Raw genomic sequence first — 58,446 nt, forward strand, 5'->3', positions numbered from 1 at the left:
GAAATGAATTTTTGTTATATGATGATATTTTATATAAGATCTTTGATGCTATTAACCTATGTCTTGTGGTATAGGTTAGAAAGACCTCTAAATTATTCATTATTTACCTATGCAATGCATGTGGTTTATAAAATCACTAATTTTATGACAATTTTCAAGTTCGATATTACTTGAGGCAGCCAATCAAATCAAGAAATATTATCATGTTGATATTTTCGAAAATTTTCAACGTGTATGTTCAAATTATCGAATTCGATAATACTCACAATTAGGTAATTAAAGATATATTTATCTGGTAGTATATATTATGAAAGAAAGCAGCAACAACAACAAGACATAGGGGATATTTATAAATACATAATCAATGTTTATAGTTTAAAATTCTAAATATTATTTTTTGTGTGTTTTCTCCACCTTGTAAAAACACAGCATGGTAGGAACACTTCCCTAACATCTTGCTCTAGGATCCTCATACGTACTTTAGTTAGGAGTTTAGGACTTTCAAGAATCAAGATGTTATTTTATTGCAATAAGTCCGGCGCTTATTATTATCTTTACAGCTTTACTAATTTACTATAGCATTGAATCAAAGTTGTTTCACAACTAGGTTCATACACTAACTTGCAACATATATAATTAATTGAGCCGTCATATATGATTATGATATGGTTCATTACTTTTGAGTTTTGAGAGCGTGCTACCTTTGTTATTTGTTTTTCATTTGAATGAACTGTTTTTTATTTATGCAAAACTGTTATTTTCGTTGCTTTGAAAAAGGATGAAAAAGTCACACCTATCACTAGAAAGTTCCGTGAAAGCCAGCAATTCAAGACTGGTAATTTGGTCAATAGTCTAGAATGAACATAGTTAATGTTAGATTTGTTCAACACAATATAATGTCTTTATTTTTTATTAATTGGTAACTTCACCACCCCACTTCTCAAACTCCTCTATATTTTTTAACATAATAATATTTGTAACTTGTTTAGTAGAATGAACACATGCTATCCATGATCTTGATTTTCTTCTTCTTTTCTTAGTCGCCTCTTAAAGAAGTCTTTAACTCTTTAATTTGCGAGCATGAAGCACGCCCCATGACGGCATGATCGACGTATACTATCAATGTATGTTGTTGACCATAGAGAACGAAGGCATCTATTAGTTTTGATATTTAAACTATTTGATCAAATCTATTGTATACGTCTCACTTATATCATAACTGAGGTCACATATATGATATACTACGAGTGAATGTTTGAAAAAAAGACACATCCAATTCAAGATGTACGTACGAGTCAAAACCATAAATTATATTGATTGTTATAACTCATATGTTTGACACGGAAAATAAAAATATTGACATAAAATATAACGCCATATTCATAGATACATCTTTCTGTTTCATACTCTCATTCATCTCTAATTATAGCTCTTGGGTCTAGGCCGGTTTAGTGTGATTAGTTACCCTCTTGCCTCGTCATGTCATTTCTATTACAGTTATGGCTCATTTATTTGATTTTCTAACTATTAACTTTGTGGTCTTGTAATTATTGGGGATGTATACCGCCTTCTACATGAAGTATCATGTCTCTTACATATGAACTTCATATTAATTGATTTCCCAAAAACAAACATATATATGATTATGCTGATGTGCGCGTACTAGACAACATGTCACTGCTTAATATATTATTTTGTAGAAATCATATCAAGGTTTCATGCTTTCATTCAGAGAGAAATTTACAGAAAGATTATTAAGGAACATTGAGAGAGAAATCTATTATTCAGTTCAACTAACTCGGTTATTCAGTTCAAATATCTCTATTTATACTAATTGACTAACCACTATTGCTGATTAGGAAAATATATTTACAAAATATATAAATAAAAGTTTATACTCCTCCCATCAAGCCAGACTTGTGAAACAAGACCAATTGCAATCTTGGAACAAAGCAAATGATGTTGAGGAGAAGGCGGAGATTTGGTGAGCAAATCAACCAATTGAGCAGCACTGGTGACATGGGCAGTTTCAAGAAAACCCGCTTCTACTTGTTCCTTGACATAATGCATATCCCATTTAATATGTTTTGTTTTCTCACAAAATTTGGGATTTTGAGCAAGATGTTCAGCTGAAGTGTTGTCACGGTACATAGTAATAGGAAGTTGTGGAATGACTTGAAGATCTTGTAATAAACCATGAAGCCAAACCAACTCACTAGCTGTGGAGGACATGTTCTTGTATTTTGCTTTAGCAGAGGATTTGCTGACTGTTGTCTGCTTCTTAGTCTTCTAGGAGACCAAGTTATTGCCAAGAAACACATCATAAGCACTTAATGACCTACTGCTTAACTGATAAGCACTCCGGTAAGAGTTACTGTAAGCAGAAATGTCAAGGTTGTTGTGTGGAGAATAAAATAAGCCATAATCCTTAGTAACTTGTAGATACTTTACAATATGTAAGGCAACTCTCAAGTGAGAACACGAGGTTGATGGATGAACTGACTAAGATGTTGCACAGGTTACGAAAGATCATGCCTAGTTAGAACCAAGTATAGAAGTCTACCAACCAATCTTCTATAGACATCAGGCTCATCAAGAATATCACCTATTTCTGTTGAAAGTTTCAAACTAGTAGGTAAAGGAGCAGGAGAAGATTCACAACCTTCCATTCCACAATGAATGATAATGTCTTTGATATGCTTTTTCTGAGATAATAGAACACCATTTGAGTTTATGGATATTTCAATTCCCAAAAAGTAATTCCGTTTGCCAAGATCCTTGATGATAAAAGCATTATCATGAGATCGATCTTTTAACATCATCAATTTGAAGCATACTTGTACCAGTCATTAGCATGTCATCAACATAAACTAATTAAGATAGCCAAAAATTGACCATCTAATAGTCTAGTAAACAAGGAATAATCTTGCTTAGACTGAATAAAACCTAAGCTTCTAAGAAACTTACTCAATTCTTTGTTCAATTGTCTAGAAGCTTGTTTTAGTTCATAAATGGAATTTTTCAGCTTGCAAACTTGACCATCGCAAGCCTTAGTATAGCCAGCAGGAGGAAGCATATACACTTCTTCATCCAGAAATTCATGTAAAGAAGCATTGTTCACATGAAGTTGACACAATGGCCAACCATGAACAATAGCAACAATAATTAGAACTCTTACAGTTGCTAATTTGGCAACTGTTGCAAATATTTGTGTAAATATTCCCCCCTCAATTCGCTGGTAATCAATAGTATCTAAACGAGTTTTATGTCTCTCAATGCTACCATCATGCTTCAGTTTTGTTTTATATACCCAATTTGAACCAATGGCTTGTTTACATTTAGGAAGTAATATAATGTTAACTCCCAAGTATCGTTGGCCTCCAAAGCTGCTAGTTCTTTATCCATTGCCACAATCCAATCAAGATTATTTTTAGCTTGATTGTAAAATTTTGGTTCAACAACATGTTGTGAATTAACTGTAAAAGAGGCAGATTCACTACAAGAAGATTGTAGGTGTGATTTTTGTTAGGAATATAAGTGGAAACAAAATATGTAAGTTTAGTGAAGGGTTTAATTTTCTGTGATAGGTTCTTGGAGGGTTTGTGTAGGTTTAAAAATAGGAGAGGCTAAAGAATTAATGGGAGAAACATATATAGGAGAAGAAATATGATGAGAATCATGAGAAATAGAAGGACTATTATGTGGAGAATGAGAAAAAATGGATTAATTCAAGGAAGAATCTGATAATTCAAAGAATTATGTGTGGAGCTATGATCAGAAGAATAATGAGTAATAGGAACAGAGCATTCTTCAGAATTTGTTCCAAAGTTAACAAGAGGAATATGAATAGAAGAGTTAGAAGACATGGAAGAGGTAGGATATGGAAATATTGTCTCAAATAATATGACATCTCTGGACACAAAAGTAGTGTTAGTGTTAAAATCATACAATTTGTAAACCTTTTGACCATATTGATACCCCAATAAAATACATTTTCTTGCTCTTGTATCAAATTTGTCTAGTGTTCATGTTATAAGCAAAACATAAACATCCAAACACTCTCAGATTACTATAAAAAGGAGGTTTTTTTGGACAAAATTTCATAAGGAGCTTTCGAATTCAACAGCTTGATAGGAAGTTTGTTAATAATATGTGCAACAGTGAACAAACTGTCTCCCTAAAATTTCTTAGGAAGTCTAGCTTGAAATCTTAAATCTATCAATGGCTAATAGATGCTTGTGTTTCTTCTCAACTCGACCATTCTGTTGAGGCACATGAGGAACACTCCTCTGATGGAAAATATATACCCCTTTCAGCAAACATACTTAAGCATTCTTTCTTTATCAATTCAATCCCATTATCAGATCTGATACTTTTCACCTTAACATGAAACTAAGTTTCTACTAAGATTATAAAATCAGCAACAACTTTAGATTCTTGAAGCTTGTTATGTATCAAGAATGTCTAAACAACCCTACTATAATCATCCAATATAGTAAGGAAATAAGATGCACCATTAAGAGCAGCTACTTTATATAAACTCCACAAGTCAATATGCACTAATGCAAGTAGCTTTGCTTATGTTGACAGAAAATCGCAATTTCTCATGTTTACTATGTATGCAAACAGAAAAGTTGTATTCTTTCAATTCCTTGCAATTACAAATTTCTATATGTTGCATTTTAGATAAGAAAACATGTCCTAAACGAGCATGAATCAATTCTAAAGTAGGTTCAACAACACATTTATTCTTAGTGCTAGTAGCAGTTCTAGCAGCTAATACTTGAGCATCAACAACCAACTCAATTACAGCAGCATTACAAGATGTTTTATTACTATATACCTCAGGCTTCTTGATATTCTTCAGACAATTGATATTGAAAAAGTACAAACCATTATATTTCCTCCCAATATCAATGATATACTTACTAGAATGGGGTTGAAATAGACAACCATCACTAGTGAATATTACTGCAATATCAGATGTTCTCACCAGTTGTCCTATAGATATCAAATTATATTTAAATCCTTCTACCAAGAGTACATCATACGGTACCAAGTCTTCACTCACAATAACTTTTCCAGTCATTTTCACCAACTTATATATGACTTCCATCAGGTAATCCTACTTTGATGGGTGTATTCAACATTCTTTATCAGTTAACATCGATTCATCAAATATCACGTGATCACAAGCACCAAAATCTATGATTTAGTTATCATTTTCATGTTGTTTAATCATAGAACATGAAAAAGATTGCAAATCAATACCTACAAAACTAGTAAAACTAGTAGATACAGCTCCATTATTGTCATTAGTATGTTGCTTACCCTTCATAGCACGCATCACTTGTTGACAAATAGCAGCTAACATATCAAAATTGATATAATCAGCAGCATTAGCAGCATGTGGAGAAGATCTAGATCCAAGATTGAAATCAAGAGGTGTCTCCTCATATTCAGCATGAGCATTTGCAGCAATTCTGTTGTAATTGTTCTTGTGTGACATTCCACCTTTCTTGCCAGCCTTAATTGTGTTCACTCATGATATGTTGTGTTTGTGTTCTCTGAAATCTTTGTGCAACCATTGCACTACTTGCAACACCAATCTCTACATTGTTAGCACTAACCTCCTTTTGTTTCTCGATTTGTTGAGCAATTGAGAATACACGATTAATAGAAGGAAGTGGATCCATAGACAGGACATCAGTAATAGTAGTGTCAAAACCACTATTCAGATCAAGAAGAAATTGCATCAATCTATCTTTTGCTTCAAGATATTCTATTTTCTCTAAGAAAGTGCAAGTACAATTACTCAAAGCACCAAAACTACAAACCGACATCATCTTCAAACTTTGCAATTCATCCCAAAATCTCTTGATTTTGCCATAATATGCAACAATTGTCATGATTTCTTATTTTAAGCAATCAATTTCTTTCTTCAATTGATATATCAAAGGTCCATTAGATTGACCAAATCTCTCTTGTAATTCACTCCACAATTCCATAGAATTAATTCTTCATATAACCAAATGCATCAGCTAATTCAGAATTCATAGAACTCAAAATCCAACTCATCACCACATAATCAGCTCTTTTCCACTTCTGAAATTCCTTACTCATCTCATTAGGCATAGTTAGAGTTCCATTAATGAATCCTTCCTTATTTTTCGCAATTAAAGCACGACGCACATTTCTACTCCATCTTGCAAATTACTTCTAGTAAAAATAGCAGTGACTAAAGATGCAGTAGGACTATCATACATAGCTATGAATAGAGGATTAATATTACCTCCATTTCCTCCATTAGCATTTCCTCCTCAATTAGTGTTACCTCCATTTTTTTCATTAACTGAAACCTCGAAATTTTGAGCCACAATTCTTCAAGATTTGATTGAATTTGCAAGATAATAAGATCACAAAAACAATCAAATGAATTTTTTTTTTCCAGAAAAGCAAGAAAATTCGTAATACAAACTTATCTCAAGAATTCGCACAATTTCAGAATTGATTTTCAGTCACTAATAATCTAAAAAAACCTCAATCTCGTAAGGAGATTCTTGCTCTGATACCATGTAGAAACCGCAATCAAGGTTTCATACTTTCATTCAGAGAGAAATTTACAGAAAGATTATTGAGGAAGAAAGAGAGAGAGAAATCTATTATTCAGTTCAACTAACTTAATTATTACAATGCAAGAGCTAAAATATCTCTATTTATACTAACTGACTAACCACTATTGCTGACTAGGAAAATATATTTACAAAATATATAAATAAATGAAGCTTATATGTTTTTAACCTAAATGATGAGAAGATAACAGAAGTGATACCACTATTATGGAAAAAATTGTATGTAAAATTATGCAATATTCTTATTTTGTAAGAAGGTTGATACTTTGATCAACTTTTGATTGTGAGAGTTGAAATGTGATGACTAACTTGAAATTGAGAGACGACATTATTTTCCAAATACACATAGATTTCTAACATTATCATTCTTTGTATAATATAAACTATTTTTTTAATAATGGTAAGGAGAAGGATCCTTTTAGATTGCAACAAGTATTGTGTCTTGGTGTAGCATTTACGAGCAGGTCCTTGAGAGTAGGGGGGAATGTAAAGGAAATCCATACTCTAAAGTACTGCAATTGGGAGGATTCGATCTTATAACCTAAGATTTTAAAGGTGAATCCCCAACCAACTACACTAAGTAAGGTTGGTTTGCATAATAGGAGTAGTTAGAAGATGATATATCAGCACCAACAATTACAATTTACAAGTTAAAAACATTGGGTCATTCATTGGTTCAATATAAACATGTTACAGTCAAAATCTCTTATCCTCGATATTTTAACTCGACTGCCTCCTAAGGGCTTGAAAATATTTTTATAGAAAATTCCCCATGCCATTCTCTTACCATTTTGCTTTCAATTATGCAAATTATTCTTTTGCAATTTATCCTCTCTTATGGGGCGTTTCGTAATTGGTTGTTTTGGTTTAACTGGCTTTTTTTAAAAAAAAACTTTTCAAGTTGATTATTCGACTATTGATTGTAAGTGTTTGGTAAAATCAAATGTTCGTGTTGGTTGTTTAGTACAAAAGGAATGCAAAAACCAAAAGCCACATGAAATGCTAATAAAAAAAACATCCAAATGTTATTTGCCAAATGCCCCACAATGTTTTAATTTGGGGTCCGTTGGGGCCCCATGGTAAGAAAAAGGACTCTATTAGATCAAAATCTATCGCACGTTAATGTGACCGGGTTTGCGGGAAGACACTTCTAGAGTGGAGGGATTGTTAGCGGAAACCCTTTTCCATAGTTCCCCTAGTGGGGATAGTCATAGAACCCCCAACTTTAAGATGAAAAGGTTCCTTTCTTATTACTTGATAAAACTTAGCGTGGTTCCCCAACACTCTTTCATATGTTTAATAAGTTCCCTTAAACGACGTTCTACACTTTTAGTTCTAGAATGACGGTGTCGAATCGTATGTACAGTTGTACTACAGTATTTGGCATCTTGACTCAGTTTGGTCCATGAGCTTGGAATTTTCTTTGTAATGTATAGTAAAACCGAATCTTTATTAACTAAAAGCTAACTATAGAGTTACAGAGACACTTTGTAATTACGGGATTCGATCACTTCAGGAGTTCAGGTCAATAAAATGAAATCAAGATTCAGTTGCAATGACATCAAGCTGACTTGCTCTATTCTTCGCACCACATAATGCCTATTGAAACCACGACCTTGAGGAGTGGCTTCCAGTAGAAAGGAGAAGGCCGATCAAATTTTTGTGGTTCAGAGAATTACTTTTTCATACTTTTTAAAAGTGAGTGATTAGGTTAACACAATGCGACAACTCGAATCAATTTAAATTCAGGATAAGCGAGTTAGGTTGAGATTTTTGTCCCATTTAAGTAAATGGGTTGACATGATTAACCCATTTATAATAATATACATGTTTGAATTTGTGTTTATTAATTCGACTACAAGTCCTTTTTTTTTTAGTAGGTGAGGTGAATGATCAAACTATTACAAATTTCTCCATGGTTATTTAACTTGTTAAGTATTAAAACAGTATTGTATTTGATTTAATGCGGAACAATAGTCAACAATAAATATAAGGGAGAAAAGAATAAAGAAAATGAACAACATATACAAGAATTTACTTGGTTCGGTCAATGTGACCTAATCCATAGGTGGGGGTCAGAGCTTTTCAATAATTTTCAATGGAGAAACTTAGAGGATTACAAGGAGTCTTACAAAAGGCTTAGAGGTTTTAACCACCCAATAGGATTCTTTTATAAGATATTAGAATTTTTTGCACGCGATGCGCGCTTGAATTTTTTCCGAATAGAAACTCAATTTTCTTTTGCATAAGAGTCAAAATTTGAACATTAGACATACGTAGTATAATTGCTTTTAGTTGCAAAATTTGATTGGTTTAGTTTCTGTCACTTAAGTCTCTCACCATTCTTTTTGTTTTTTTTTTTACTTTTCAAAGTTAAATTCTATGAATAAAATAGAATTTTTTTTGAATTTAATACTTCATAAATTATAAAGAAAGTAGACACTTTGATTTCAAGTCAATTTTTTCATAGGTTGTAGCTTGTAAGTGAATTTTTAAGTTCTTGTAACGTTTCCTCATTTTAGTGATTTGCATAACGTAAATTATGCAATTTTATGATTTTAGTTGACTTGTGGATGATTATTATAATTATATTTTTGATATTTTTGTTTGAAGCCTCCTTTGATTTGTAAGTGAATTTGTAATTTAGAATGGGAAGGGAGTAAGATAGTCTCTTCATTCGGGGACACCATAGCTTCCCCCTTCCCTTATATAATAGAGTTATGTTGTACTTTAATTTTTGAATGATATTTTATATAAACCTTTTTACCTTGATAATTTATCACTATTATATAATAGAAAAAAGTACGTCCAAATATATGTAAAAGTTTCATTATATATAGGAAACACTATTAAAAAAAGTAAATAATTTTTTTCCTCGTCTAATTTCTAAATTTTGATTTCACTACAAAAACACCTCTATTTTTTATCATGACCCACCATTAATTATGAATGGTTCTTGAGAATAGTGATTTGTAAGTAAGTTTTTGTATGTATTGACGTTCTAAGTTATTAGTTTTAGTTTGTATATTAATTTTAAGTTTTAATAAAGTTTCCTGATTATTTGAGTGATTTGCGTGATTTTTATAACGTGATTTTTTCAATTGTATGGGTGATTTGTAAAGTTTCTTCTTTTAAGTGATTTATGAGTGAGTGTTGTAAATTTATTTTCGGTATTTTGATTTTTGACATTTCTTTTGTAATTTAGAAAGAGAAGGGGGGTAAAATAGGCGTTTCAAAAGAGGACACCATTGCTCCCCCCTTCCCTTATATAATAGAGATATAGAACCTTGATAACTTCAAGAAAACCCTAAATTAATATGAACAATAGTCGTCAATTAATTTAGGAAATATCTCAAAAACGGAAAAAATGCCAAAAATCACAAAAACTGAAATTACCGTTCATGCCCGTACCGGCACTATTCAAGCCCACCTGAACAATTCAACAAAAACGAGGCGGTGAGTGTGAAATATGAGTCACCCGCCTAGGTCGCAAAATAGTCCGCCCGGAATATATTACATATCTTTTTTTCGTCGATTTCAAAAGCCAACACTTACATAATCTTTTAACAGAATGAAAGGGACTAACAATAATCCTTGAAACTCATCATCTGTTTTTTCATGTAGTCACAAATACCAAATTATTTGTTTTAAAGTTTACAGGGTGGTTTTTTGGAGGACGATGTTAATCCAGTTAAAATTGATAAAGAAGCGAAAGTCGTGAAAAAAATTTGCAACTCCTAAAAGTTGTTTTCTTCTGACTAGGCATCATGTTGGCTCAAGTCATCATTTTTGAAAGAGCTTTTTTCCTTTGTTAGAGGATGGTTAGCTGCTCAAGTCATCGTGAGATGTCAAGGATTGTAACTAGATGCCGTATTTAAGAGGTATTCTTTTTTCATCGCAATGGAGGTTGACATTTCAACACGACCTTGAAACTATAATTTCTTACATATACATGTATATATATATATATATATGAAATCTATTCATCATATACCTAGTTGTATCATGCGTATAGTATATTCAAAACTTATTTTTACTCATTTGTCCATTTGAAATTCTATTCTTTAGTACTTTTTGCTCATTTGGATAATATCAAATGAGCATTGAGAAAAAAAATATAATTTCTTACATATACTCATGTATATATGAAATCTATTCATCATATACCTAATTGTATCATGCGTATAGTATATTGAAAACTTATTTTTACTCATTTGTCCATTTGAAACTCTATTCTTTAGTACTTTTTGCTCATTTGAATGATATCAAATGAGCATTGAGAAAAAAAAAATTAAGTGTATCGTAAGGTGTATGATAAAATTTGTCAAATCGGTATATATGTAAGACATAGAAAGCTCAAGTTTTAGCTTAGATGTACTTATTCCTCAACTGAGAGTATATATAATCGACTTATAAACATGTGGTATGCCCAGGTCCGGTCCTGAGTAAGTCCAAAATGGGACTCAGAACAGGGCGTTTCTTTTAGAGGGGCCTCAAAATAAATAAATAAAACCAGTAAGCCCAAATTGCCCAGCAAAAGTACTAGGCATTAGTACCGCATAGGCGTATAAGAGCAACTTCAATGGATGACTTTAGGTCCTTGCTTGTAATTTGTTAAAAGTTAGAGCTACTTGCTTTGTTATTGGAGTAAAAAAGAGGTTGTAGCTTGGCAAAACCAAGTAGCTCCACAAAGCAAGTAGCTTTGTTTAATTTTTTGTGAGCCCTACTTATACCTTTCCATCTCACTTTCTAATTTTCATAAGTAAATAACATGTGGGACCTACAAAAATTACAAATGGTTGTAGCTTTTGATTGAGAGAGGTTGTAGCTTGAAAATGTTGTAGTTTGGAAATTTTATGTGGCACACAAAACTATAAGTGATTGTAGCTTACCATTGTAGATGCTCTAATACCGCCAGCAAAATATCTTCGCTCTCCGAACTCTCTCTTCCCCTCTCCTCGATCTTCTGCTTTAACCTTTGAATCTTCATTATTCAGATCTTCTTTCTCTCCTTACAGCCCAAAAAACTTACTTATTTCTACTTCTGTTGTTACACGTTGCCTATTATGAAAATTCGCATCATCAAGATCATCTCCAAATTTTAGAGTTGCCACACTCTCTCTCTTTCTCGCTTTTGGTGTTTGAATAGTCTGTTGTTCAACAATGAGAATTAAGAGAAGTTGCTGAAGATGGAACTTTAAAATGTAAGTACTTTTGTAATCCTCAGTTTAATTCATATTTTTGGGTTGAACTTGTAATTTTAACTGTATGTAACTTTATTTTTTCTGAGTTGCCTTTAATATTTTATGTAATCAACAAGTCTAACTAAATTTTCCACAGTTATTTAGGAATCTTCTTGTAATATAAGCAAATGGGTACTGCTCAATTGTAAAAAAGAACCATTCTTTTGGTGAATCTTTTGCCGCTGCTCCGTTTTTGTGCACTTTTATGATGTCAATTTCGAGGTAAATTTTTAACTTTCATCTCCTCTCAATTTCTAAATGGGTACTGCTCAATTGTGTTAGTGAAACTAGGGTTGGGTATGAATTTGATCATAACTTTAATGGTTATTATCTCAAGTAGACGAGAGGGTTGAAACATTAAAAAGGCCTCACTTCAAAGACGATGACTATTTTTGAATTTTTTCCTTGAATAATGCAAAAGTGGGTTTTAATTCTCAAAATGTGCCCAAAAAAATTAAAATTCCCTACGTACCGTTCATGTAGGACGGCACGCGAGAAAATTGTTTTTTTTTTGTTTTAATCCATGGAAACCGCTACTGAAAGTAGCGGTATAATTTTAAAATAAACCGCTACTCGGAGTAGCGGTTTATATTTATAAACCGCTACTCGGAGTAGCGGTTTATATTTATGAACCGCTACTAAGAGTAACGGTTTACCTGCGCAAAATATGGTGAGCAGATATCAGTTTTCATAATAAACCGCTACTCCGAGTAGCGGTTTTACCTAAGTTAAAAAAAAAAAAATCTCGGCGCTTGTAAACCGCTACTGCAAGTAGCGGTTTTACTAAAAAAAAAAATTCTCGCGTGCCGTCCTACGTGGACGGTACGCAGGGAATTTTAATTTTTTTGGGCATATTTTGGGAATTAAAACTCATTTTTGCATTATCCAAGGAAAAAATTCGACTATTTTTTAATGTTAGCACAGGGCCTCCATATCGTTCGGGCCGGAGCTAGATCTGCCTATTATATTAATCAAAACTAAATGGGGAGTTGCGGAAATGAAAAAAAAATGAGAACTCTCTCATTAGAGAAACATTAAGATGTTTATTACATTTTCTAGTTTTTTTTTAAAAAAAAATCCATTCTTAACAAGAAATCAACCATTTATTAGAACCGTTTTGGCTACAAAGGTTTTATTTTGCCATAGAACTGTGGTAGCTTATGAACAATAAAACTCTTTGATTAGTCAATTAGTCATCCTCTCCTCAAACAATTGCACACGATATCAATGATATATGTAACTGTAAATAGAGGTATAAGTAGATTGGACTTTGTCAAATCCAAATTCAGTATATAGTTTTCTGGATTTGACAAATTGAGTCCAAATACGATTCAAATATTTTTTTGAGTCCAGTCCAATTCAGTCTGATAATTTTTTTTTGAGTCAGAATCTAGTCTACTCTAGTCCGATTATTATATTTTTTTTCCGATTTAAATTTAATGATTCACATCGTTTCCTCATAATTGAATGTGAACAATTAAGCTCATTATATTCATTCCATAAAATAAGTCACATACATTTTTTATATTATTTATATATATTAAATATACTTACATTATATATATATAAATCTTAAAAATATATTATATATAAAAATATTTTTGGACTGAACTTGACTTATTGAACTCCAAAGGGGTTAGTCCAAATCTAGTCCGAAAATATTTGGACTCGAAAATTTGAGTCCGAGTCCAGTCCAAAAAAAATATAGCTCGGTCCAGTCTGACAAGTTTGGACTGAACTGGATTGGACTGAACTGGATTGGACTATGGACTTTTCGCAGTCCGCTTACATCCCTAAGCGTAAAGAAGAATCAATAATATTTGTAGCACAGATTGAACAATATATAGACCGTTTTAAATTTTACTTTAGAAAAATTGATGTGAAAGGTCTCATTTATGACTCAACATTTTTAATAGGTTTCAGCTATCAGTTAACTTTGTGTAGGTCCTAACTTTGCGAATCATTATCTTTTATTGAACCAAACTGACCTATGACTTGTTGAGCATGTAAACTGTCATTATCTTATTTTATATTTATATTTCTTAAATATTTAAACATCTTTACTTTAAAAAAATTATACATGATAACCGCAACTTTTTGGTTTTCTACATGCTAGCACTTATTAAATTTTTTTATACTTGATAGCCCAAAAACTTTTAAGTTTTCTATATCGTATCACGTCTTAGGTGAATTCCGTTATATTGTCGTTAATTTTGACTTTTGTAAGTCTGGCATGCAAATCGAGACTTTTTCGATACTAAAAACGAGTATTTCTTTTATCATTTTTTGACAATTTCGACCTCAAATTAGGTTCTTAAGGGACAAATTACCCCCCTAAACCTAGACTGAGTAGTTTTGCTAGGCATTCAAAGTGACATGTTTCCATGCACGTACATAAATCGAGCTAATTTTAATTGCTTTTTCTTTAATGTCTAGACATGCAAATTCTCGTCAATTTATGTTTAGGGGGTCAACTTGGCCCTTAAGAGCTCAATTGGAGGTCGAAATTGTCGCAAAGCAATCGAAATACCTTGATTTACATGTCGACAAATGTCTCAACTTGTGATTTAGAAAAAAAAAAACGAGTTTGCATGGCTAGAAAAAACTATTTAAAGGTTTATGAGGGAAATTTTGTCCAATAAGGATCAATTTGTGGTTGGAACTTGGAATTGACAAAAAAAAAACTAGAAGTAGCTCGATTGTCGTGTAGAAAACCGTCTCGGTTTGTGTTTTGGAAAACTTCTCAATTTCATGGCTAGAAAAACTATTCATTCTAAAGCTTGGGGGGAAATTTTGTCCTGAAAGGCTCCAATAAAGATCGTAATTGTCAAAAAATAATTAGAAATACTCATTTGGAATGTCGAAAAAGTCTCGATTTACTTGTCAAACTAATATATGTCAAAACTAACGACAATTTAACAAAACTCATTTAAGAATGGCTAACATGTAGAAAACCTAAAAGTTCAAGGGTACCAAATATAAAAAAAATTAAAAAGTGTTAAATTTTTTTGGTTTTCTACATTAAATTTTTTTATACTTGATAGCCCAAAAACTTTTAAGTTTCTATATCGTATCACGTGTTAGGTGAATTCCGTTATATTGTCGTTAATTTTGACTTTTGCAAGTCTGACATGCAAATCGAGACTTTTTCGATACTAAAAACGAGTATTTTTTTTTATCATTTTTTGATAATTTCGACCTCAAATTAGGTTCTTAAGGGACAAATTACCCCCCTAAACCTAGACTGAATAGTTTTGCTAGGCATTCAAAAAGTGACATGTTTCCATGCACGTACATAAATCGAGGTAATTTTAGTTGTTTTTTCTTTAATGTCTAGACATGCAAATTCTCGTCAATATATGTTTAGGGGGTCAACTTGGCCCTTAAGAGCTCAATTGGAGGTCGAAATTGTCGCAAAGCAATCGAAATACCTTGATTTACGTGTCGACAAATGTCTCGACTTGTGATTTAGAAAATAAAACGAGTTTGCATGGCTAGAAAAAACTATTTAAAGGTTTATGAGGGAAATTTTGTCCCAATAAGGATCAATTTGTGGTTGGAACTTGGAATTGACAAAAAAAAAACTAGAAATACCTCGATTGTCGTGTTGAAAAGCGTCTCGATTTGTGTTTCAGAAAACTTCTCAATTTCATGGCTAGAAAAAGTATTCATTCTAAAGCTTGGGGGGAAATTTTGTCCTAAAAGGCTCCAATAAGATCGGAATTGTAAAAAAATAATTAGAAATATTCATTTGGAATGTCGAAAAAGTCTCGATTTACGTGTCAGACTAATAGATGTCAAAACTAACTACAATTTAACAAAACTCATTTTTTTTTTGAGGGGATAACAAAACTCATTTAAGAATGGCTAACATGTAGAAAACCTAAAAGTTCAAGGATACCAAATATAAAAAAAAATTAAAAAATTAACATGTAGAAAAAAACTAAAAGTTGGGGCTATCATGTAGAATTCTCTCTTATTTTAATTTAATCTCGTTAATCACTTCAATGAAGCACGAAAGAAAACGGGGTGGATGGGCACGCGCAACAGGTTGGGGGCACAGCAGAAGGCGCATCTCCAATGGGGCGGCGGAGCCGGTGGATGGACTGAACCTAATCTTTCTCTCTCTCCTGTTGTTGTTGCTGCTATGCTTGCTTTGACATGTATAGGTCCGTCGATGGTGGAATGAATTTACCTTATAATGAGTTGAATTTTCTGTAAAACGAAGCACAAAAGTATTTTCTTTAGCGAATTTTGGTGTTTATATTTTCCTCGGACGAGATCTTTCTTCGGTTAAATTGTGTTTTTTTAGGGGCGTTTGGTTCATATAATGGTATGGGTTTTGGAATCATGAATGAAATCAGGGTGGGTGGTATGAGTTTGGAACTTGATACTTAATACCTTGTGTTTGGTTTCATTTGAGAATGAAAAATCTTCTTTTATTTGATACCTAGAGGTAAGGTATGAGTCATACCCACCTCCCCCCATGGGTTTCTAAACCCCATATCTTATGGGTTTTAGGTATGGGTTTAAAATTTAAAAATAAATTAAACAAACACTAGGTATGGTTTTGTTCATTCAAAACCCATACCTCATACCTAAAACTAGTGAACCAAACATCCCCTTATATGGGTTTGTCTTCTTTATTTTTTGAAATTCTTTTGTAGTGTGATTCTTTTGGGTTTAATGAGGTGTATTATAAATTTAATGGTTTGCTAAATAACGTCCTATAATTTCTTACTAACACCCTAAATATATATAAAATAATGTATTTTTATACTTTACATTTATTTTTTCACTTTTCCCCCTTCCCTCACTTGTCCTTCCCCTTCTTCCACACCACCACCACCTTCACACCTCCATCATCACCACACCACCACCTTCCATAATGCTCACCACCACCTTCCATAATGCTCATAAGAAATTTCCCCCCGGCCCCCATTAAGAATCAAACAAATGAGCATGAAAAGTTACAAATATTGACAAATCAAAACTTAAATTATTAGTGGTTCATAATACAACCAGTCACCCATTCACAAAGAGTTTTAAAATTCTTTCGACAATGGTGACCGCCACCATTGACATTATCTGTTTCTTCCCATCACCACTGTAGTGATCGTACCACCATATTTGCTCCCCCATCACCACCCCAACCTTCCACCACCACCGTACCACCATCTTCACGCCCCATATGGTATTTTTTTTAAAAAATAGGGAGGCGCCTCACATGGACGCCCCACCACCGGCGTAGGCGTCCACGACAGGAAGAGACGCCTGTCGTGGACGCCTACACCGGTGGTGGGGCGTCCATTTTAGGCGCCTGTGGTACTTTTTAAAGAAAAAAATACAGAGACACCTGCCAAGGACTCCCCACCACTGGTGTAGGCGTCTATGGTAGGCGCCTTTTCCTGTGGTGGAGCGTCTGTCATGGACGCCTACGCCGTCGGTTGGGCGTCCATGATAGACGCTCCTTTTTTTTTTAGGAATTAATTGAAGAGAGAGAAGGAGGGTGAAATAAGGAGAGAGAGAAAAGGAGGGTGCAAATGGAAATCTCCTCTTCCAGTGGTGGTGACAGCAGCATCAGCGGAGGTTTTGTAGTACTGCTTTAATGGCGGGATGATTTGACACATAACATACGAAACATGGTGTTAACTGTTAAGGGGATTTGTCAATTGTCAATGCCAGAGTGTATGAAAGTCGAAGACACAGACTAAATGTTACCACAAGATCCACAAGGACCACGATAGAGAGAAGGAATTGAAGTATATAAATACAGTATAATAACACTGTATTTAGGGCATTAGTAGGAAATCTTAGGATGCTATTTAGCAAAACCCTAAATTTACGATAACCGTGTTTAAGGTCCTTTATAAAAACCGAAACCTAAAAAATGTATCGAAATATCGAAAAACTAGTGTAATTAAATTGGTGATAATTGTACTGCACCGATAAAAAAAATTAATGGTACGGTTACAAAATGGATAAAAGTAAGTAATGGTAAAATGGTACGGTTACGATTATAATTTTTGATTGAACGATTAATCGAACAATTTGAAATATTTTCTTTTCACTATCTCATTATTATGAAACATTTTCCAACAATTACAGTAATTTGGATATTTGTTATTAAGAAACAACAATTAGAGTAAGTATGTGATTATTTGGAAACTTTAGTATTAAAATTAGAGTGGATCAAATCCAGCCCAGCATGTGGCCCGACCCGGCCCAATTGTTGGGCGGGTTTGGCCAGAATCTTTTGGCCCACGTGGGGTCCAATATGATTTTTTTTTTGCTTTGGGCAAGCGAAAAATGACTTTTTAGTCTATTTATTTGTCGATCCAATTTTGGCCCGAAAAGACCGTTTATTGTTGCCCGAAATAGCGGCCTTTAGGCACAAATTTTGGTCAATTTTTGGGCCGGCCCGACTGTGGACATATTTCTAAGGCCCGACACATGATCACCTGTAATTAAAATAAATATTATAATTAAGGGATATGTAGTGAATTTTTAGTGTTAGTTATGTTTTTCAATGGATTTTATCCACTTTATCAATGATTTTATATTAGAGTATATATAATATTAAACTATATACAAGAAATGGCGGTTGATGATTAATCGTATAACTGTATCGAAATAACGGTTAACCGCTTATGTGTTAATCGGTTTAAACAGTTACAATTTACAAAAAGAGTGAAACAAAACTTCCAGTTATCGAATTGAAATTTTGTTTTATAATGGTTAACCATCCATGAACACCCCTAGCTGCATTGATGATGGATGAAGAGTTTCATAAATTAAATCGTGTTAGAATGGCAAGAAATGAGTTATCTGGGACGGATTCCAACTAAGGTTTTAGGTAGATTTATTAGAGATTTCCTGCTGGCAGCACTATCACAGAGGAAGATATTTCCAACCGCCACATGCGATAATGACAGGCATCAACACCACCGACAGTGGTGGTTGACAATGGTAAAGGATTAAGAAGGAGAGGGTAGAGGAAGAAGAAGATATAGGGGTGTCACGTGGAATTTAATGGAGTTAGGTGACTTGTAACCTGCATGAGGTAGGGATGAAAATGGATCAGGTTTAAGACAGACGGAGCTTCACGTGCATCCATCCACTCCACCTGTATCAATCCATCACCCACATAAGCCATCATCCACATCCATCCATCCATGGGTCAGGTGACAGATGGAAAAAATTTCACCCGCACACAACCCACATCCATCACATGTTTCACCCACAACTCTCTTTTCATCCGTTTATTTCTGATTTTCACCCGTTTAATAAATCTAGGTTAAGCGAATGATGGTTGATCCATCATTCGTTTCCATCCCTAGGTGGAGGTTCCAATAAATGACGATTCCCACAAAGTTAAGACTTCTACATGTTAATTGCTCTATTAGAAACATCAATTATTTCTTTTTCTTTTCTCTTTTTTGTGGTTAGGAGAAGGGGGAATTCCTACCCCCCATATATAACAGTTGGGAGGATTCAACATTTAGATCTTAAGGTTATTAGATGAATCCCCAACCAATTATATCAAGCAAACTTGGTGAACAAGTAGTTTTAATAGGTTGTTTCTTTGTTTCAGTCAATTCTAGGTGATTGACAATCAGGTTGGATTGGGTCAGACATGTTTGGATGGATAATAAACGGATCAAAAAACCCTCAGCCAAACCTATTTAATAAACAGGTTGAAAAACTCAACTCTGACCCGTCATATTCAATACTCGTTTGACCTATTTAATCATTAATATTATTATATTAAAAAATATTTTTTTAAATAGCTAAAATAACCAAAATCACTATTCAAAGTTTGTATGTTTAGAATATAATAATATCCTATTATAACGATATACTTCTTTTAACCAAATTTTAGATTTATCATAATTTTCAGCAATAATTTTCTATATTAATAAGTTAATAAGGTCAAAGCATGTTATTTTCGGGTCGAGGAAGTCAACTTAACCTAACCTTGCATTTGGTTTAAGGTGGTAATAAGGTTAGAATCAGGAATCAAAGCAAGGTAGTATAGGATCAGAGCTTGATTTCTGACACGTAGTATTTGGTTTAATCTTGTTGGAATAATAAATTAAGCGAAAATTATTATGTTCTGTAACTTTTTTTGACATCGTAATGTAGTTCTATTGTTACTTTATTCTTTATAATTTTTGGGAGTCAAGTGTAACAATAGTTACGGGCACAATTTATAGTGGCAAGTATAAGAATTTAGAAGAGAAAAAAGATATAAATATAGAATTCAATTGCAAAAAGAAATTCCAACCTGAATGAAACAATAAAGATAATAGAATTGCAAAAGATCAACACAATAATGGTCAATGAGTACAACAAAGAAAAATATATAGAAAAAGTTCTAAAAAAAATAGAAAAAAAAGAAAAAAGGAAAAATTCACATGAATAATCCCAACTTTCACCCGTCTTCTCAAAATAATTCAAACTTTGAATTATTCCAAAATAATCCCAACTTTTGAGAGGACCTTCTCAAAATAAGCCAAACTATTTTTTTTACCTGCACTAATCCATTTTAGGTCTATTATATGTTGAAAATTAATAGTTTTGATTATTTTTAGAAGGTACCCCCCTAGAGTTGGGATAATTCTATAATAATTCAAAGTTGAGATTATTTAAGAAGACTGATGAAAGTTGAGATTATTCATGTCAAATTTCTACTAAATGATGCTGGAGAGAGAAAGTTGCAAACATCAACACAACAATAGTAAGGAGCTAGTATTACAACAATAAAAAACATACAGAAATTTATTTTTAAGGAAATAGAAAAGAAAAGTAGAAGTCTACTTTTTTTTTCTTCCAACAATATGTTTCTCTTCTTTTAAAAATAATAATTAATATCTAGGGTTTGGTATAAGTCAAACCCACCTTCCTTAGAGGGCGTTTGGTTCACATAGTGGTTTGGGTTTGGAATGAGGAATGAAATCAAGGTGGTACAGGTTTGGAACTTGATACCTAATACCATGTGTTTGGTTTTTATTTGGGAATGAAATTTTTTCTTCTATTTAATACCTAGAGGTATTGGTAATTTGGTATGAGCCAAACCCACCTTCCCCTGTGTTTCTAAACCCCATATCTTATGGGTTTGATGTATGGGTTTTAAATCTATCAAATAATAAAACAAATACTAGGTATGGGTTTTAAATCTATCAAATAATAAAACAAACACTAGGTATGGATTTTGCTCATTCTAAACCCATACCTGATACCAGAATCATGTGGACCAAACACTCCCTTAATGATTTCTAAACCGCATACTACATGGGTTTGAGGTATTGGCTTGGTTTGAAAATGAGAATTTCACTAGCCAAACACTGGGTATGAGTTTACCTCATTTCCATACCCATACCTCATACCTATATTTTACGAACCAAACGCCTCCTAATTGGTTTAGTGATAATTGATAAAAGTTTAGAACTCAGAATCTTTCTACTAAGACACTTTTGGAGGTGAGATTTATTTCGTATATCCTTCTCCCGTTCAAAGGACTTTACCTATTATGTTTGATGGGATATGACATGAGTAAATTTCGATATAATAGGATACTTCTTCTTATTAATTAATTGCAAAAAATTACTTCAAGAGTTTATCTTGTAAGAGATCGCCTACTTTTATATTGAAAAGAGAATTAGTCCAATAATGACTATGTTAATTTCTTTCGGTGATTAGTTTAATCCGTTTAGTTATTAGGTTTACTTTTATATTAAAATTAGACCGTCTCTTTTAATAATTTTTGAACCTTCAAAATAGTGAATTTTATATACCTCATTGGTAGAGTGATAGTGGAAATGTTTTTCATTTTTGAGCAAGATAACAACTATTTCAACTTGTTTGGAACTTTTTCCGGCAAAAGATATTTTATAAATGTTAAATGGAGTATTTAAAATATTCGCTCCTGTTCATCTCTAAAATATTGAATTAATACCAACAGTAAAGTTTTCAATACTATTTAAAAAAAAAAGGGATATTGTAACATACAACACTGAAAAAATAAGAGTATTCACCAACAAGCACCAGTGGTCTAGTGGTAGAATAGTACCCTGCCACGGTACAGACCCGGGTTCGATTCCCGGCTGGTGCAAAAAATTCATCGAGCAGTGATGACACCTGCGCATAACGTGGCACTTTAGGGTCCGCCACTATCTTCTGATCTACCAGAAGAGATCAATGTGTATCTGAGCTTGATTTTTTGTAAAACTATAATAAAATTTGGGGGAAATTATAACTCGATGGGGGATAACTTTTTGACATCAAAATGTCATACAGTAGTTCCACACAACTATATAAATAGCATTTTGACAAAATTAACGATCATAAAGAATGTTTATCACAAATTATCAAATTGTTAATTGAATAACAATGAAGTACCACAATATATAAAAAGTAATACATTCCCTTCTCTCTTTTTTTTTTCTCTTTTTCTCTTCTCTCTCACAAAATCCTAATTTTCAACCTAGAAGTTATCACTCTTGAATTTCTCTCTGTTATTTTAGGAAAATCACACTTTCTTTGCTATTTTACTGAACCTAAAATCCGATTTTGAAAGGGCTAAAAATTTAGAAAACAAAAGATACATCAAAGAATGAAGCAACAATAACAACAAGCTTTGTTGCAACTATCGATCCTTCAACAATACGCTTCACTTTATCATCTGGTTGTTTTACTTGATTTTCGCATAAGTATATCTTCAATTTTTGATTTTTTTAATATTTTTTTTGGTATTTACATCTATTATATTAGATGATTATTGGATAATATGGGTTAAATTTCATAGATTTTTTCAAGTTGAAAAATTGGCTCATTGCCCTTTTTCGAATTTGTAGCATTTACACCTGAAATTCTTGGTTTTTGGGGAAATTGAATGATGGGTGATGTGGCTTTGGCATTATAATGTATCGGATCAAGTACTTGTTTGTTCTTTGTGGATATGTTGAGTAATAATTTTCGATATATATAATGGTGTGCTTGAGTGGCAAGGTGTGATTTTGCATTGATGTGGGGGTTTAATTTCATGGGAAGATAATTTTCCATTGAAAAGAAGACATATTTGAGAATTTAGCAATTTTGGCTCATTTCCTCGCTGCTCGCCGGAGCATCTGCGTTCCGAAGATTGTTTGACGGAGGAGAGGATGTTGAAGTAGATGTCGGAGCATAAATGATCTCCGGCGCCGCGAGGACGATTGCATTAACGTTAGAGTTTTGGTCGAGTGACTCCCACTGATCTCTCTCCTCCATATCTGCTGTTAAAAAAAAATTAAAAAAAATGTTAACCGGTTTCCAACAGGTAACAAGTGAAATAGGATCATTTTAAGAAGATATGATAAAAGGTGGGATTTTATTGAGTTAGTCCAAAACTGAGACTGTTTTAAGAGGCAGCCCAAATGTGGGATTATTTTCATCAATTTTTCCTAAAAAAAAAGGGATAACGTTCAATGAAAACACTACTAAAAGTGCATGTTTCCCATGGCTAAACAATATTTTAAAAAAATAAGAGTACTTTAACATCAAGCACCAGTGGTCTAGTGGTAGAATAGTACCCTGCCACGGTACAGACCCGGGTTCGATTCCCGGCTGGTGCAAAAAAATCATCGAGCAGTGATGACACCTGCGCATAACGTGGCACTTTAGGGTCCGCCACCATCTTCTGATTTACCAGAAGAGAACAATGTGCATCTGAGCTTGATTTTTGTAAAACTATAATATTTTTTGGTGGAAATTATAACTCGATGGGGGATACTTTTTTGACAAAATTAACGTTCATACAAAATGTTTCTCACAAATTGTAATTGAATGAAGTACCACAATATATATGAAATTTTACTAGGTGTGTTATGTGTATTTGCTTGGACTTTAAAAGAAGTACTGTTAATTTCCAGGTATCTAAGAGTTGTGAAGATGAGATCTGTGCGAAAGTGTAAGTTTGAGGTTGGTGGAGAAATATAGAAGTATTTCCAATTAAGACAAGCCAGTTTTACTTTTGATTATGCATTTTCTTCATCATTTGAAATTTTGAATATCAAAGGATTCACTTTGTAGTACCATCCACTGCTTCTTTAATACACAAGGAATCAAAGTTTTTTAGATGTATATATTGAGGTATAATGTGTTTGGCATACCTTTTCTCGAGAGAGAATAAGTTTATGTTGAAGTATGAATTTTTAACTTCTTTATTTTAAGGAAAAATTGATAAGAACAGTCTCAACTATGGACATTCCGCCATTTTTAGCCCCAACTAAAAATTATTTCTGAGTGATCCCAACTATGCATCAATTTTTCCTTATTTTATTACAACACAAGCACAACTCATTCCGCTTAACTTGCTAAACATTTATTACGACTTCGAAAAGGAAACAAGCTTAAATTTAATCAACCCAATGCCGACAGCCGACATGATTTGATCAATTAGCTATATTATGCAATTATGTTACATGTTATAATCCAACATAAGATTAGATGAACATAATCGGTTTACCCAAGTTGTGAGCTTCATGTCTCGTAAACATTTCATGAGGACAATGATACATTATTCCATTAATTTCACTTAGTTTGATGAATATTTATTACAATCTTCGACCAAATAATACAAAAGAAAGATTGGCAAGCTTGTTGGAAGATTATTTATAGTTAAACTTGTTCGTGGATATATATATGATGTATATTACACCTGGTGTTATAAAATATAAGTGTAATATGAATTAAGAGGTTGAAAATGAAGTGTTCGGCCTTTAAGTAGGTGCTCTATCACCTCTATAATGGTGTTGCACTTGATTGTCTGTTGAAATCCAAAAGTGGCAGACATTTTTGTTCTTCTCCCGCATAACGGCATAAGATGAGAAAGTATTGGCAACTCTTTTGGCATCTCACAAAATTCTTGGTATTAAAGTTAAGTCAAAGTGGTATCAAAATAGAGTACTTTGATACAAATTCTATTTTGGTACCACTTTGACATAACTTTGGTACCAAATTTTTGTGAGATGTCATTTTGGCATCTCACTGTGAGACGCCTATAACACCTCGCATAAGATCAATAGTGCACGCGCACCTTTGTGAAACATCATGTTGTTTCATGTGTTTTTTGTTCTGTCTTTTGGTATGAAACAATAATTAATTGTTTCAGGATTTTCCTTTAAGGATTTACTAAATTATAAATAGGGATATGCCATATGTATTTATGGGTGAAAAATCATTCTCACTACTTGCGCAGAAAATGAAATTCTCTTCTAATTCTTATAGGAGAAATCAACCTAGAAACTCTTGTTATATTATTCTTGTTAATAACCAAGATTTAATTGTTTCTTCCTCATATCTCATAAGTATTATCGTAATACTCATTGTTATAAGAGATCTCGTATATAACTATAGGAATCTGTATAATCGTATCTAATACGTGCTTGGAAGATCGTCCATCCGGTTACTTCACATTCATATTCACATCTAACAAAGCTCGGATGTGCATGAAGTTTTTTTTGGTCAATTAAAATACAGTGGCGGACCTTGAATTGCCACTCAAGGCGCAACTGTCATCGACTCAACCCTACTTGTCTTTAATATTCCACTTGCTAGGAATCAATTTCTCGATGAAGAGAAATATGACCAACAGTAGTTCGAATATATATAAAAATAAATTCTTTTTTTACACTTCTTATTATAAGGAAATGATTCAGCTCCAGAGCCAAAGATCGTAGTTCTCGAACGAGCAGTCGAAAAAATTCTAGAGCATCTACGGGGTTAGGTATGGAAAAAAGAATAAATAAGAATGATCAATAAGGGAATTCTTGATTAGTTGACAAATTTCATTTTTCTTTTTTTAGATTCAGTATGGATAAAAGAGCTATTCGAGTTCGTGCTGTTGCAAGCAGTGGCAGAACCAAATTCTAAGGTCACTTCCACCTCAAATCCTTCTGCTCCAGCCCAAAATTTACAAAAATCCCTGCCCAGCTCCACAAAACAGCCCAACCCAAACCTCCTAAAATCCCCAGCCCATCATTCCACAAAACTCACCTCTCCCTTCCTCTCCTCAAACGGCCCAAAAGCCTAGTCCAGCTTCTGCTTCAATTCCTCGCCCAATGCCTCTACTACTGGGCCCAACTCTTCTCTCAATTTCGCCCTTCCTTCCCTTACACCCCATGGGCTCAATTCCCCCGATTTCTCTACAGGGCCTGTTAGCCATTCTCCAGCCCAATTCAAGCCTGATCAGCCTGGGGTTCCTGCTGGGTCCGTATCTTTAGACGAGCCTACTACTTTTGGGGGTGGTCTTCACACCAAAGTGCCCTAAGTTCTCTTCCGTGACTATGTGACGAATGTTGCCGTTAAAAGTCCATCTCCCGCTTCATCTAGTTCCTCTCGCTCCAAAGGTACTCCTTATCCCATTACAAATTATGTCAATTGTGATAGTTTTTATGCAAATTATCGTGCTTTTATTGCAGCTCTTACTTCTACTCATGAGCCTCGATCCTTTAAGGAGGCTATGCGTGATGAGCTTTGGCGCAAATATATGCAAGAAGAAATCACTACTCTTGAGAACAATGGTACATGGACCATGGAGTATCTTCCTCCTGGCAAACGAGCTCTTGTAGTCAATGGGTATATCGTAACAAATATGATGCTAATGGTCTATTTTGATAGACGCAAATCCCGCTTAGTGGTTCTTGACAATCATCAACTAGAAGGTATTGACTACACTCAAACTTTTGCTCTTGTTGCTAAGAAGGTCATTGTTCGCGCTTTCGTTGCTATCGCTGCTTCTAAGCATTAGGAACTCCATCAAATGGATGTTCAAAATGCTTTCATACATGAGGATCTCGAGTAAGAAGTTTATATGTGAATTCCTCTTGTTTTGGTGATTCTGATCCGAATCTTGTGTGCTGTCTTCGCAAGTCTTTGTATGGTTTGAACCAAGCCCCTCGTTGGTTTGCCAAACTCGTTTCTGCTCTCATACACATGGCTTTCTTTAGTTCTATTCGGTCTATTCTCTTTTTACTTACACTAAGAGTCATATTCAAATTAATATCCTAGTGTATGTTGATGATCTTATCATTGCATGGAATGACATTGCTGCTTTGAAGACTTTTAAAGCCTACCTGAGTGATTGTACGAAGGACCTTGGTCCTTTGCGGTATTTTCTTAGTATTGAGGTAGATCGAAGTTCTACAGGTCTCTTTCTTTGCCATCGCAAGTATACCTTGGATATTGTTGTTGAGGATGGTTTATTGGGTGTGAAGCCCTTTGATTCTCCTATTGATCCCAATCATAAGCTTGCTCTTGCTGCAGGCGAGCTTTTGTCGATCCCGAGTTTTACCAACGTCTTGTTGGTCATTTGATATATCTTATTGTCATTCGCCCTGATCTTGCTTATTATGTGCATATTCTCTCTCAGTTTATGCAGTTTCCTCGTCAGGAGAATCTGGAGGCTGCCTTACGGGTTGTTCATTATCTTAAAGGTACTCCTGGTCAGGGTATTCATCTTCGTGCTGACAGTGATTTGACATTGCAGGGGTGGTGTGATTTTGATTGGGCTGCTTGTCCCATCACTCGTCGTTCCCTCACTGGTTGGCTTGTCTTCCTTGGTCATTCTCCTATTTCATGGAAGACGAAAAGACAACCTACTATCTCTCGATCTTCTGCTGAGGCAGAGTACCGTTCCATGGCAGCCATTACTTGTGAGTTAAAGTGGCTCAAAGGCCTTCTGCTTAGCTTGGGCGTTCATCATCTCAATGCCATTCCTCTTTTCTTTGATAGTCAATCGACCTTACATCTTGCCAACAATCTTGTCTTTCATGAGCGCACGGAATATATAGAGGCAGATTGTCATTTTATTCGAGATGCCATCTGTGATGGGCTCGTTGCTCCTTCTTATGTTCCTAGGACTACTCAGTTGGCCAACATTTTCACAAAGGTTCTTGGAAAGACTCAGTTTGACATTCTTCTTTGCAAGTTTGGCATTTTGAATCCCCATGCTCCGACTTGAGGAGGGTGTTAGGAGATATACTTTGTATGTAAATATTATCTTTTAAGAAGTTATTTTGACTGCCTTACATAGTTTCCTAATCAGTCTAACCTTGTATTTTTTGATATATATCTTCCTTTACGCTCAATGAGAAAGTATCACAAATCATTCAATCAATTATATACTCTACATCCTTGAGGGTCAGAAGAGTTCCTATAACAAAGTTTAAAAGGAAAAATATGTAAATGAGGACATAAACAACGTACTTGGATTGTCATTACCATGTATCATAGATTAAGGCTGAAAAGGAGACAACAAAGAAAATTTCCACAAATTCTCAAGTCCAACAAACAAAATTGTCACAAGTATATAGAGTAATCTTAAAAACAGAAAAATAAGTACTACATTATATACTTTCAAAAGCTATTCCACTAGTTCCTCGACAATTTGGTCACAAGACTCACAACTTTATAAGCTACTCATCAACATTTTGGTCAAGATTTGATAAAATTATAAGCTACTCAAAAGGTAGTTGGCCAAATTGTTTTAACTTTTGAATTTTGATGCCTGTTCAAAATCAGATAGCGTTGCACATCTAGTAATAACTAATAATCCCAGATTCCCAGCAAACAAATCATCCTAACCTAACATATCCAGAACAGTAACCCAATGCTTTCAATAATCCCAGATCACATTAAATTACTCAGAAGCACCCAGAAAAGCGAGCTCGTAGGCTGAACATAAGAAACTGAAAGCAGTAGGAACGATCTTCCTGAGGATACAAACTAAGCTACACCTAAAAACACCCAGCCGCTTAATACACAAAATGGTTCATACTGCAAATTCTAACTCCTCAAGACCAAAGAAAGATACAACAACACAGGCTGAAAGACATGATTTTATCAGTGCAGCAAAATATACCATTACAATTTTACAAGCATGCCTCAAAGGTTCCATTTTCTTCATCGAGCATTTGAACAACCTGAGCAACACCTTCCGCAATTTCCTTTTGGATGGCCGCACTAGGCATATCGAAGGTCCTTCGCCTCATGGAAAGAGATCTCCCCCCGCCAGGCTGGGGGTCCACTACATCGAGCATTGCCTCTAGCTCATCCACCATTGACCTCTTTGCAGCTCTCACCATCAGATCAACTCCCTGATAATTACAAAAAGACAATTTTATTAGCCCTCTAGTGGCAACTGGAAAGATAGATCAGTTAAGATGGTTCTACCAGGTAAATCAAAATAGGCTATAAGGTGTAATTCAATTCAAAATCCCAACGTTTTAAAGCTAATCTGGAGTTGGTTTCAGGTTAGATCTATTTTTAAAACCTGTCCTTGTGCATGGTTGAAGCTGTTTAAAGAAACACATGTAGGAAAGAAACAGACTTCGGATGATGGGTAAACTTGTTCTCCAGTCTCAACTCAACAGAGGATAAATTGATGTGGGTATCCACACCAAGTGGATTTTCCAAAGTTCCTCTTACATGCCAGTGGGGAGAAGATTTCTCCAGATAATGGGATTTAAAGAAACACAAATAGGTTAATAACAAGTGAAACAAATTATCACCTCAATCGCGTCCACAGTGAGGAGCAGAACGATGATTTTCTCTGCAAATTTCTGACGCTCCTCAGCATCACGGGAAATACGACTACGGTAGGAGAAATTGTGGAACAAAGCCCTGAGCTCCTTCAACTTGGTCTTTGCAACCGCCAGCTCTCGAAGGGCACGAAGCGCTTGAGATCTACGAATAAGGTAAGCCCTGAAGTTCAACTGGATCAAAGCTGCTGCATCCCAGGCTGATAGCTCTTTCTTTTTTCCCTTGGCAGCTCTTTTGGCAAAAGCCTATAACAAAATACAAAAGAAAAAAGAACAAGATGAGTTTATTTTGCTCCATAATATTTTTAGATCGGAAGAATGTAGCACCATGTTCCTGGGGGAAAATCCAGATCCAAAAAATATAAAGCAAAACTTGACAAGGGATTGAAACATATCAAATGATACTCGCGAGATATTTTGACAGAGTAATAAAGGGCCAAGGCCCTAGATGCATAATCCCATCTCAACATATTATATTCAGCAAACAGGACAGGCATATATAATCACTGTGTCGAAAAGAAAACACAAATTTCACCGGAAGAAATCTTTTCTTTGAACATCTGATTAAAGGTAGGTCTCCTGTATATGTATATTCTTGTTGAGTTGATGGTGCACATTTCAACAAAGGTTTGATGCTATAGTTAAAATCATCAGAAATGATGTCGAGCTTCGTTCAACTGGAACTACTCAAATGAAGGGAGGGCACTCTGTCACACCAAAAGTCTGGCCACGAGCAACAAACAGAGTAGCAAAAAGTCATAGTGATGCTTTACTTGTGGATTAAAAGATGGGAAGGAACTTAATACTGCATACACAAATCTACAAGGAGCACAAGTCTGAAAGAAGTACATCTAGATCGCAAATCAATTTTTACAAAATCTAAAATTATGTGACAAAAGGACAGTACCTACAACTACTTAAGATAGTGGCCACTGTTTATAGGCTCCTTAATTTCCATATTACAGCAGAGAACAAATTTTCTTCCTCGGAACAACTTGGACAAGCAGCAATGTATATTCTCAACTAAATTCCCATATTTCACACTTCAAGATGCATCCCCTTGTTTAGTTATCAAATGAATCCTAGATCTTTACATTGAAGTACTCCGTATTAACAAAACTTCACTGTCCACCACTAATGTCTCAGCCCAACAGAGAAAATGAACGGACAGAAACTGAAATGCACAGAGAAACTGAACTCAACGGAAAATAAGTCCAAAAGAACAAGGCCTAAGAACGGGTTATAAATGGTTAGTTATAAAGCGAAGGATATACATCAATAATTTGAGACCGATTCATATATTAGCTCTCATTTCCAAATAATAACTAATAAACACGGCATGAGTAAAGAACCAATTAAAACATCAATCCTCTATCGGCTCTAACACTACCATATCCTTTCAGATCAGTCAATTTTCGAACACTATAATCAGCCAATACCACCAGTCCACCACCTCACAAGATCTTCAAATCACAACTGAAACCAATCCAAGATGTCGACCCAGCAAAAACCAAACCGGAATCTCACCACGAACCTCGCTTAGTCCATCACCTTCCTCGAACAATTTAGCTTAGTAACCACAACATCAACACTATTCAACACAATAAAACACAACATATTCTTCAATAAAGACAAACACTTGTATACAACACCACAAATCTCACAAATGTCATTAAAAATAAAAAGTTATCCCATATCACATACAAGTAAAACCATATTCATCAAAATCCCTACCACAAAAACAACATAACTTATACCTCATGTTAAATGCCAAAATCATGGTCTTTAATTAACTACTCATTTTCACTACATGTCTACATCATAACTCTACAAACCAAACTACAGATAATACTAAGATATAGCAAGACATAAACTTTGATCCAATAATATTCTACTTTTATTATAAAAAATTAACAAAAAAAAATAAATCAACTGAAACATATTTATAAAAAAAAAAAACAAAATGTGGGTAATATACCTGACGCATAACCACAACCCTACGATCATCAGAGTGTTCTTCGATCTCCACTATCCGCGTAGCAGAGGATCCTTTCTCACCTTTCTTTTCCTTTTTTTCTTTCTCCTTCTTCTTCTCTCCACCAATAGTAGCCTTCCACGTGTAAACCCTCTTATCATCATCTTTCTTCCCTTTAATCTCAGTAATCCACTGATACTTCCTCTCACCATTTTTCCCTTTCTTAACATCATCCCCTTCAATCTCAGCCGTCCATCTATACTTCTTCTCTACATCTCCTTTAATCTCAGCCGTCCACGAGTACTTCCTGTCCATCTCACTCAGCTGCTTCACCTTCTTCTCTCTCTCCTTCACCTGCAATAGCCGGTCGAACTTCGACTCGAGCGAGCTCACTCGGTCGGAAAGCGCCTTGATGTACGACTCGGACGAGTCGACTCGGCGGGTGACTCGCTTGTAAGAGGAGCATAAAGGGGTCGACTCGATCTGGAGTAGATCAGTGACTGAGTCGGGGAACTCGGAGAGGAGAGAGAAAGTGACGTCATCTTGGAAGAATGGGTTTAAGGAGAAGGGTTTAGGGGGGAGAATGGTGGTGGTTTCAGTGATGAAGAAAGGGGAAGAACGTTCGATGATTTCGAATTTTCTGTAGCTCATTTCTGAGGAATTTTAGGGTTTGAATTTGGGTGTTTGTTGTTTGATGAAGAAGATGAAGTTAGAGAGAGAAAGATGGTGAATTGATGATGATGATGATGATTGAAAGGGAAATGTGGAGAATGCAGCAAAGCGTGGATGGTGGACTAGAGACCACCTTCCTCTATGTGGTCCTGCTCTAAAACGCATTATCTTAAATATGAAACGCAATTTGAAAGAAGAGAAATAAATTAAAAAAAAGAACAGAAAAGGAAATATTTTTTTAAAAAAAACAAAATGATAAAAATTTCCCAAAAATTGCGCTAGATGGCGTGGAATTTATAGGAAAAGGAGAAAGAAAAATAAAAAAAAAGAAAATGGTTAATTTGCACTGATAACTAACCACGCAAGATTTGTGGAATGATCCTGTAAACTTTTTTTTCTTTTAACAAAAAAAAAACTACCATTATTTATTAGTTTTCATTTTTGCCAACATTGATATATTCTTTTTAGTTTTGACTTATTATTCACACTAAATTTACGAAGTACTACTGGATTAACTCATTCTCCAAAAAAAATTTCATATAATTTAAAGAACATACTTTTTAGGTAAAAAGAACATATAATTTAGATTGAAAGAACATACTTTTCAGTTAAAAAGAACATACTATATAATTTAAATTGAAAGAACATACTTTTCAGGTAAAAAGAACATATAATTTAAATTGAAAGAACATACTTTTTAGGTAAAAAGAACATGTAATTCAAAATCAAAGAACATGTACTATCTCCAAATGTAAAAGAACATGTAATTCAAAATCAAAGAACATGTAAAAAAGAACATATGACAATGGAAATATAATATGATAGTAATTTATAAGGAACATACTAAAGTTTATATGTTTGACTTCTTGTATAATAGGATTTTATTATTTTTTTAAAAAAAATCAGTTTATATTATTTGATTTATAGAGATTAATTTTTTTAATTTTTTTTTTCACAAAACATACGTTATTTTTCTTATTAAATCAGTTTCTTGTTTAAACTTTTTTTTGAAAGTTAAATCATGCGAGTTTAATCAAAATAATAGAAAATAATATTTACCAAAAATAAAAACTAAAAGATAATATTGTATATTTATTTATTTTTTAAAAAACTAATTATAGAGATAATGGTGGAGTTAGCCGCAATTTCTGCACAATTTCAATGATTTATGCCATTTTTTTTTTTTTGATAATTATTTAAAGTCAGTGCGTTTTGTTTGTTCATCCGTGCGTTTCAATCCAAGATCACAGTTCACACTGTGGTCTCGAGTGCATCAACAAATTTGCGAGAATGCAGGGGATTTGAAGACGAAAGAGAAAGGTAAAGGGTAGAATGGAGATTTCATATGAGTTAACGAGGATTACGGCCAATAGATTGAGAAAGTCCTTTTCAGTTATCACAAAGTATGGTTTTTTTTCATTTACTTTTTCGCTGTTCAAAAAAAATTAGGATTGGTATGTGACTCTCTGTCTAGATTATGTTCTTTGACTCCATTAATAAAAATTCAGCTATATTTAATTCAGTTAAGATAAATTTAATTTATCTAATTTACTTATACGGTTTTCATTCAATTCAGATAAATTTAATCTAGTTAATTTTGTTTTACCGTTTTGTTTAGACATATTCAGTTCACTTTCGTTCAATCCAAAAATATAGCCTAATTATAGTGAATACTCATGTTCTATTCACCTTATTTTTATTCTTATGAGAACAAATAAATTCAGATAAGTTTAGATTAAGACTAATGAGTTTCTGCAAATTTAAGGTATGACACACTCACAAAATAAGATTTGATACAGAATAATAAATTCAATTCGGCAGAAATAAGTTATGATACTCAAACAAAATAAGGTCTTATAACTTTAGATAAGGTTTAATAAGGACTAATAAGATCTAAAAGTTAAGATAGACTTATTTAAATTCTGATAAGTTCAAATAAGCGAAAATAAGTTGAATATAACACATTTTTACTTTTAATAAGATAAAAATGTAGGATAAAATAAAAATTAATCAAATATGCAGCTATCATTAAGTTTAATTCGTAAAGTATTGTAAATGTGATGCTTTAAACTGTGATTAAATCTCATTTGTATTGCATTTAGTTGAACTCTAATACTTCATAACATAAAAAAACAGTAAATACTTCATAATAAGTTTAGTTCATATAAACATAAATCGAGCTTATTTGGTTTTGGTGGATGTGAATAGGTGATGGAGAACTCACCTTGTTACCTCAAGATCACAAGTTTTAGTACCTACTTATGCTTGGGAGTATGAATTTTCTTATACCCCTACTCAAGCGTTGACCTATTTAACTAGCGAGAAGTACTAATTTAGCAAGATCTTTCTCCTTACCAAGAGGTTTCTAAAAAAAATATAAATAAAATACGACAATAGTTGTGACTTGTAAGGCCTCTTTTCAACCATGTGATAGAGGTTCACGGCTCATATAAGAAGAATCTTTAATTTATCTCTTTTTTTTTTTTTTTTTGCAAGAGAATTCTTCTCAACAAAAAAAAATTATACACAAAATACACCATATATTTTCCTTAAAAGTTATACAGTCAGATTTTTGGACGGATACGATGGAGTTGATGAGATATAAGTGTGGGTCACGTGGGAATATCTGACAAATAATTGTTGTCTTACTGGGGCCTTTTAATCTACTTTATTGAATTTTATATGAATACTTTCAATATTAATTAGTACTGTAATAGCATTATTGTTTCTCTCACATCATTAGGTGGGGATATCTCATATCTGGTTAGTTTACGTCTTGAAATTCCTTTGACTCATCTCATTTCTATATGATTTTGGCTTGAATTTTGCGAGGTTTGCTTTGATTTGTGAATTTTTGTTTTTAGTAAAGAAAGGACCGTTGTGTTTGATGAAATCCAATCTTTTTGTTAAGTGCAACTGTGCAATAAAGAATGTATGGGTCTGTTCTCTTCGACATAAAACAGTTTAATTGAATTGAACTAAATTAAACTGAACTGAACTGAATTGAATTGACTGAACTGAATTGAACTGAAATGAATAGTGATATGTGAAAGTAAAAGTATTGTCCAGAGCTGAATTGAATTGAACTGAACTGAAAATAAACTGGGAGAACAGACCCGTAGAAGTTTTCTGTGAAATAGCATAATGCTAAGTTGTTTGTTGACCAGAATATATGAATTTGCATGTTGTCAATTTTTTTTTTTTTTTTTTTTTTTTTTTGCATATTTTAATGTTCTACTTCTCATGGAAGTATTTATTGGTTGTATTTAGGAAAATATTTTAGCTACCTAAAATGATAAGGTGTTAACATATTTAATTGCTGAAATGAATAGTCTTGTTTGGAAGTACCTAAAACAATGACTAGAATGATAAGTTAACATTTTTACCTTTTCAAAATCATGTGACTGAAATTTCGGAAAAATCTTTTAAACATTTAGATTATTTTTTTTTAAAACATTTTGATAACAACTAATTTTGTCAAAATAACTTATCAATTCAATCAACTAATTTTTTCCAAACATTTACGCTGATCAGTTATTGTCCTTAACCATTTCAATTTTATCTGATCAATTTCACCTAACTTATTAATTTTAGTTTATTTCAAGTAATATTGTTTAACTGAGCCAATTTATATACAGTTATGATTATGTTTTCTTTGTTACAAAGAAGGGGAGGGGGGATTCGAACCTGTGACCTATCGTTCACAACACCTCAATCGTAACCACTAGGCCAAAGCATCGTTGGTTTCATGATCACGTATGTACTTACATGGAAAAACAACTTCATATAAAACACGACTTATGACATACAACTAAAAAAACTACTTTTTTTTTAAAAGCAACTTACATTACTAAAACAAGAACATACGAGTACGAACCAGCTAGCAAGGTCCCCTACAAACTGCTACAGCAAGTTGGTGGGCCTCCTGGATCAAAGTACGTGAAATCTTAACTATAGTTACAAAAGATAAGACATAGCAAGAGTTTTAATAGCAGAAATTATATATGAAGATAATAAGGAGAACTAGTAGTAGGATGTTGCAGTCCTCGCACTGCAAGAAGGGAGTCCGTGAGTATCACTATTGAGCAGGAGTGCTTCGATGCTTCTAGTTACACCCTCCAAATTGCATGCAACTTCGTTTGTTCTGGGTGCGCTGTAGCAACAAGGTCTCCCCTGGCATACGTATTTAAGTGCCACCATATATGCCAAGCAATAGCTGCGCGCCATGTACCACGTCTTCGATGCCACTTCCATGCCCCATCTACCTTGACAATAGCAGGTATCTCTTGCAAATTGCCCCAAGTCCATCTTGAAGCAGCAGCGCCGTTATCGATAGCGATTCGTGGATATTGCAGGGGGCCAAATCATGTGATGCATCCACCCTATTCTAGCGATTTTTATTTTCCTCGATAGAATTTAAGATTTGTTTCGGAGTACAATACAATACAATACAATATAATACTCCCTTTGTATTTTTTTTTATCTTTCCTACTTTGACTTTGCACGTTTACCAATGTACTTATTCTACATTAAATATCCTTCATTACATGTTGGTAAAAATTATAATAATTGAATATTAATAAAGTACTCATCGAGACGAATTAAACAAGACCCCACATGTCTATATTTTTTCTTATATATTGAGAAAAATCTAAAAGATTCTCTCTAATTGTGAATAGTGTCAAGATTTTAAGTGAGGAATATAATATAATATAGTATAATATAGTATAATATAGTATAATAAAGTATAATATAATATAATATAATATAATATAATATAATATAATATAATATAATATAATATAATATAATATAATATAATATAATATATATAATATAATATAATAAATTAAATATAATATAATATATATATATAATATAATATAATATAATATAATTAATATAATATAATATAATATAATATAATATAATATAATATAATATAATTATATAATATAATATAATATAATATAATTAATATAATATAATATAATTAATATAATATAATATAATATAATATAATATAATATAATATAATATAATATAATATAATATAATATAATATAATATAATATAATATAATATAATATAGTATAGTATAGTATAGTATAGTATAGTATAGTATAGTATAGTATAGTATAATATAGTACAATATAGTACAATATAGTACAATATAGTACAATATAGTACAATATAATACAATATAATACAATATAATACAATATAATACAATATAATACAATATAATATAATATAATATAATATAATATACGATTTTTTCACCAAATAATACCCCTTACCAAAAAAATTATTATCCAAATACCCCAACTTTTTTCAAAATTCACCAGATACCCCTAACTTTTAAAATAATTCACCAGATACCCCAAAAGTTGACGGACGTTAGTCTCCGTTAGTGTTTAGTTACAAGTTTGCCCTAAGTCAACCTAATTAACCCTGAGTTAATCTAATTAACCTAAGTCAACCTAATTAACCCTAACTAATCCTAACCCTCACTCTCCCCTAAACCACCAGCCCCCCACCCCCCTAACAACCCAACCCCACTAGCCCCCAACCCACCACCCCACCACCCCACCACCAACCCAATACCACCAGCCCCCTCCCCTGCAGCCACCGACACCAACCCCACCAACCACCTCCCCCGCAGCCACCGACACCAACCCCACCAGCCCCCTCCCCCGCAGCCGCCGACACCAACCCCACCCACCAACCCTCCTCCGCAGCCACCGATACCAACCCCACCCCTACCTCTCCTCCGTTGCCACCGATATGAGACCCACCCCCTACCCCTACCCCTCCCCCGCAGCCACAAACCCCACCCCTACCCCTACCCCTTCCCCGCAGCCACCAACATCAGACCCACCCCTACCCATTCCCCGCAATCACCAACATCAGACCCACCCCTACCCCTCCCCCGCAACCACCAACGCCACCCTACCCCTCCCCCGCAGCCACCAACATCAGACCTTCCCCCTACCCCTCCCCTACAGCCACCAACACCAGACCCATCTCTCTCTTCGCTTGCGGTGGTGGTGGACGATCGAGAAGATGATTTGGTGGTGGCTTCCTCCATTTCAATGATGCGCCGGATCGGAGACTGAGCGAGGAATGATAAGAGAGGGAGAGGCGCGGCTGCGGGTTGGGGAAGGGGGGCTTCGACGACGCACCGAAGATAAGAGAGGAAGAGGCGCGGCTGTGGGATGGGGGAGGGGGGTGCGACGATGGGGCGGGTTTGGGTCGGTTCCAGCTGGACCCGACCCAGACCCGTTTATTTTTCACAGACCCAGACCCGCCCCAGATCCATTGGGTCTAGATTTTTCAGACCCAGACCCAGATCCGCTGGGTCTAGCGGGTCCGTGGGTCCTTACTGGGTCCTAAATGGGTCCTTCTTAGTTTTAATTTTTCATCACATTTTTTAATATATGTAATTAAAAATTTTCGCCTAATATATATATGTTTTTGTATCCATAGTTAAAGCATTCTCTAAATAAAATTTTAAGAATTAACTCATAAAATATTAAAATGTTACAACTTATAAATAAGTTACATGTCTTAGTGGAGTTACAACACTAACGACTTCACAAAATCAAAACTCATAAAATTATAGAGTTTAGGTAAAAAAAAAATTCTAATATGTAAATGGGTCCGTGGGGCGGGTCTGGGTCTAGCATGTGGACCTGGACCCAGACCCGACCCATGCTATATGGGACCCAGACCCGACCCGGACCCATTGGATCTAAAATTTCTGGACCCAGACCCTTATAAATGGGTCGGGTCCTAGCGGGCCTTGGTCGGGTCCAGGACCCATTGCCATCCCTAGCGACGACGCGTCGGAGAATGAGGGAGAGCTGCGTGGGAGGTTGGGGGTTGGGGGAGCTGTGTGGGAGGTGGAGGGGGCTGGTGGGGATAGGGTTGTTGGTGGGGTGGTGGGTTAGGGGAGAGAGGTGAGGTTAGGGTTACTTAGGTTTTTTGAATATTTAGGATTAATTAGAGTTTTTTAGGGTTAATTAACACTAGATGACTAACGGAGTTAACCGCCGTTAGTCATTAAGGGTATTATTTGTCATTTTTTTCAAAATTTGGGGTATCTGGCAATGTTATCAGGATCGGGATTCTACTTCGGATCGTAGGGGTTGGTAGGATTGAATCGGTGGGATCGGATCGTAGGATCGTAAGATCCTAAAATTCGGTAAGATAGAGATAATTATGCTAGAATATGGTGAGAATCTCATGTTAAAAATTTACACATATTAGTAATGACTTATTTCCTTGGCAAATGGTGATAATTTTCAATACTATAAGGTAAAAGTAATATATGCAACCAAAATCTAATAGGAGAAATATAATATGTGAAATTACTTAGCGATTTTTTTATGATAGGATCGAATCGTAGAGTCATAGGATCATAGAATCGTATTAAGATCCTACCACATCATTTTTTGTGGTTGGATAGGATCGAAAGATCCTACAAAATTAAGATCCTACATAGGATTGGGATCGGTGAGATCCTTCTGAATCGTAGAATCTTAGGATCGTAAGATTCGGATCGGGATTTTACCAACTACATTTAGGATCAATGAACTAATGTCATACATTAATATAGGCTTATCCATCCATCCCTTGATGGACACCAACACCAACAGGTACCTAAAAATGTACAAAAGATAGTGTCATCAACATCATATACATTGAAAGATAATTTAAGATGACATACAACATTGAAACAAACTCACCCATCCTCTACCTCTACCTCTTCCCTTTCCCCTGCCTCTGCCTTCACCACCTCTTCCACCAGTTGCTGCTGTGACAGTTGAATCAGCACCCATGCCTCTCCCTTCACCACCTCTTCCACCAGTTGCTGCTGTGATAGTTGAACCAGCACCCCTGCCTCTGCCTTCACCACCTCTTCCTTCCCCATCTCCTCTTCCACTTCTGTTGCCACCACCTCGTGACCCTATGCCACCCCTGATAACCCTTCCACCTCTCCCTATCCTACTGGGTTCTGCTGTGACAGTAGGTGTAGCAGATGGTTGTGGTTGGGTTGATGATTGGGGGTCTTTCCTAGGCCTACCCATTGGCCTCTTTTGTGGTGGCTCTTGCACAACAACTTTGTCCCTATTAGGACACCTTTTTTTGTTGTGGCTCTTGCACAACAACTTTGAACCTATTAGGGCACCTTTTTTTGTTGTGGCCTTTTCCCTATAGATTGAGCAAGCCATCTCTAACCCATGCCTAGTCAACTTACCAGGCTTCTTAGGGTTTTCATAGGGACCTTTCAACCTGTTCAGCCTAGGCCTGCCAGGCCCAATCTTGATTGGAGGTGGATCAAGAGCAAACTCTTTTTCAGGCCAATGTCTTTCCCCTGTGCAAGGTGGAATTAGAGGTGATCATTTTGGCCCGGCCCTACCCGTTTTTAGGCCGGGTTTTGGGCAGATTTTTTTCGGCCCGCGATCCGAATTTTTTTTTGGCTTTGGGCAAGCCAAAAATGACTTTTTAGTCTATTTTTTGACCTAGCCCATTTTTGGCCTGCAAAATCCCGCCAATAGACCCGAAATAACGGGCTTTGGGCACAAAAATTCGACCCGAATTTAGGCCCGACCCGGCCAATGGGCAATTTTTTTTGCCGCGGCCCATCCCGGCCCATGATCACCTCTAGGTGGAATTGACCATGCATATGCCTTAAGATACATATCCCTCTTATGCGCATTAGTAACAAAGTCCTCCGCTTCTTGGTTACATAAATAAATACAAGAAATAGCATGGGATGCCAGTCATGTCTTATTTCCTACAAGTGCAGGTGTGCTTGGCTAGGTCAACTATGAAACTACCTATCAAGTGGTTGACTTGGAATAAGGTGTTGGATGATGGGCAGGGAATGTAGTTTGCAGCAAGGTCTTTCTCTTTTTCCAATTTAACCTGAACCCTAGGACTGATTTGTGCACTAGACTTTTTCATTTCTTGCCTTTTCATGACAAGTCTTTGCATCAAAGCAACTCTAAATGTCCTCTAACATGTATATTAAGTGTTTGACCCTAGCATTTATGATGTAACCATCGAACGTTTCAGCTAAATTAATTATTTACTATCACATCAACCTTCATGGTATCTTTTAGATGGGCCCTACAAAATACCTTTTGATTGTAGCTCTTATATCCAACCACAGCAGCTGGATTCACCTTTTCCATTTCTGACAATGCCTCATTATGCTCAGGGATACTGTAAGATTTGGCTGCTTTCCAGAAAAGTTGCTTCATCTCATCTCCTTTCTATGTTCTGTGCCACAGTGCAAAGATGTGCCTAGCACAATGCATGTGCTCAGCTTTGGGTAGCAACTTTGCAACTGAACTCAATATAGCCTGCATAAAGAACACAAGTAAGCAAGCAACTAAGAAATAAAATAAAGTAGCACAAACTAAAGTAAACTACACTAACTAACCTGATTTTCATCACTGATTATAGCCAATCCATCACCATCTTTCAGGTCAAAATGGCCTTGCAATTCAGTTAGAAACCACTCCCATGAAGAACTATTCTCCCCTTCTACATTAGCCCACACTGCGGGGAACATCTGATCGTTTCCATCTCTCCCTACAGCAGCCAAAAGTTGCCCTCCTAAGAAAAATTTGATAAAACAGGCATCAATGCAAAGGACCTTCTTGCAGCCCTCCATCCACCCCTTCTTCAACCCATCAAAACCCACGAAAAGCCTCTGAAACACCAGTGGATCAGATTATTGGCTAGTGTTAGTCACAAGCACAATGTGTGATTGAGGATTTGCCACTTTTAGTGCCTTTATATACCTCCCTAACTTGTAATGTTGTACAATTGAACCATGTAACAGTATGTGTGCTTGGTACTTGGTTTTGTATGCAAAATTTCTTGTAACAACAATCTTAAAAGCCCACCTAATGGTTTCTTTAATTTCAGCTGCAGGCCAGTGGGGCATGGTCTTAAAGACCTCAAGAAACTGTTTTGCTGCCCATAATGCTTTCAACTAGGTGTTCTTGGTCATATTTCTAGAACACGTGTGTGTGTCAATCACAGTTTTGACCACAAAACAAGCCTTTCTTGTGTCCCATGAAGAGTACAACCTGAATGGGCACCCCTTCTTACAGCAAACCCCTAACCTCTATCCTTTGTTTTTGTTGCTAATATAAAACCTCAAACTTCTACCTTGTAAGATTGCAAAAGCTGCTACAACTTTCTCAAAAGCAGCTGTGTTTGGGAACCTTTGTCCCACCTTCCATACAAACTTGCTGAAGTCCACACTATTTGCATCAACAACCAAACTCCTTCCCCTCCTCCTCCTCCTCCTCCTCCTAGGAATTAAATCACCTTCCTCTTCACTGGCCTCTGGGGTGTGAATTTCATCTTTAGAGTTTTCATACTCACTTTCAAAACCCTGATGTTCTCCCTCACCCTCACCAGATGTGTGCCCTTCATTGCTGTTAGTTGTAATAAACCTCGTTCTGCCTCTTTCCTTAGTTGTTCTGCCAACTCACTCAGCTTGTTCTTGCAACCTCTCACCTTATTCCTTGTTGTTATATACTCCTCATCACTAGTGTAAATATCATCACCATCAAGCTCTTCAATGTGATCTGACTCATTCTCCTCAACTATGTTCTCCTCGTCCTTACCAAAGTCTTCATGTATGACCTTATCCTCATCAATAAACTGCCCATCAACTTCTAAAACAAAATCAGCTGGCACACTTGATGTAGGTGGTTCAAAGAGTGGATCTGTGTCATCACTTGAGGTAGGAAAATCAGGAATAAGATCATTCAGAGGGATGGGACTTTCAGGCCTAGGATTAGTCCACCAATCATCAGTGACGCAGAAGTCAGGAATTGGTGAGCTTGTTGTCGATTGTGGATTCGAAGTTGGATGAGGTTCAGAGGTGTGTTTTGAGTGTGAATGCACTTCTTGTGCTACTGGTTGCTTGTTTGATGTTGTGTTCCCTTTTCTAGGGTTAGCATGTACATTTAAAAGGGTTGTGTTGTGGTTGAATTTGATGTGGATTTATTTTGGGATAAGAATCTTGGACTGGTTCTAGTAGGAGAAAAGGTGGGTAATGAGGTGTTAAGGGAGGTCCCTTTTTTGGATTTGGGTGATTTTTGTGGGGTCACCTTTTTAGAACCTGGTGCTGTCTGTGGGGCCCTTCTAGAAATGAGTTTTTGGGGTCTTTTCTCAGGCTCAGGTAGTTGTGGTTGGGGTTCATCAAGTTGGGGGTTCATCAACCCCATGCAACACATACAAATCCAAGTACCTAGCTTCTTTAATAATACTAGTCATCACCCTAACCTCCTCATCATCATAAACCCTCTTCAAACCACCATCAATTGCACACCAGGTGTTAAATAATAGACCATCTCAATTTTCCTATAGTTACCGCATTCTTTGGCCATCTTTTGTAAGAAAAACCATGACAACTCATCAGGGTCAATAGGGTATTCTTGGCTTCTCCTCCCATATACAAGGACCCATTTGTACTTTTCTTAACAATCCTCCATGACAAAGCCTTAATGTAAGTATGTAACCCAATCCATGTTCAATTACCCTTGCAAGTCACAAAAGTCCTATTCAGTTCAACTAATCACAATTCGTAATCAAGCACGTAAATTAAACTAATTAAGTGGAAAAAAATAAAAATTGCAGTAAATAACATATTACATTCTTGAAAAAAGTTCAAAACTTTAACATTCAAGTTCACATTTAGCATCATCAATGTACATACTCAAATTGCAACAAAAAAATTCCAATTTAAAGAATGCAAAGAGGAGTACCTTTCACAAAAAGCGAAATTTTGATGTAGTTCACCCAAATCAGCGTTCCCACAGCTTCAATTGTAACATCCAGTAAATAATAAATAATTAATGCATGATTAAGTAGCTTAACTCGGGAATTTAAATGTGATCGTACGTAAGTAATACGTATGATAAGTTGTGTGTAAAAATAATTTGTGCTTCCGTGTAATTAGTATTTAGAAGGAATTATGTAAAGATAATAATATTATTAAATTATATGTAAACACTTAGGGTCTATATATATTATTTTGAGAAGTTGAGTTGTGAAAATTGAGGGCTATTGGAAGATAGAAATTATGTTCAACTATTAAGCAATTAACGGTTACGCTTAATAGAATGGACTTTAGAATTTCATTTAGAGTATGAGGTTAGATATATCAAGTAAATTTTATGATGAGGATTATAATAAGAACAATTTTGGGGTCTTAGAATACTAACATATGGTATATTATAAGATTTGGAGTCATATTAAGACAAATGAGAAGAGCTGGAAAATTCAGAAATACACCAAGGTGGAATGGAACCACATTAATCAAACCAAATGGGTCTAACAAGTCTGAATTAATACACCCATACCTTCCCCACATATACCCTCACATCCTACATAAGTTTCATCACCAAACACAAACAAATTTTCTCTGCCCAAAACCTTTCTCTCTCCCTCTTCCAACTCGCCAGTTCTGGCGGTAAGAACCAGAGTTGGTTCTCAGCTTCATTTCTTGGATTTTTGCTTCTTAACCTATGCATGCAAAGCCTGATTATTATTCACTACATATAGGAGCATATTGGGAAGCAAAAAGATCACCATTTCGTGGCCAAGAAGTTCAAGAAAAAGAACCATCTTCTTCAATCAAGAAAACAGTAAGTATAGTGAATGTTTAGGTTGAATTAAGGTACTTCCTTGAGGTATTTTCTTATGAAATTTGGTGTGAATGTTCTTTTATGTCTTAGGATAAAAAAGAATCAAGAATCAAGTCTTGAGGAGAAGGAGAAGTCGGATTATTGCTGTTAGAAGTGAAGGTACACATAAAACAGCTCTATTTGGAAACCTAGTTTATACAAAAATTTGGTAAAATTATTGAGAACGATTTTAAGGAGGATTTTCTTGATTTTAGGCAATTAACATCTACTGCATGTTAGTATTTGATAAGGATTAATCATTGAATATTCAAAAATCAAGTGGAAAAGCATGTTCTTTCACTACATTATAACTAGTTATGTGATTTTTGTTGTTTTTCATGAACTTTTGTTGTGGTTTGGAGATTGAATTGTTTTGGAATGAAGTTGGTTGATGGAACAGTAGGTTAAGTGATTGTTAAGAGGATGCATGTGTAGGTATCATGATTTTAAGAACATCCTTAATTGATAGTTGATTTTTACACTAAAAAGGTGACTAAACTACCCTAGTTTTCCATGTTTTTATGAAGTTATGTTTAGCAAATGATAAGTGGAAGTTTTAAAGGATTATCACAAAAGTTTTTATCACTAATCTACTGTATTTTAGAATTAGAACTTGTTTAATAATCTTTTCTTACTTAATGACATACCAAAGTAGAAGAATTTCACATTAAAAACTGCATTTTAGACACAAATGTACTTTAGTTTTGCGTGAGAGGTTGTTTAAATAAATTTCTTTATAAGTGAGGAGATTTCCAGTAGGTTTAAGGTTGAAGAACTCCACTTATTAAGTTCATGTTCAAGTGAGATTCAAGCTAAGTACATTTTCGCTTCCGAAAAACATCCTTTTTACTTCACTTAACTTAAGTTCTTTACACAAGGGATTAGATGAGCAACTCTTGATTTTGATATGATATATTGCACCTCAAATTATCACTTAACTACTGTCATAACCATCTTCAACCATTCTTATTGAAGTAATTAACAGTTTTCTTTCAATCACTGAACATTGGTGACTTGTTTCGAAATTGTGATAAATGGTTTTGAACTCTTTTTGCGTATAGAAGAGGAATGTGTGTATATGTGTAAGGACATGTCCTATTAAAGCTTGCAAGCGAGTAAAAAGTAGGAGTTTAACTCCGAATTGTGTGGAGGTTTGCACTTAGGTGCACCTCAATGTGTGAACTCTTCTTCTTACGCATAACTAGAAAACCGTTTTGACTTGGTGTGTGTGTTGAGAAGTTTGTGATTATCTTTTAAACATTAAATTGTAGAATTTCATGTTGAGATGGTGTTTTTAATTAAACCATGGATTTTGCAAAGTGGATTTGGATTGTGAATACATTATATGCTCAGCCACCATAATTATCTTTGGGTTGATATGTGTACCAGCGTAAGCTGATTTTTCTTTCTTCTTTCTGTTCTATGAACCTGTCCTGGTGGGGGCAGATTTTTGTGCAGGAACTAGCAAACTAAGGTAAACTGAGGGAAGAGCGAATATGAAGTCGTGTCCCAACTATCCTAGCAGATGCAAGCTTGAACATGATCACCTTTTGAGATTTACTTCTGTTTATGAATACTGTTTAAACTTATGATTAAAATCTTATTTTGGGTTTGTAATAACTAAATTAATTTTCATGTGTGATGAATGTTTGATCTAAGTGTAGCTTGTAGAGTCAATCCAGCCATATTAATGGGTTGACTCCAGCAGGTGACAGCCTCCGTAACGTTTGATTATGCTCTTGCTTCCACTATTGCTGGAAAGTATAGTTTTTAATCAATATTTAACATAAGCTAGGACGGGGGCTGTTACATCAAATCACACAGAAAATGAAAAAGGCGACAAAAAAAAGAGGAAGATGAAAACGATGATCAACAGCAGACAGAGGAGAAAGAGAGAAAAAGGGTTAGTTTTTGGGAGGGAAAAGACACACTCACGCTGAGCTCACGTGATGTGTTTTATTTATCTATTCAGCAGGTTTCCAATGACATGGGTCCACAAATAAAAATAAAAAAACCCAAAGTTAGGTTTATTATATAATAATAGGCAGTTGGGAGTATTTTCGGCAGACGGCCAAAAGGTGGGACTTTTTTGGGTAAATTTTCCTAAGAAAAATACTTATGCTAAGAAGTGTGCCAAAAATGACAAACAACTACTACCTCCGTTTCTTTTTAATAGTTACAATTACACTTTTCACGCATGCTGATGCGCTACTTTGAGTTTGAGCCTTTATATCTCTAGTTTTGTATTTGTAAAAAATATAAAAACTCAATATTCTACAAGTATACATTGAGACGAATCAAATAAGATGCCTCATGAATATATTTTCTCTTAACCATAGATCACAAATGATAGTTAAAGAAAAATTTGTAAATAATGTTAAGAATGAAAGTGCAACTATTAAAAAGAAACGTATGTAATAAGAAAATAAGAACGAAACAAAATAATTGTCTATATATCATCATCATTATGATTATTTTAAAATGGGGAGAATGCACATCTATTACTTTAAAAGTTGGTCAATCATAAAATTGGAGGTCAAAAATTCAATTTGTCTAGCTCACAGGAATTCAGACAAAAAAAGGCCAAGACAGAATTAAAGCGTAAAAAAATAAGAAGTCAAAAATACGCTAGAGAAATTTCACGCCTCCTAAAATCATCAGATCAAACAAAGAACACATGATAAATTGAGAATCAAACAAAGCAGAATTCTTGAGTTTGAAACAAAAATCAATTCGTTTCCATCTTTATTCTTCAATCACCCTTTTTCTTCCAATTCAAACCAACATACAATTGCATGGTGTAATAATCTTACATGTCACAAGTTGGTAAAAGAAAACAAAAAAAACCCAGGTAATTCTAAGGCATGAACAGAAAATTCCTTCACGTCCAACCTTCTGAGCTCAAATTCCCATGTAAGTTGACCATTTAATTTTCTCTCTCCTAAAAGCTTTATTTCTCCATTAAAATCCCCTTTGTATGAACTCACATTGTTTCATGTTGTTTTCTTTGTTGGGGTTTCTCAAGTTCAATTAAACAAGTTGAGCACATGTTGGTTGGAATTAACCAGCAAAATTGATCAAAATGTTGCATTCAAGGTACCCTTTTTCTTAAATCTGGGCACTTTTTGTAAATTTTTTCCTGATTTTGTGGTGTTATTGAATTTCTGGATTTTGTGAATTTTTTCAAGGTTAAAACAACACATCCCAAAAAATATTGTGTTCGTCCTAATGTGGGTATGATCTCTCCTGGTTCAACTTGTGTTGTTAAAGGTGATTTCTTTATTTTCCTCGAGGTTTTTTTTTTTTTTGGGGGGGGGGGGGGGGGGAGATAGTTTGTGCAAATTATGTGTTGAGCAAATGCTCAAATTAGCGTCTCACTATTTATCTTGTAGGGGTCACTTTTTGTTTACGCTACTTTATAAGTGACCCGTTTAACTTAAATAGTGAGGTAAGACGGTCTTTTTGTAGACCAACTATCTCTGTTGTCTGTTGATTTTATTTGTATTATTTGCTAAATGTTACAAGGTTTTAAGTGTTCAACAATGTAATTGTTACTGCTTACTTATATGATGTTGATATTGGGTGTTATTTAGTTAGTATGCAAGCTCAAAAGGATTTTCCTGTTCCTTTGCCAAAAGACAAGTTTCTAGTTCAAAGTATGATAGCTCCAGTTGGGTTGAATGCTGAAGATATAACCTCTGAAATGGTATGATGAACTTTCTTAGGTTGATGAATTGTTTTTAGAAGATAATGGGTAGAAAGGAGGGAGAGGGTGTTGTTTTTTTTACACTGAGTGTGAATGTTCCATATATGTTTGATATTGTAGTTCAGAAAAGAGACAGGCAATGATGTTGAGGAACTAAAGTTGAGGGTAGTATTTGTTACTGCGGATCCGCCATCGCCTATCCCTGAAGTTTCAGAAGAAGAGTATTCTCCTGAAGCACCCGAATCAGAGACATTGGATCGCAGAAATCACATAATGGCGTTGTTTGATTCTGTAAGTGCTAGCTTCTTCTGTTGAGGTTCATTTCAAAAAGCTACTTCTTGTGTATTATGTAATTCTATTTATCTCTTGCATGATTAAGTAATCCCAATTATGGGTTTCAGGCAACAACAACCGCAGGTGAGTTCCAAGATTTTTTCTTCAAGGTCTGATTTCTCGCCTCATTTTTAATGTTAATGCTAGAAATTACTTGTTTGTGGTATTAGAGTTGGCTTGTTATCAGTTTGGGTTTTTTTTTAGTAATTAGTTATTGCTTCTTTTCATTGCTATCAACTTTTACTTATCAGCCAGTGTATATTAAGATATGGCATTAATTGTGGGTTTTTAGGTGCCACTTCTTTTACTTATAGTCAGGAGACAATATGTATCTCTCCACTACTGTCTTTTCTTGTCAAATGAAAAGTAGAGCAATCGGACAGGTGTAAGCATGGTGAAACTCATATGGGCGGTAGAAGTATAGAACTCTCAGATTTATATCCCCTTCCTATCAGTTCTGCTTCCCTTGTCTGATTCCTTCATCCTAAAAATGTCCCATGAGCCAAGAGGCCTGGATACATGTTTGATCATTGTCTCATTGAGTCCACTATACGGGTGATTGGAAGGATTATGAAAGATCTGAATAGATTTATCAGTTTAATTGACGAGCTCTATACAACTAATAGTATTGTTATTCTAATCAGGAACAACACAGTGATGGAGAGGAGGAAGAGCAAATGTTTGAGGTGATTAATATATCATCTTACATTCCTTAGCTAATGTTCATTTAATATAACCTTTTATTCTTGTTATAGTGATAATATTCAGACTTTAAGTACTTTGGCTCTTATTCTTCTCAACTTTAATTCTGGATGATTGGGTCTTATGGTTGAATGTATCCCAAGTGGTAAAGTTAGTATCTCATCATTAATGTCATCGTATTTAATCATTCTCTTGCGTATTTCAGGCATCAGAATCTACATTTGAACCTGAAAGGCAGCTTTCTCAGGTAGAATGTTCTCGATTTTGTGATGTACATATGGTTAGCTTTTACATTTTTTATCTTATCTTTTGTGGCATAACTCAAAATGTTGATAATCATAGCAGTCTTTGGAATTGAAGTGTTGATCAACAGGTGCTGGTATCTATTGACAGATTTGTACCATAGATCCCAAACAAAATCGTGCACAAAGTTTTGATTGGTGAATAGAAAATTATGATTTCTGTTCTTATAATCATCCCTTCTATAGGTGATAATAGCCAAAAAAGATCTTAATTCCAAGAAAAATTTAATCTTTCAGCTTGCTAACATTCACAATTATTGAACTCATAACCATGATTTGTGCAGTTCTTGACTTGTTAGTTCTCAATATGTTTGAAGAGCTGTGCTTAAATTGGTAGTTAAGAGATGGTAATCTAACAATCCAAATCTGGCTCTAAGCCTGGGTATAATTTGATATTATTATCAAGCTCTTGGACTATCCACATTACTGAAAACTTGCACAGTGTGGTCTGTAAATTGTAATGTGATGGAGATGCAGTATTGTCTGTGATAAAATGCGGAGGTCTAATTAGGATGAAACTGGTGCTGTTGACCAGAAACAACGATATGAGGCCTGCACTTATTTTCTAAGTTTAAGTTAGAAAGTAAATCCATACGTGGAACTTGTGTCTTATATCTTCAACTCTTCTAAGCTAAATAATATAGATGTCTCATCCTGACCGCAGTTAATAACTTGATGCCGTCTGTCAAAGTATGAAGTTATGCTAAAAGAAACTTGCTACGAGAACATTTTTTTTGCCATAACATGCCTATGGATATGCACAAGATGCTCAGCCTTTACTTTAGTTTCGGCTATAAATTCGCAGAATGATGTCATGTGTGATCCTCTTTCTTTCTTTACTATCTTAAAATGTTCCAACTTCACTATGAAATTATATGACGATATTATTTTTCAGGACTGGGATAGGGTTTCCAAGCTGATAGAAGAACGAACATTCCTGATGCTAGAAAATCACGAGCTGCAGTGTGAAGTGGTTTGTCCTGAAACTACGCTGTTTTCTATTTTGATCAACTTCATCGTTCCATTGTTTCCACTTCATAGTTCTATGATCTAATATTAGAAACGGGGGGTTATCTGTTATTCTGATAGATGCCATGTCTATCATCACATAAACCAGGGTAATAGCTTAATTCCTGTTGTTTACTAATGTTTGTGGCACAAGTGTTAGCATATGGGTGTGAATTAGTGATCCATTCGCGCTAACGTTCTGCATTTTCACTCAGCACTTTATGTAATAACTTACTAAAATATTTACACCACGGGGAAATGGACAGTCACAAATATTTTCTTCATTTTTTCCGTAAATAACTAGCAGTTCATTTTATCTATTTTTCTGACAGGAAATGATAAGGAAACAAATCTACAGGAGTACTAGCCATGGTAATAGTGCAACTCGACTGGCGCTTTTAGCTTCTTTCTTCGGCTTAGTGGTTGGGTATGTGATTAGTTAGTCTTGTGCAGTTCCGTAGGATTTTTTGTGATCACCAGTTAGTAACACAAGTGACGATGTGCTGACTTATTTGTCTCGGTATCTCTTAGCTATTTGCATGACCTCTTTTGAATATCAAAAATATGTGCTTCAAAAATCATCTATAGTTATAGATTTCTCCACTTTTGCTTCTCCAAGTTGTACTGAATGTATACATGTCTCAACAAACATACTAGTTCTTTTATCAGTTTATGTAGTAACATCTTGGCGTTACGAACAAGAGATTTTCTCCTATAACTAAAAGCATGTTCGTCGTTTTTTCGTCCTTTCAAACAGATATATACAAATACGAATACACCCCACCCACCTTTTTCTTTATTTAGGAGCATGTAGCAATCATCTATGCAGAGCACAAAAATGGCAGTTGGAGGTTTCTATTTCCTGCATCCTGCATCCTGCATAGTATTACTGACTAATGTGTTGATCGAATAAAATGAAAAACCTTCACTAAAAAAGACAAGATCATCAGCAAAGTACATAATATTCATTCTTAATCAGATAAAAATAAAATCAATTACATGAAATCTATCATGTTCTCTACAATTTTTCTTCTAATTTGAAATATTTTCAAGTAGGAGTAAGATATTCATCAGGAGAGTGATAATCTTGAAAACAAGAAAAACCCGCCTTCATACAACATATTCCAATCCCTATCCCAAGAACCCAGAAAACTACCCTGAAACCATAACGAGAACTACCCTTCTTTTCTTCTTGCTTACTCTTCTGATGATAACCACTAATTATGTTCTCCTCTTTCTGAATCCCTGCAATTTCTTTCTCTTGATCTTGATCATCAACAATGCATTCCTCTGCATTTTCTCTTTCTTCCATCTCATTATCATCAGTAATGATCTCCTCTTCATCTGACTCCACTACTCCATCCTGATCCTGATCATAGTAGTCGACAAACTCCGGGTTTTCATATACTGTGAACCTCGACGTAGAGAATTTCTCGTCGTCTTCATGATGGACTTCGTCTCCTTCTTCATGATCAGCATCTTCATCAAGACAAGGATAAGTAAGGCGACAAAAAGGTTGTTGATTGGACTCCATCGATGAGGAAGTGGGTTCGACTTTGGCCCATTTACGAAAGACGTTCTGGAGTTTCCTGACCTGGTCAGCAACATGATTCAGATGATGGGTATCGTGTTCATCAGAATTCGGGTTTGATTTTGAGTTAAATTCAGCGTGGATGAGATTATTGATGAACTGAAAGTTTTTGTCGATTTCTTCAGAAACAGAGTAAGGTGGTGGTGTTTCAGTTGTAAGTGATTCGGAGATAATAGGATTAAGTTTGTCTTTTAAACTCCCAATTCTCTTGTGCAATGTTGAGTACTTCTTTTCCATCACTCTCTCCATTTCTATCCTTGATAAAATGTGATGCGTTGCTCTGTTATGTTTTTGAATGGTGGTTTACATTTGATGCGGTTGAAGAGGTATGTGACGGTTAGTGGAGGTTAGAGAATTTAGAATTATTGGCGCCAAAAGTTGAAAACGATAAGATGGATCATGGATCTCTTCATGGCTAACATCTGTCTACCATCATTTTTTAGCAAATAAAACATTGAATTTTTTTTTTACCTTCTTTTTATCATTTGATCCACAAATATTAGCATTGGTTAATAGTGACAACAAAAAAAATCTAAGGAAAGAAATGAACAATACTCTATAGAAAGAAAATGACTAGGTAAAGAGTGATTTCATTATATACCGGGTGTATCATATGCATGGTACTCTCAAGAGTAATATTTGCTCATTTGCTTATTTGGAATTCTTGCTTTTTAGTATATTTTACTCATTTAGATGATTTCAAATGAGTAATAAGCAAAAAAATAGTATTAAATGTACTATGCTCATGGTACACCTGAGTGTATGATAAATTTTTTATGTTCAATGACGTACAGATTGTTTCAACTTTTTTTATTGAAACTTTCTCCAATCTTCTATGTTTCTTAGGTTCAATCAATTAATGAGCAAAACTAGTGTATACAAATAAAGAGCTAAGAATCTAATAATTATAATGGCTTCAAATTATTTACAAAACTTGGTTTTCTTAAATAAAAGAACAAATGTTTATTTTATTTTTTTGAGGGGAAAGAGAAGTGCGTTAATCAAAGGGACAAGGTGTCCATAAGTACAAATGTTTATTTAGAATCTCTATTATATATGGCAAATTGGCAATAGAGGTGGGATACGAAAAAATTGAATAAGGAAAAAAGAAATATTGAAAATAAATATAACTTCCTAATTAATTAAAAAAGATAAAAAAAAAGGCACAACAAAAAGAAAAAAGAGAAAATTTACAACACAAGTCGTTATTTCCATCTCAACTAATTTTTTTGAAAAAATTTAAAAGTCTGTGATTTAGTGGGAAAAAATGATTAAAATTTTAAAAATTTCTAACGTAGTAGATGTAACTAGTAATTATTTTAATTTTCAAATTGTTTTCGCACGCATCACGTGCATATAAATACTAGTTTTAATTATTCACTGTTTGATGGTAAAATATAATTTAATTTCATAATTCCTTTAACTTAAATAATATAGCAATTCTTTTTAGAAAAACAATATAGCAAGTAATGAATATCAGAATCTTCAAATCTAAAAGGCACGTCCTATATGAAGAGACACTATGTAAAGATGCGTTCTCTTCACCTTAATAAATTAAGTTTCAGATCCAATCAGTTCAGTTCAGATGAGTTCAGTTCAGTTCATATAAGTTTCAATCAGGTCCAATCACCTTAATAAATATTTTTATTTTTTATTAATTAACTGTAATTCAGTAATTGTATTTGTTTTTAGATCTGTAATTCAGTAATTGTAAAATATTGCGTGAGTTAAAAAAAATTGTAATTTACTCAAGGCAGTAATTGTAAAATATTGCGTGAGTTACTCAAGGCAGTAATTGTAAACTTTCTCTTGAATATCTCTGTATTTTCCTCTCATATAATCTGATAAAGCTTCTGTTTTTACCTATGAGTTAACAGATCTTTGTGGGCCTTGAGTAATTAAAAAAAAAAAAAAATTTTTACCTGCCATGCGCCCATGCGTATATTGCTGCGGTTTCGGGAAGAAACCGCAGCAATAAACCTGTCTTTTTATTATTAAAAAATATCTATTGCTGCGGTTTTGCCTAGAAACCGCAGCAATATGTTCTAATATTGTTGCGGTTTAAAACCGCAGCAATATAATTATTACCTATTGCTGCCCCCTTAATTGCTGCGCGTCCAAAACCGCAGCAATATGCCATTTTTTTACCGCAGCAATAAGCATTTATTCTACTAGTGAAAAATCCTACTAGCTCTACTAGTTCTAGGTTAATGGACACGAAAACAGACATCACACCCATCTCAATTGCAACTAATAATAGTAGAGGGACTCACACAAGGTAAATGTCGCAGAACTTTCTCCGGAGGATGACTCAAACGCTTATGCCATATATCCATCGATGTCATGCCATCAACAACCATTATATGTACCTTTGGAACACCTCGTAAAAAGAAAAGTCCATCTTTTTGTTCACCCGCTCCAATCAACGTCCTCGTTTTAGCAATCTTATAAGACACATAATGTTTTAGTGAATTGAACAATACAATTTACAGAATCAAACAATTGTGGAATAGAAATCAAGTTACAATCAAAATTAGACACAAATAGAACATTAGTCATTTTCAAGTTTCCAGGAAAAATTACATCTCCCTCATGTGTAGCATTTGTAGTACATCCATCACGCAATCCAATTGGACAACCATTAATTTTTCAGGGAGCACACAAGTAAGAAAACGTGTCGGTGACCTGATGAGTTGCACCGATATCCAAAATCCATAAAAATTTACTATTTAGCCTATTTTTAGGTGGAGGGAGATTCAATCAATCCAACAAATTTTGCCATTGTTTTGGTGTAATCCCCACAAGACCTGCGACATCAGAATCTTGGAGCTGCTATCCGCCAAATTTCGACTCTAGACTACTGATGGCTTAGGCTATGTTCAGTTCACCTTATTTTTGCTTATTTCAGATCTAATCAGATTAGATCAGATCAGATCAGAAAAAATAAGTTCAGATCAGATCAATTCAGATCATGCTTATATTTAAAAATCATTATATCTTTCATTACATATTAGTAAAAATTATAATAATTGAATATTAATAAAGTACTCATTGAGACGAATCAAACAAGACCCCACATGACTATATTTTTTCTTATATATTGAGAAAAATCTAAAAGATAAGATCTTGTAATCAGAAAAAATAAGTTCAAATCAGATCAGATCAGAAAAAATAAGTTCAGATCAGATCAGATAAGTTCAGATCAGAAAATTTCAAGTGAACTAAACATAGCCTTAATTAGTTATACAAAAATTCAAAAAGTCAAAACTATGTTGCATAACGTCTTTTGACTGCAAACGTTTAGTACTTTCTCTCTCTTCTTCAATCTTCTGAATCAGCTCTTCTTTTTCTTTGTCCTGTTTACTAACTATATGTGCTACTATTTTCATCATCTCCTTTAGCTCCACCTAATATCCCTCCAAATCGATGTTAGTTTTTTTTTTGAATTGCGGAAAAATAAATTTTTAGGTTTTAGGTTATGTGGCTCTTGATACCATGATAAGATTTGGTCAAGTTGTATTCCATTCTCATTCATCTTCAGAAGTATTTATATAATATAGAGGACGGAGTACTGATACTATGCAAATTAGGCATAATAATATCTGATAGAACGAGAAAGAGCAATACTCAATACAGTCCGAATAGTTGTTGGTTTGACAACAGGACTATATGTTTCGTCATAGTCAACGCCAACCTTTTGAGACCTGCCATCACCTACAAGACGGGCTTTATACCGCTCAAAAGAACCATCAGATTTCTTTTTATGACGAAAAATCCACATAGAACGAATAAGATTTACATTTGCAGGACGAGGGACTAACTCCCACGTCTTATTTTTAATTAGAGCATCATATTCGTCTAAGCATGGTAGCTTTCCAATTTGGGTCATGTAAAGCACTTACAGGATTTTTGGGAAGAGGGGATATAGAAGGGGTGGTGGCAGTGGCCAAGTTAAAGATCTGCTTGGGTTTAAAAATACCACGTTGGCTCCTTGTGGCCATCCGGTTGGGCTGAGGAGGAGAGGAGTCATGTGTGGAGTTTAGGCCATGAGGGACGGGGCTGGCAGATGGAGGAGTAGTGGAGAAAGGGCTGGACACGGGACTGGGTAGGGGAGTGGTAGTGGGCCGGTCCAACAAGGGGTGAGGGGAACGGGTAGCTGGGTTGGGGAAAGGAGGAGGAGTGGGCCGGTCCAGGTCCAGTGATAAGCGAGTGAGGAGAGGAGCAGGCTGGGTTAATTGGTGGGCCGTGGGCTGCTCAGAAGGAAGAGGAGGTGTTTGGGTTTGTGTTTGGGGCATAGAATGCAGAAATTGCACAACTAGAGGAGACAAGTTATGATCCGAAAAATCATAGGAGTTGGGTGAAGGGGTGTGCAATGTGGAAAAAGGGAATTGAGTTTCGTCAAAGATAACATGTCGAGAAATGATAATTTTCTTGCTTGATAGGTCATAGCATTTATAGCCCCTATGAGTGGTTGGATAACCCAAGAAAACACAGGGAGTGGAACGAGCTTGGAGCTTGTTGATAGTGGTAGAAGGGAAGCGAGGATAACAAACACATCCAAACACTCGAAGATGAGAGTAAGTGGGTGTGCGTTGAAAAAGAATTTGTGTAGGAGATTGGTATTTCAAGACTTTGGAGGGGAGAATGTTTAAGAGATAGGTAGCCATTTGTAGAGCATAATGCCAAAATGAGGGAGGCATGGAAGAGTGAGCAAGAAGAGTGCGCACAATGTTGCTAATGGATTTTATTTTGCGTTCAGCCTTACCATTTTGGGGAGAAGTATGGAGGCAAGAAAAACGAAATTGAATACCATTGACTTTACAAAAAGAGTGAAAAGGTCCGTTATCAAATTCCCGCCCATTGTCACATTGAATATCTTTGATATTCCGTTCAAATTGAGTTTTAATTAATGCCTAATATATACAAAGTCTATCAATATCTATCTATAATATAAAAATATAATAGGAATAAGAGTCCTAACAAGCTGCAATGAAATTAAACTGGCCACGAGCCTTCACCGTCTGTTAGAAGAAAGAAGTACCAAGGTCACCCAAATTATCCCATCGAGATCTTATGCGCTGCTTCCAGTAGACCCATTTGATGAGCGCTTCATCTTCAGTATGACAAAGGTGAGATAGGACCTCATCGGGTGTGTTGCTGAAGTTCACATTATATACCTTTCAATGAGTATCATCCCATTTAAGACCCTGTTCCTTTTTACTTCTTCCATTTCAATATAATCACATCGTTTGTTTTTTCATGTTTGTCAAGACGTTTTTTTGAACGTTAATATCTCTAATTGTGTATAAGTAAAAATTTATAAAAAGTTGATATTTAAAATACTTGTATCGAGACGAATTTAACAAGATCCCACCTGATTAAATTTTTTTATATATATAATGGGGAGGATAGGTTTGTCAAAGTTGGTTCATGAATCGTGACCAAATGGTGCAATTATTTTGAAACGAATAAAGTATATGTCAAGCACCATTGGCGTGTTGCTTGCAATAGAAAATGGAGTTTCCTTTGCAAAATAAATCCAGCGGACCCAACTACTCGATGGTCCCAGGCCTTCACTAAAATGGATTGAATCTCATTTAATTGAATACACCAGGCTTCAAGTTTTATAGTCTTCGACGTTTGAGATGGGTTGGATTGCAGTCTAGGATGATGGGTTTGTAATCAGATAGAAATATGGGTAAGATTTGAAGTTGAGCATTTGAGAATATTTCTTTCCAATGTTCATCACAATAAGCACGGTCCAGTTTTTCGAACACACAGTCAACACCCTATCTTTTGTTTGTCCATGTAAAAGGCATACCCACATTATGGGGCCTCCTTGGGGAAATTCCGTGGTAAGACGAATTTCCTCTGAACTACCTTCGAACAGGGTCACTCACTTGAGACCCAACAATCCCAAATTTGCACCTTGGTCTCCCATGTAGAAGGTAGGAAGTCATACCATTGTACCCAAAGATTCC

The 58,446-nt window shown here is 34.8% G+C and overlaps 2 protein-coding genes, 2 long non-coding RNA genes, 2 other non-coding genes and 2 pseudogenes across 8 annotated transcripts; 7 read left to right on the forward strand and 1 right to left on the reverse strand.

The window, feature by feature from the left end:
• Positions 1-11,421: 11,421 nt before the first annotated feature.
• LOC125495821 (uncharacterized) lies at positions 11,422-16,206 on the forward strand. Its single transcript, XR_007272229.2, has 3 exons — positions 11,422-11,836; positions 11,973-12,097; positions 15,889-16,206. It is a non-coding gene; the product is annotated as an uncharacterized LOC125495821 (long non-coding RNA).
• A 5,712-nt stretch (positions 16,207-21,918) lies between these two features.
• On the forward strand, positions 21,919-21,989 carry TRNAG-GCC (transfer RNA glycine (anticodon GCC)). The gene has a single exon. It is a non-coding gene; the product is annotated as a tRNA-Gly (tRNA).
• Positions 21,990-22,000: 11 nt separating this feature from the next.
• LOC125496203 (small nucleolar RNA snoR114) lies at positions 22,001-22,091 on the forward strand (annotated as a pseudogene).
• Positions 22,092-23,416: 1,325 nt separating this feature from the next.
• Positions 23,417-23,487, forward strand: TRNAG-GCC (transfer RNA glycine (anticodon GCC)). The gene has a single exon. It is a non-coding gene; the product is annotated as a tRNA-Gly (tRNA).
• Positions 23,488-23,498: 11 nt separating this feature from the next.
• Positions 23,499-23,589, forward strand: LOC125496202 (small nucleolar RNA snoR114; annotated as a pseudogene).
• A 4,938-nt stretch (positions 23,590-28,527) lies between these two features.
• Positions 28,528-32,211, reverse strand: LOC104906609 (BAG family molecular chaperone regulator 7). The gene is made up of 3 exons (XM_010695384.4): positions 31,433-32,211; positions 29,425-29,700; positions 28,528-29,010 (listed from the first exon to the last, which is right to left on the reverse strand). Exons 1-3 carry the CDS (start codon positions 32,078-32,080, stop codon positions 28,786-28,788), a joined length of 1,149 nt encoding a protein of 382 aa, XP_010693686.2. The 5' UTR covers positions 32,081-32,211; the 3' UTR covers positions 28,528-28,785.
• Positions 32,212-44,558: 12,347 nt separating this feature from the next.
• LOC125495822 (uncharacterized) lies at positions 44,559-46,447 on the forward strand. Its single transcript, XR_007272230.2, has 3 exons — positions 44,559-44,784; positions 44,875-44,943; positions 46,270-46,447. It is a non-coding gene; the product is annotated as an uncharacterized LOC125495822 (long non-coding RNA).
• Positions 46,448-47,320: 873 nt separating this feature from the next.
• On the forward strand, positions 47,321-51,394 carry LOC104906610 (vesicle-associated protein 1-3). Of its 3 annotated transcripts, none has more exons than XM_010695386.4 (10): positions 47,322-47,736; positions 47,849-47,919; positions 48,012-48,057; positions 48,417-48,529; positions 48,650-48,820; positions 48,931-48,972; positions 49,507-49,548; positions 49,770-49,811; positions 50,762-50,839; positions 51,207-51,394. In XM_010695386.4, exons 1-10 carry the CDS (start codon positions 47,688-47,690, stop codon positions 51,315-51,317), a joined length of 765 nt encoding a protein of 254 aa, XP_010693688.1. In that variant the 5' UTR covers positions 47,322-47,687; the 3' UTR covers positions 51,318-51,394. The 3 variants fall into 3 exon arrangements, with proteins under 3 accessions (XP_048497019.1, XP_010693688.1, XP_010693687.1); XM_010695385.4 differs by having other exon boundaries at positions 47,325-47,736; positions 48,012-48,093; XM_048641062.2 differs by lacking the exon at positions 48,931-48,972 and having other exon boundaries at positions 47,321-47,736; positions 48,012-48,093.
• The last annotated feature ends 7,052 nt before the right edge of the window (positions 51,395-58,446 follow it).

Source organism: Beta vulgaris, chromosome 3 (assembly GCF_026745355.1).
Source record: "Beta vulgaris subsp. vulgaris cultivar EL10 chromosome 3, EL10.2, whole genome shotgun sequence".
In the NCBI taxonomy this organism is placed as follows: Eukaryota; Viridiplantae; Streptophyta; class Magnoliopsida; order Caryophyllales; family Amaranthaceae; genus Beta; species Beta vulgaris.

Excerpts from the sequence above, each read along its gene's own strand:
- LOC104906609 (XM_010695384.4), bottom strand. The coding sequence starts at position 32,080 with ATGAGCTACAGAAAATTCGAAATCATCGAACGTTCTTCCCCTTTCTTC. Across the intron at positions 29,701-31,432 it reads GGGTTGTGGTTATGCGTCAG|GCTTTTGCCAAAAGAGCTGC; the intron begins GTATATTACCCA and ends ATTTTGTTATAG. Across the intron at positions 29,011-29,424 it reads TCACTGTGGACGCGATTGAG|GGAGTTGATCTGATGGTGAG; the intron begins GTGATAATTTGT and ends TGTAATTATCAG.
- LOC104906610 (XM_010695385.4), top strand. The coding sequence starts at position 47,688 with ATGAACAGAAAATTCCTTCACGTCCAACCTTCTGAGCTCAAATTCCCA. Across the intron at positions 48,094-48,416 it reads TTCAACTTGTGTTGTTAAAG|TTAGTATGCAAGCTCAAAAG; the intron begins GTGATTTCTTTA and ends GGTGTTATTTAG. Across the intron at positions 49,812-50,761 it reads CTGAAAGGCAGCTTTCTCAG|GACTGGGATAGGGTTTCCAA; the intron begins GTAGAATGTTCT and ends ATTATTTTTCAG.